We start from the raw sequence: 63,684 nt of genomic DNA, 5'->3' as shown, positions 1-63,684 counted from the left end.
TTTTTTTTATATTATAGTTTCTGATGATCCAAATCGAGCTTACTTTTTTCTTCCAAAATATGCATGTTAATAAGTACTTTCATGTTTTTTTTTTTCCATTTAATGAACTTTTTATGGAATCTACATTGTAGTAACAGTCTTTTCAGGTTGAACTTGACAGTTTTGTTCTAAATTATATAAAATATTGATTATCCCGTATGTAGCAAAATATTTTAATATTAAAAGGTAAAAAATATATGTTTTGGAATTGTTAAGTATTATTATTGTTTAGAGATCACATTGTATTTTCTTTCCCTATAGTTTTTTTCAAACATTTTCATAACATATATAAAAATTAATGTTTTATAATTCCTCTTTTTATATAGTTATTTATTAGATAAATTTTTTGTTAACAGTGTGCGCACGTAAAATTAGATTAATTAACTACCGTACCTTGGAATTCATTTTTCTATTGAGATGGAAGGACCCTAATTTACGTTATTGATACCTTTTTAAAGTATTTAACAATGATATCAGTTATTTCCATTTATTATTTTAATTTAAAAATTAATCCTACCTTAAGTAAAATCTTTGTTAATTACTTATGTTTGTCAGCATATACGACATAAAATTATAGGAGAAACTACTTTAAAAATAAACTTAAGTTTAACCGGTCGAATAAAAATTTAAAAATAGCAAATGATAAATAGAAAATAACATCAATAAATAATAAATAATACTATAAGAATAATGTTTAAATAATAATTACTCCTATATTAAAATAGAAATTGAATAACAGGCTAATTCTTTAGTGTCTATAACAAATTCTTAAAGAAAATTATAATTTGAAATAAGTTTAATAACATTTCCACATAAAAGAAATCAAATATGTATGAGTGTGCTTTGTGGGGTCTATCATCTTTTTTATGACATTATCATTTAATAGTGACAAGTAAAAAGCCCCTAAAGTTCTTAAAAATTACCAAAATATGAGAAACTTACAAAGTCATAACAACTTTAATTAGGGGTAAAAGAGACCAAAAAACTCATGTGAGGACTACAAAAAATAGGGATTCTCTCTTATATATATATGGCTTAATACCTAGATGGACCCTTAAACTTGGCATGTTTTGTAAGATAGGCATATAAACTTATAAGGTGACCAGATAGACGCTTAAACTTACTCAAAGTGTATTTTTCAAGTTTTTCAGTTGTTTTGAAAACAAAAACTATATTTTTCAAACACTCACAATTTTCATGGCCAAACAAGCCCTAAATATATCACAAAATATTTTTTTTAAAATGCAAAAATAAGGCAAACGCATATACATGAGACTATAAATGTGCACTTAAACCAATAAATACTCGCTAATCGCAATTTTGCAGCTTTCAATTAACTCGGATTTTTTTTTTACACTTGAATAATTAAAAAACAATAACTTTAACCAATAAAAATCCTTAAAAAAAGAAATTTCAAATTAAGAAATTTCTAAATTCAGTATTTCAAGTGTAAAAGAAATTTCAAATTAAGAAAACTGTAAAGCCGAGAAGAAAATCCTTAAAAAAAATAAATTTCTTAATTTGAAATTTCTTTTTTTAAGGATTTTTATTGGTTAAAGTTATTGTTTTTTAATTATTCAAGTGTAAAAAAAAACCGAGTTACTTGAAAGCTGCAAAATTGCGATTAGCGAGTATTTATTGGTTTAAGTGCACATTTATAGTCTCATGTATATGCGTTTGCCTTATTTTTGCATTTTAAAAAAAATATTTTGTGGTATATTTAGGGCTTGTTTGGCCATGAAAATTGTGAATGTTTGAAAAATATAGTTTTTGTTTTCAAAACAATTGAAAAACTTGAAAAATACACTTTGAGTAAGTTTAAGTGTCTATCTGGTCACCTTATAAGTTTATATGCCTATCTTACAAAACATGTCAAGTTTAAGGGTCCATCTGGGTATTATATATATAGCAGTAATATACACACTTACCACTTGGTGGAATAATACATCAATTCATTCTCCCATAACTTTGTTACAAAATCGTATACCGAAAATTAGCCTATCCAGCCGATACACTTAAAATCGAGACCATCAAAATGCGTTTTATAAAATAGCATGAGGATTATATTAGAAAAAAAAATATACCTATCCATGGATGAAATACAGGAGGCGCCACCATTGTTATGGGAGACATGCCAAATAAATTTTAGAGAAAATACATCATTTCCCTCCTAAATTTGGCCGCACAACTGACTTTAGCAATCAAACTTTACAGTCGTTTTATTAACTCCCCCCCCCCCCCCCCCCTCCCATTCTTGTTTGAAGTGAAAAATAAATACCCCCTTAATGGGTGACGTGGCAAAAAAATATTATTGATTTTTGGGAAGCGCGTAAAAAGGGAAAAAACACTAAATATTATCCAAATTATACACGTGTCATCTTATAATTGGATGATATACAATGACCTATACTTAATTATGTTTTTCTTAATTTTTTATATCATTTTAGATTTCCTTTTCTTTTTCCTTTTTTTTTCCCTTTTCTCTTTCTTTCTCATTTATCTTTCTTCCTTTCCAGTGGTTTGACGCCTTCTCTGATCCAGCTCCTCCATGCCATTCTCGTGTTCTTTTTTTTTTCCTGAAAATAAATTTGCTTGATGAGTTGACTATTAGACATAATAAAAAAAATGATAAGATTTATTTTATAGGCAGATTAGATGTGGATTTGGTGGCCGGAAAAGTTGTTCGCCAGCGTCATTTTTTCCGATGAAATTGAGCACGTATATGTTTTCTCAGATCTTTCCCGTTTCTTAATGGAAATCCTCGACCCTTTCATGAAGGCCAAGGAGAGAACGATTCACTTTGAGTTTTCTCTCAAATTTGTACGCTTCAACAAACGTTGGCCGGAAAAAAAAATTCGGACAAAACCTCCATTTTTTCCGATTGATAATTTTATTCGATTTGAGTTTGTTCCTTCACCTAAGAGAGATTTCAGGATTTTTGGAGTTCCATGGTTGTTGATGGAAGAAGAAAGGTAGTCGTTGTTGTTGATGGAAGAAGAAAGGTGGAGAAAGAAAAAGACAAGAAAAGAGAGACTATCCAACGTGTTAATGACATGTCGTTGAGGTGGCGCTTATGTGACTCACGTGTATAGCACCTTCCAACCATGAAACTGGTATTGCACGTATAAGGTGGTATTTAATTAACTTGAAAGTTGTTTAATGGAGTAAATAAATGTACGTTAAGTTAAATTGCTAAAGTGAGTTGTGCGGCCAAATTGCTATATAAATGTAATTACGCCATCCAGGAGAATGTTAGATGTTTTGAAATCTCTGAAAATCAAAAGATGAGTCTGATTGTGTAGGTGTTGCAATCCCAACGCAACATCCGTCAAAACTTTGATAATTCACTCGGCCGGTTTGGAAAGCCACTCAGGTAATTGGAATTGAGTGTAATTGGGTGTAATTATACAGTTTGAACTATTTGTTTGATCAAGTAATTATACAGTTAGGTGGAAATTGGGTGTAATTGAGCGGGTATAATTACACTCTCCAATTCTCAAGGGGTGGTACATAATTGGGTGTAATTACACCCTGTAATTACAGGGTTACTTTTTAGTTTGTTTCTTTTTTGTTTATTTCTATTATTTTAATTTATTTATTTTTAATTTATTTTTTATTTCTATTATTTTAATTTCTTTTTTATTTTTATTTTTTTAAATGTAATTTTCTTTTTATATTTTTTTATTTTTCATTTCCTTTCTTCTCATTCCCAACCTTTACTTCTTGTGGTTCCATGTAATTGCTTATATTTTTTTTATTTTATTCATTTAGCATAACTGTGTTATTATTCTAATTTTTGAAACTACACCTCTTAATATTGGAAAGAATGAGTCATTAACAAACTTGGCATATAACAAGTGACGTTATGAAAGTAGAATTTCGTTGTGAATGAGGTTATAAACTTATATTTTCCCTTTCTTTTGAATTATTTACTTTAAGTTACGTTGGAACTTACTTATATAATGTTGGAATTTAATATAAGAGTATTATGTTAAACTTTTTCTTTTGGATTTTGAATTTAGGTTATATTTTGAATTTTAAGTTATTTGCTTTCACATTGCATGTTGTTTATTTTTCACTTACATTTGATGGATTTTTTGTATCAAACATTTGAATAATGTTATGGCATTATATTTATAATTTTTTTTTTCAAACATCCAATCCATGACATTCTCACAAAAAAAAAGTCTTCTTTTAAGTTCTATAATTAATTAAAATTAAATATTATTAATTTGAAAAATACAGATCAATTATTTTTTTACAATATTAGTTACAAATATATGAGTATTAATTAATATATTTTCAAGAAAAAATGTGTTATTAAATAACTAGTTTAATATCATTTATAAAGGCAAATATCTTTTAAATATTAATTTTAAATTTTTTTATTATTAAATTTTATTTTTAAATTAAACTAACTGTGTAATTACACTTGTGCAACCAAACAGCACGCTTGTAATTATGTTATGACAAACAAACAGATCGTTGTAAATACATTACTATGTAATTACTAGGATGTGTAATTGCTACCCTAGTAATTACACCAATTCCAATTACCAGGTGGCTTTCCAAAAAGGCCCTAAACCTGTAAAGTGATTTGAAAGAATGTATCTAGTTGAAAAGTCACTGTATTGCTTAAATAAAATTCAAATAAATTTGTATCGAAAAAACAAGTGATTCATCTTTACGGTTGTAGTAATTTGAATTATGGGGCAGTAACATTCTCTCCCTCTATGAAGTTTGTATTTACTGCTCTCTTTTATATTTACTAATAGCCTGTTTGGCCAAGCTTCTAAAAACAGCTTATTTTAAAAAGTACTTTTTTCAAAAGTACTTTTGGCTAAAAGCAGTTTGTGTTTGGCCAATTAATTTAAAAAAATACTTTTGTGCAGCAATTAGTGTTTAGCCAAGCTTTTAAAAAGTGCTTCTATGTGTATTTTTCTCAAAATAACTTTTCAAAAAAGTGCTTTTGGGCAAAAGCTATTTTTTTAGCTTCTGAAAAACTGCTTCTGCTACTCTCCAAAAGCACTTATTTTCTCCCAAAATGATACCAATTAACTGGTATCACACAGAAATTCAGAGAAGAATAGAAGAAGACTGAGAAGAAGGGTTGAGAAAAGAAGGAGAAGGAGAGAGTTGAGAGAAGATAGAATCATGAAGGAGGAAATCAGTGTATTAATATGTCAAAAGTTGTGAATTCTATTACAATTTCCCTATTTATATTTGTAGAATCAATCTAGCTAAAGAAAATGACAGAATTGAAAAAATGCATAAAATGAATTAACTGAATTTTGAAAGCTAACTAACTTTCCCGCCAAAATTCATTTTCATCCAATTCGTGTAACTTTGATCTAGTTGGCACTGATGTGGCATCTTCATGTGTTTCCCATGTGTATCAAGCTGATGTGGCATCCAAATCATCTAATTGTGTATCAATACCCCCCCCCCCCCCTCGTGGAACAACACCCTTGTCCTCAAGGGTGAATGAGGGAAATCTCACACGAAGTGTAGAAGCAAACTCCCAAGTTGCAAATGAAGCATACATACCAGACCACTTGATTAAGCATTGGGCCACTGCCTTATTGCCCTTTTTGACCAATCTTCGATCCAAGATCGGTTCAGGAGAAGGACAAAGGGAACTAGCAAGGTCAACCACTGGTGGATGGATAATGTCATGGGGAATTTCATAGCAAAATTAAGTTGGGAAATATGAAAGGTAGGGTGGATAAGGACCTCAGAAGGAAGTAGCAACTTATAAGCTACAGCCCCAATCCTTTCAGCAATAGGGTAAGGGCCAAAATATCTAGAAAAGAGTTTGTTGTAAGGGCATTGAGAGAGGGAGGATTGCCTGTATGGTTGCAGTTTAACAAACACCCAATCACCCACCTGAAACTGTTTATCAGTTCTATGAGCATTAGCCTAATCCCTCATTCTCTGCTGAGCTCTGCTGAGATGGAATTTAGCTAGATCAAGTTTGAACTCTCTAAGAAGGTGCATATCAGCAATAAGGCCATCAGCAGCATCACCAGCCAAGTAAGGCAAATAAATAGAAGGAGGGTAACCATAGAGTAACTCAAAAGGAGATGTTTGAGTGGCTGAATGTGGATTAGAATTATACCACCATTCAGCTAAAGAAAGGAACTGAACCCAATCAGTAGGAGAGTCAGCACAAAAGCACCTAAGATAAGTCTCTAAGCACCTGTTGAGGGCCTCGGTTTGGCCATCTGTTTGAGGATGGTAAGAAGTAGAGGTATGTAGGGTCACACCTTGAGCAGAGAGAAACTCCTTCCAAAAGTCACTAATGAATATGGGATCCCTGTCACTTGTAATGGTGGTAGGGAAACCATAAATTTTGAAAATGTTGTCAAAGAAAATAGGCACCAACGATTGTGCAGTGTAGGGATGTGACAAGGCAATAAAATGACCAGCCTTTGTGAGCCTATCAACCACCACCCAAATTACTGATTTGCCTTTGGATTTTGGAAGACCTTCCAAAAAGTCCATGCAAATATCAGACCAAGGTAAAGCATGTATAGTTAGGGGTTGTAAAAGACCAGCATATGCAGAGGTGTCATACTTGTTTCTCTGACAGTTGTTGCATTTGTGAATAAAGTCAACAATATCACCTCTAATCCCCTTCCAATAAAAATAAGTGAGTAGCTTTCTAGTAGTTGCATCAATACCAGAGTGGCCACCAGATGGTGTGGAATGCCATAGAGTAATAATCTTGGTCCGAAGGTCTTTATCATTACTAATAACTAACTTTCCCTTCTTTCTGAGCTGATCATTAAGCCAAGTGAAGTGCTTTTGTGGAGTAGTTTGAAGAGAAGCAATGAGTTCAACTAATTCAGGATCATTAGTCCATCCCAGTCTGATCTCATCCCATAAATCAGTCTGCACAGATGAAACCAACATAAACATCAACTCAGCACCTTGCATTCTTGAAAGAGAATCAGCAGCTACATTTTCTTTGCCTTTCTTGTACTGTATTTCAAAATCAAATGGAAGTAACTTGGCCAACCACCTGATCTGAGAATCAGTGTTGAGTTTTTGCTCTAACAAGTATTTTAAGGCCTTTTGATCAGTCTTAACAATAAAGTGTTGCCCCAGCAAATAGTGAGACCACTTAGTAACAACAACCCCAGCAAATAGTGAGACCACTTAGTAACAACAAAAACCAAGGCTAAGAGTTCCTTCTCATAGACAGAAAATGCTACATGTGAAACAATCAACCCTTTACTAATGTAGGCAATTGGATGACCATCTTGCATCAGCACTGCACTAATGCTATTTCCACTGGCATCAGTCTCAACTACAAAAGGTAGTGAGTAGTTAGGTAGAGCCAATACTGGTGCAGTTGTGAGAGCAACCTTGAGATCAGAGAAAGCTTGTGCAACAGCTTCAGACCATGTAAATTTATCTTTCTTGAGTAGGTCTGTTAAGGGCCTGCTTATGCACCCATAGCCTTGAATAAATTTCCTGTAATATCAAGTTAGTCCAAGGAACCCTCTTAGTTGTTTGAGAGTTTTTGGAACTGGCCACTCTTGTACTGCTACTATCTTCTTAGGATCAGTAGCAACACCTTCAGCAGATATAAAATGGCCCAAGTACTCAACCTTAGGAACCCCAAAAACACACTTAGAATACTTAGCTAGTAGTTGATGTTGCACCATGAGATCAAACACCACCTGCAGATGGATAACATGATCTTAGAGGTTCACACTATAAATGAGAATATCATCAAAGAAGACAAAAACAAATTTCCTTAGATACTGCTGAAATATATGATTCATCAAACACTGAAAAGTGGATAGTGCATTAGTAAGGCCAAAGGGTATGACTAAGAACTCATAATGGCCCATATGAGTCTTAAATGCAGTTTTCTGAATGTCCTCACCCACCATCCTGATTTGATGGTAGCCTCATCTTAATCTACCTTAGAAAAGATTGATGCACCAGATAATTCATCAAGTAAATCATCAATATTTGGTATAGGAAACCTATCCTTAATGGTGCATCTATTAAGTCCCCTATAATCCGCACATAACCTCCAGCTTCCATCGTTTTTGCCCACCAATACCACAGGAGAAGAGAAGGGACTGTTGCTATGCTGAATAACCCCTTGATTTAACATATCTTGCACCAACTTCTCTATGATATCTTTCTTCATAGAAGGATACCTATAGGGTCTTAGGTTGACAGGTTGAGCTCCTGGTTGAAGGAGAATTCTGTGGTCAAAGACTCCCCTCTGAGGAGGAAGTGTGGTTGGTTCTGCAAAGATCTGTTGGTACTAGTGATGGGGTGCACTCAAAACTACAGGTGTCTCAGTGACCTGTGGTAGATGTAAAGAGTTAATATGATGATGTACTTCAGCTTTGACTTCCCTAGGGAGTAGCTGCAGCATAAAGAACTGTACATCATGTCCTTGTTTCTTGTTCACAGATTTAAGACTAGTCAACTTACATTCCTCATTGTAAACTTTTCATCCATAATGCACCCAAAACCACATCATATTTCCCTACAGGGAATATTATTAGATCAAGGCAGTATGTGGTGTCATTCATCATCCACTTGAAGTCCTTGACTAAACCAGAAGTTGCTTCTACTGAACTATTACCCAAGCTGACATTACTTGGAGGTGTAGGAATGACAGTACAACCCAGCTTCTTCACAGCATTAACATCTATGAAATTGTGAGTACTTCCTCCATCTAACAAAAGCTGGATAGGCCTCTTCTCATGATAACCAACTACATGGATGGTTTGAGCTCCTTGCAACCCAGTTAGTGCACAAAAAGAGATCATGGGAGTGTTCACTTCTGTATTTGACCATTTATCCTTTTCCCCATCCTCTTCAATTTGCTTTAACACCTCTATACCCTTGTCTGGTTCACCTTCCTCCATTTCTAACACAAATAGTTGTTTTGGCAAATTACACTTGTGGCCAGGTGTGTATTTATCATCACACCAGAAACACAAGCCTTGATCCCTCTTAGTTTGCATCTCAGCTGGTGATATGGTCCTTCTAGGCTTAAGGTTGCTATGGGTATTAGCAACGGGTAAGGGTAGCCTGGTATTCTGCTGGTAATTGGAAGTAACATTTATAGGGCCTGAATTATCTCTCTTCACAACATTGCTAGGCATACCAGTCAGTTTCTGATTTCTAGCATTAGCATTCATAGTCCCTTCAGCTAATCTAGCTAACCTGTATACCTTAGAAAGTGTTTGAGGCTCATGCATCAAAATAGGGCCAATACTTTTCTTTTAGTCCTCCCAGGAAACATGAAATATCTTGTTCCTTAGATAGATTACATAGTGATAGTAACCTGTCAAATGCAAATTGAAATTCTCTTATTGTTCCTTTTTGTCTCAGTTGCTTCAGTTCCATCATTGGATTAGCATAATCATCCCCAAATGTTTCAGTTAGTGCTAGCAGATACTCATCCCAACTAGGTAACACAGTCGTTTCCCTACATTTCAGATAAGACTGATGCCACGCTAGTGCTTCATCCTCCAGATTCATAGCTACTAACCTAATTCTATAATTAACAGGTGTGTTATCCACAGAAAAGTACTGCTCTAGTCTATACATCAATGTTTTTAAATTCTCTCCATTAAATCGAGGGAACAACAAATTATGACTGCGATTATTACCATTAGAATAGGGATTAGATCCTAATATACCCGCACCATGCAAGGGATTGGCCTCCTTGGAAGTTGAAGAAGAAACTGATTCCTTTGATCTCTGATGGAGATGAATTCCATCAATGGAGCTCTTCAATGCATTGAAAACTAGGAGTAGCTCAGCTTGTCTGCGATCTATCTCCTCACGCATTTCCTGATGCTTCTGATCCATAGTTGTTTTAATCACCAATTGCTGAGCAGCTAGATCTTCAAACTGCTCTTGTGCAATTGTGAAGGGATTCTCTATAGCAGTCTCGACTACCTTACGGGGACCCATAATCGATGTAGGAACAGTGGCTCTGATACCAATTAACAGGTATCACACAGAAATTCAGAGAAGAATAGAAGAAGATTGAGAAGAAGGGTTGAGAAAAGAAAGAGAAGGAGAGAGTTGAAAGAAGATAGAATCAGGAAGGAGGAAATCAGTGTATTAATATGTCAAAAGTTGTGAATTCTATTACAATTTCCCTATTTATATTTGTAGAATCAATCTAGCTAAAGAAAATGACAGAATTGAAAAAATGCATAAAATGAATTAACTGAATTTTGAAAGCTAACTAACTTTCCCGCCAAAATTCATTCTCATCCAATTCGTGTGACTTTGATCTAGTTGGCACTGATGTGGCATCTTCATGTGTTTCCCATGTGTATCAAGCTGATGTGGCATCCAAATCATCTAATTGTGTATCACAAAAGCTTGTCCAAACACCTCTTTTTTAAAAAAAAAAAAGCAGTTATTGAAAAAATAAATACTTTTGGAGAAAAAATAAGCTTGGCCAAACAGGCTATAAGTTTCATAAATCTGATAGCATGTAGAAGCTAATTCAAGACTCTTCCGTCAATTTGTCAAAGGCAGAAGGAAAATCTCCAATCTGACTTACTAAATGCATCATAAATTTTCTTGAGACAACAATTATTCGCCGTAAGAAATCTAAAATAATTTGTTCCAGGTGGTCAATTTTGTGATTCCGAATCTTATATTATCAGCGTACGCTCCAAAGCTAGGTTATTAAAACTTTAAAAGCATATTCTTCAGGTTCTACAAACAATGACTAGTTCCCTTCCTTTCTCCCAACATTTCAGTAACTCATTAAATTTTGAGAAATGCTATAACTTTATGTATTAAAATTAAATCTACCCAAAAAGTAGAGCAGATGGCACCCAAAAACAAGCTAGAAAAAAGAATAACAAATGTCCATTCGTATTACTTGGCTTTTAACCTTCAAGGTTTGCCAATGAAAAATTGTCTATTCGTATTCTTGTCAAATTTAAAATATTTCCTTTTTAAGTTTTCTAAACATATTTTTTTTAGAAATATGTGTGTATTAAACTTAAAATATTATTCTTAATAGGGTTTTCTAGATGTATTTGCAAAACTAATTACAGCTTCAGCTATATATAGGCGATAACTTAGGGTGGTATAACCCTAATTTTCCCAAGGTAACACGCGGCCGGTGACATTCATTTTTTTATGGCTTTGACTCGGTTTCCCCTTCCATTTATTTGCAAATGCCTACCAATTTCTAACCTTCAATTTTCATCTTTACTTTTGTTTTTTCTAATTTTTTTAGTTGTTTCACGTTTCTAGTTTATAATTTGAAAAATGATAAAGTCGAGAATCACCAATGTATAACTTTGTATACGGTAAAAATCGGACATATGTTAGAACCGGTAAGACCAGAGATCGAAGGAAAAGAGGGAAGATCATCATTTGGTCCGATTTCTCCATAGCCGAATTGATCGTGGCCGTTGGTCCATTTGACCGGGGCCGTTGGTCCGAATTGATCGTGGCCGTTGGTCCGTTTGACACGGGCCATTGGTCCGAATTGATCGTGGCCGTTAGTCCGAGAGAGCGTGGCCGTTAGTCCGGGAGATCCTGGCCGGTAGTCCGGGAGATCCTGGTCGTTAGTCCGTTTTGGTCATGGCCGTTGATCCGGGAGATCCGTTACACAGTTGCCACGCGTCGATAGCGTCCTGCCATGCTCAACTGCCAATCATACGGGTGTCAGACCGTACGGCCAACCTAACCCAACCTAATCCAACTCAGAGCTTTTTCATCATTATTTTATTATTCATGTTGTATGAATCCCATAGGGCACTACTATAAATAAGGGGCATTGTCCTCCTCTTAAAGGGTTGACTTCCTCATATCAAGAACTCTTGTAATAGCCAAAATATAAAAAATCTCTCTTTCAAATATCCGATTTCGGTCACATTTGTTTTGTTTATTTCTTACATTTCTTCAATCAAGTAACACTCATACATTAGTAAACATACAAGTATATAGCAAACCATCGATTATCATTGCTCTCTTCATATCATAGCTATATATATATCTTTCTCTTATCAAGAAGATTGAGACTTAACCACATATCTTATACCCACTCACAAATTTAATTGATTATCCAAATTCGGGGTAAACAAACTTATCATTGGGTTTGGCTATAAGCATGGCCGGCTCAATGGCTAGGCAAGTGAGGCAATTGCCTTGGGGGGCCCAAATTTTACCAAGAATAAGGTATGCGTTAATTTTTTTAAAAAAATTGATTATTTATGATTAAAAAACACAGTATTTTTATAAATTTATATTATTTTATTTTCTTTAACCTTTTTCAAATAAAAAAGATTAAAAAAAATGTTGTTTTGCCTTCTTACATTCTGTCTGTTCACATTATTTTATTCTTTTAACTCCTTTTTGTATTCTCTTTCTTCAAATCTCTTATAAGTTTAGAATAATACTCTGTCAAAAATAAGAGTCATATAGTTAACAGTCGAGAAGTGTGGAACAAAGTGAATTGTAATTCTTTTTTGTTCCTTCTTAGGTTTTCAAGCATTGCAACAAGCATATTAAAGTAGGTATACCAAGTTATCAACCCCTTGAATCAAATTCTAACATTCTAACTCTATTATTAATTTTGATCTAAAAATTTGCAACCTATTACTGATAGAATTATGTTAACAGTTCCTGTAATTATTGCCTCAGTGGAAGGATGTTTTTCAACATTGAAATTGATAAAATATTACCTAAAATTAATGAAAAAAATTATTCGAAGAAATAGAAAAATTATTAAGTAATAATTTTGCATCTAAAAAAATTTAGAAAATGAATTTCAAATAAAATATATATGAAGTTTGTTTAGATATTAAACCTCTAATTAAAGTTTCACTTTAAGCCTCCAATTATGTTGAGCTCTCCTGGGCCTATAAGCACTTAATAACTTTTATTGTTTACCAAACATTAAATAATAATGTATAACTTAATTTGATCGAAATATAAACTTAGGTGAATACCTCTATATGTTCTTCCGTTCTTGCATTTTAGAAACTACTAGATTTCTATAAAAAGACAAGACTTGAAAGAGAGAGAGAGAAAAGAGTCTTTTAATCATTATAAGGTGTGGATAACAATAATAAACCAACAAGGTTATTTGAGAAAAAACAAAAACCAACCAAGTTAATTCAAACCAAAAGAAAGGAGAAGATATCGAAAGTAGTTGCCCATTTGAAGTTGACTGGGTCGTTGCTTGACCAAAGCAAACTGAAATAATTTGGAAAAGCATGTTTTCAGTTCAGAACTATCCAACGACTTCTTAAATTAGGTGTAGCCAATTAGGCAACTTCCTTTGCTCATCCATGCATATTGTTAGCTTCCAAGAAATTAATATCCTCCATCTGTCTTTTCGATACCTAGTCCATACTTCGTGCATTTTGGATATAGCACATCTTTTCGTTTACTAAATGAAAATCACATTATTCTCTCTAACTTTTGGGATTTTAAGGCATGCATGGAAAAAAAAAAAAGGTGTCTTTTAGGTTTGTAATTCTTTCACTTCGCCCTTTCATTCTATATAAATTCAGAGGTTGTGCATCAGATTTTATAAACCGAATTATGAAATTTCTCCCCTCTTTTGTGTAATTTTTTTTTCCAAAACAAATATTCCCTCCGTCCCAAAAAGATTGCCCTCATTTGACTTGGCACAAAATTTAAGAAATAAAGGAAGACTTTTGAAATGTGTGGTCCAAAACAAGCCTTAGATATTTGTGTGGGTGTAAATCATCTCATAAAGTTAAATTGTTTCTAAATATAGAAAGGGGACAATCTTTTTGGGACAAACTAAAAAGGAAAGGAGGACAATCTTTTTGGGACAGAGGGAATATAAATGTTAAGTGTGATTTGCTCCGCCATTTGAGTTCGCCGAAATTCTATAAATTAAGTGCCGCTTTTACAGAATAGTTTTTCGTTCTATCCTGGAAGTAATTAATCCATATAACTTGGGCAACAGTAAAGGAATTAAATTCCCTAAAGAAGCAAATGAAATTTGCCTGCTCAAAATAATTTTTTGTTTGTTTATGTTTTTTTATTAAGCTAATGTTTTCTGCTTCCTGATTTTTTATTTATGAACACGAAATAATAACACTAACTTGAGCCTTTTAGTTTGTACTGTTGTTTCTTTTATGCTTTTCGACGGCCAACATCTTAATTATGAAATTACATACTAAGTCCAGAAAATTTGCAAAACCATTAATATAGTCAAACACACCCATAGTCTGATCTGATTCTGATATTTGCAACACAGATACGACATAACCACCCTTTATCCAAAAAGACAACAAAGACACCCCTAGTGTCTGACCTTGTATTTAATTTTATATTAACCGTCAAAACCACTTCTTTATCTACAGACTAAGCCAAATTTTATCTTTTCTATTTTTTAATCTTCGGGAAACGGTAATCATAGAGAGGCCGTCTGGATTGGCTTGTAAGTGGTCAAATCAATTTATAAGTTGTTTTTTTATTTTTTAGGTGTTTGACAAACCAGCTTACAAGTTAAAAAAAATGGTTAAAATAAACTAAAAAAATAAGTTGGGGTAGCCCAACTTATTTTTTTGGCTTATAAGCTGTTTTTTGGTCAAACCAGCTTATAAGCTACTTTTTTTAAGCTACGCCAAACAGGCTCATAGTCTCGGGACCTATTGATGTGTCACTATTTACTAGTTTGGAATTCAAACATTTTTTTAATTATAATTTTCTCAGATATTTTGTAAGTATTTTAATTATAAAAGATTTATGATCCATATCACTTTTATGTTTGTAATTTTTTTTCATAAAATATTAAGAAATCAATGTTATTAAAGCGGGAATTATAAAGTTTGACACTCCTACATCCCGACCCAGAAGTGTTGAAAGAATTAGGTAGCATCCGAATCAATATTTGGTTCTCAAAAAATAAAATTAATCAATGTTCACAATCAGATCGAACGACCTTATCTAGTCTAGACAAATATATATTCTAATTTTGAAAAGTCAAGCTATATGATTTCATATTTACAAACCTGCACAATACCAATGGAAAATAGTGCTACTCAATGAATACATAGATAGTGACCTTTTATAATTATAAGGAGGATTCTAGATATCTATTTATTAAATACTATAAAACCAATTTGTCCCAAGGATAATTAATTAGAGAATAAGACATTTGCCTACAGATGTCCAATTTTCTTAAAAAGCGGCTAATCAATCATATTTTGTTTGTTTATATTATTGATAAATTTCTCCATCGATCAGATTAACTACAAATTAGTCAATGACTAATAAAAACTGACGGATAAATCAAAGATTCATTCTAAAATATGCCAAAGATAAGTCAGATTCTTGAATTGTACAATGCGACTCCGACGTCCTGCACCAATATTTCTAGACCCTGCGATGATAAATAGACAGTTCCGATCCGTCAGTTTCATAATACATAAATTTCGTTTGACTTTTTTGTTTTTTGTTTTTTGAAAAGTAACTAAGCTGATCATCCTGTATGACTAAAACAAAAACTTCGATTTAGATTTTTTATATTTCCCACACCCAATATGGATCCGCTTATGGGCACCAGCTAATTATCCAGATTCGCATTGGAAAGTTTCATTTTAGGATAAAATGCTCTTATCAAAGACGGGTGCATTCTCAAGTCTTAAATTGGAGACTTATAGTTAAGGAACAATCTTTAATGGTTTAGTTTAGAACAAATAGAGTATATATTTGTGAATGAAATTGAACTGTACAAGTTAAGAAAAAAATCTTATACTAATAATATAACTTCACAAACTAAATCTATAATATCTTCTGTACAAATAATTCAAACGTTTTCTCAAAGCCAAAGGATTACATTCCAAGAATTATATTTAGACATGTACTGAGATAATATGCAAATGAGCTAAAATGGTTCCTCCAAAATAACTTGACATTATTAATTATTTAATTTCATTACTCTGTCAATTTAATTTCATTCTTAAATTATGACAATGATTTTCACCCCCAATTTTACTTTGAAAATCAAACTCCCCCCTCAATTATGAATAATAGATATTCTCCTCCCTTTATCCTAAACAATGTCTATTTTACCCTTACCATTTTCAATCCTCCATCTATGTAATACCTTTTTATATTATAGAAAATTTATTTATTAACCTATTTATACATTTTTATCTAAATTCATATTATAAGTAGAGTATGAATTTATCACAAAATCAAAGATTACTGTTACGATTGATATTTTAATATTACATGCATTAAGTATGTATATACACGTGCGCGCACACACATACATATTACCTTTTATTTTTACATATATTTGTATGCGCGTGTGTGCGCGGGCGTCTGTGTGTGTGTGTGTAAGTTTCACTTCTTTTTTATTCTCTATTGTCAATACATAAACGAGTTTAGGTTGTCATTAATGGAATATTTTAAATTAAAATTTAAAATTCATTTAGAATATAAATAGATAATTTTTTAGGAATTTGTTATAGAATATACCTCTATTTTTATTAATGATTTTATATATTATATTACCTTCATTGAAATATATTCATAAAATTATTATTACATGTTATTTTTACTTGTACATATAGATATCATAGTTTTGAGTATTATTAATAAAATTCTTATTCTTCTCATTTATTTCATTATAGAACGGTATTAAGTTATATACTCAACTAGTATTTCTAATTTTTCTTTTTCTGTCTCGAAAATAATTTTTTTTTAATAGGAAATTTGTTACATAGATTAAAGAGATAAAAGAACAAAAAGACAAGTTAATAATGTAAGGGTAAAATAGGAATTTTAAAAAGCCAATTAGGATTAAGGGCTGGGGGGGGGGGGGGAATGAGTAAAGTTGGGGGGTGAAAATGATTTTCACCCTTATGACAATTAACGTGAATTTAGCATGAACTGGAGTATTGAAGCAACCAATTATTGTCTTGTGATTTATAGGTCACGGACTCGAGCCGCAGACTCAACCATTGATACTTTAAGGCATAGCCAGCATGATTTCAATTTTATGGATTATGAGTTGTAGAACGATGATTTTAAGTGGTACACACTGAGTTCTAAATTTAATATTTGTACACATTTAATGTATTTCTTAACACAAATATACTATATATAAACATAGGCGAATTCAGAAATTCAAGAGGATGAGTTTACCGTTGCTTTTAAGCTAAGATATAAAATTTCATAGTGACATCAACTTGGAGCGCAAAACGTTAAAGGCTGCTTAGAATTTTAAAGTGCATATTGTAGGGTTCGATCCAACGGCCTTGATGGATTAAACCTCACACTTAACCAGTGCTCCACTCGGTCTAGTTTGACCATGTGTTCCTTCAATTAATATTAGATATATTTTACGGATTATATACATAATATACCGAGTTTAGTCGGGTGACCATGAGTTCGCATGAACCATCTTTTATACATAGATTCGCCCCTGCTTATAAAGAAAAAGTTACTCGCTACGATCAAACCCTTATCCGAGCTTCTAGCTCCACCCCTACATTAAACGCCTTAGAGTGCGTTCGATGCCCTTTAACGTGAATTAGCATAAATCTCTAAATTCTCCTGATGCCTTTTAACGTGAGTTTAGCATATAAATATTAAAAGGGTGGATCTGCATGCCTTGGTGGGAGATCTAGGAAATAAAACTAAATTCATTAGATATAGACAGTTAATATATAATATAATATTACTTACTGTCGGAAATCAATATTGAGAGAAGGTGCATGTGGAACAGCAATGGCGGCAAGAGCAGCATTAGAAAGAACCATGGTGGTTCCTTCCCTAATAGGCCTAGAAACTGAGTTTCTTGCCCGGTCAACGATCTTTATCTGAATTGTCTCTCCATGTTTACAAGCTTGAGGCAATACTGAGTTAATGCAACTGATCAAATATTGTCTCCCACATGCTGCTCCATTGTCCCATATCCCTTCCCCTGCTGCTGCAAAGTAGTTGCTTGATGGGAACTGTGTTGCATCACTTCCAAAACATGCCGTCGCTGTGGAAAAAACAATTAATTACTTATTCAGAACAGAGTGGTTACCTGAATTCTCACTTTTTATGTTAGTCTATGATGGAAATTGTTAAAAGTTGGCTTTGTTTGTTTTATAGGTCATAGGTTCGAGCTGCTGAATCAGCTATTGATACTTGAGTCAGGATAGGCTGTTTACATTATACTCCTTGAGGTACGACCCTTTTTTATACGTCGTGTGAACGTGAAATATTCTGTGCACCGAATTGCCTTTTTTACGAGTGAAATGAAAAGAAGAAGAAATTTGAGAGGAACTTACGTGTGTATGGTGGGTTATACTGGCTGGCAGTTCCAAGATCAGCATGAGAGGCATGAAAGAGGTGAGCAAATAGGAAAAATATCGGCAGCCATGATGAAGCCTTTGACATCATCCTATAAAGGCAAGTATATATATACTTAGGCTTGTTATTTGCAGTCGTTTCGACTGTATATATACAAGAATGGTGAGTGTGATACGATTTTGGGTCAACTCTCTTTTAATATACATATATAGTAGTCTCAGGGTTACATTAATTAATTATAGAAATCTGCATCCAATATTTAGAGCCTGTTTGGATGGGCTTATGACTATAAGCTGCTTTAGATAAACTAAGTCAAATAGGTCCAATTATTTTTTTGAGATTATTTTAAGCACAAAATGACTTTAAGCTGGCCAGTCAAACACTCAAAAAAGCTAAAAACAACTTATAAGCAACTTATAAGCCAATCCAAACGGGCTCTTACTTTCAAAATAGTGAATCCTCTCTCGTTCACCCCTCAAATGGTGCATCCGACATTAATGGGTTCAGCAATTTCAGTAGAATACAATGTTTTGATCAAATCATACTTATAATATGAGTGTGAAAAAGATAAGATATAATTAGGTAACATTTTAGAATTCAATATCTCAATTCATAGAACTCTGTCACACGTCTAAATTCTGATCTGCCATGATCACATCCAAAAATCAGGCTTCAAAGAAAGATAATATGTAGTATTCTTTTTTTTCGTTTTTAAACATTCATGCTAGACTTAAGTTTGTTGGACGTCACATTTATTAATAGGACATCCATTCAAAGTCAACTATATATATTAGGAGTATTAGGTTTAACTATTTAATTTGTAGTATTCTTATTTTTGAATTTCTCACGTACATAGAAGAGAAAAGGCCTACTTTCAACATTCCATCAATATGTATAGGGAAAGAGAAGAGAAGAGGTAATGTACCCTTCAATACATTTGAAAAGAAAAACATCTATGTGCGAGCTTTTGACATAGAGAATAGAGAAAATTTAAGATCAATGAAGACTATAACAACTAACAAACCACTAATAATAAATGTAACGCATATAGTTCAAGTGAACACATTAAATATGAAAGTTTTGCATTTGACATTACTTTAGCAATATTTGACTTTTTTCAATACTCCTTCCGTCTCAAAATATTTGTCGCACTTTTCATTTACATGCCCATTAAGAAAACATTTATAATATTAGCATTTGGACTATTTTACTCTCTTAACATATTTCATGCTCTCTCTCCTCAATAAATATTTACTCCATTAATGATGAAATCTCTTAAATGTTGGTATGTGAACTCAAAAAATCAGCCCATTAATGTAATTAATACAAGGGTAAAATGGAAAAAAATTACTTAACTTTATGTTGGAAAAATAAAACGATAAATATTTTGAGACAAGTATTTTTAGTAAGGACGACAAATATTTTGAGACGGAGGGAGTAGTATAGTACTCCCTCCGGATAAAAAGGAGTGTCCGCTTAGCCTTTTTTTTCTTAGGTCAAAAAGAGTCTCCACTTGTCAATCAAGAAAAAATTTACCTTATTTTTATCAGATTTGCCACTATTAAGTGTTATGTGATCAAATCTCAATACATATTTAATTAGGAGTAGTTTAGTCAAGTTACCTATTTTTTCTAGGAGTTTGCATTTTTTTAAGAGGTGTGCAAATGGCTAAGTGAACACTTTTTTTATCCGAAGGGAGTACTAAGTTTGAGTTTTTTGACTTTTTTTTTAAATGCTACCTAAAACTTATGTGCCCGTATAATGAGTTTTTCTCGATGGATAATAGTAGAAGAGAATTAAAAATTCCAAAAATTGTAAGACTGAATTATGTTTGCATTCTAGAATCAAATGTTCCTTCTCTACACGCAGTCGTCCACCATCAATCCAAAATATGATAAGGAATTGAATATTTGAGGAGGTACAGGTAGGCAGACCTTTTGTTGGTGCATGTGAATAGCTGGACAATATATACAAAAACAGAGCAAGTCATGTGAAAACAAATGGAGAAAGGTATAAAAGCAATTGATCTTGTATTGGGTCAATGAACGGCTGCCGACTTAGGCGATTAATTCAACTAATTGATATCACCTATATGAATAATTCTTTTATTCCGTTTTGTTTTGTCACTAAATGTACATAAATTTCAAGAAATAGTGAATCTTTCGAGATAATTCACTTTCATGTGATTTAAGCATATTGGCCAATTTATCACATTCAGTGAAATTGGTTTCACGCTCATGGATTGGAGCACTTGTAGGCCTATAAATAAGATATGACTAAGCTATCTAGAGTGGCTTTTGTATTAATTTATTTATCTTCTAATTGTGTTACTTGAATTTCAAATGCGAACATTTATGATTTGCTCTAACCTAATGTGGCTACATATTCATTTGTAAAATTTTCACAAACAGCTACCTTGTAGTTCCTTCTAACAACCTATAACTATATGTTTTATATTTACAATTTGTAGCTGGAGGACCTATATTTAGCTAGTAGACGCATCGACTTAAATATAGGATAAATATAACGGAAATACACACGCTGAGAAAACTGAAAGTGCTATATTTATGGAAACAAAATCTATTCTAATTAAAATTAAAATCAGTTCTTAATGTTCTCTGATTCACGCAAATATCCTCCCATTCTATATCTGATCTCATATCTCATTCAAACAGCTAACAAATTAAAAAAAAAATTGAATTAAAAAAGTACATTCATATTTTTAACAAAAAAAAAAAAGTTCAAAAACTAGTTCATCAAAAACTTTGAAAAATAACAATATCAAACCAGTGAACAGAGTTCGTTTTAAACGACGAATATATATTTGAATTCATCTATTGAAATATCGAATTAAAGTTGAGTTCATAATTGAGGTAACAACGTTTTCACTGCAACTTTTTTTTTTCTGAAATTTTTCAAAATATATGAAAAATATATCTGAGATATAGTCAACAGAAACCAGAATAAGTAATATTGAACATAATAATCAAAATACAATTAAAATATAGCCAAAATATAGTCATAATTGAGTTCATAATTGAGGTAACACCGTTTTCACTGCAACTTTTTTTTTCCTGAATTTTTTCTAAATATAGTCAAAATATATCTAAAATATAGTCAACAGAAACCAGAATAAGTAATATTGAACATAATAATCAAAATACAATTAAAATATAGCCAAAATATATATATGAAAAACAACTATTAAAATATCAATCCAAAACATTAGGAATTGAAAATACAGGAAGTAACGAAAAAAAAAACGAAAATATAGGTTAAATACACAGTGAAACGTAAAAATCAATATAGAATCTTACCTTTTTTGGGAATTAGATTTGAATTATGAGTGAAATTAATGAGTAGTTAATTAGAGATAAATAAGGAAGTTGAACAATTATAAAACTGATTTGAAATTGGAGGAAATTAAGGGATATTGGGCATAATGGCGTGTATTTAGAGGGATAGGAGAGAGGGACCTTTTTTTTTGCTTAAATTTAGGGGTGTGGGAAGTTAACAGATGAGTGGTAAAAAAGTGATAGCTATAGGAAGTAAATATGTTATATTTTAGCTACTAAATATAATTATTGTAAAGTTTAGTTATGTTTCATAAATAGGTAATAATGTAAGCTATGTCAAGTAAATTTTACTATTCATTTAAACATATGCATTTTCACAACACCTATAATGTGAATATATGGGCCTAAAGTTTTAACATTTACTCTCATATAACGTTGCTGGTCTTTCAATCGTTTTTGAATAAAAATGTTAATACTTCATATACATACTAAAAGTATAAGTTTTATGGTCAAGGACTCAAGGTTAATATTGCTTTGGGTATAGATAAAGCAAAGGAAGACATTGTATGTGGGATCGAACATGTGAATAATTATATGTTAATGGTCTTCAGACAGATTAGTAGTCTAGTACACGGAAAATAATTATGCACATGCTGTATCATAGACTCATCATTTTATCTTTAAACAATCCATAATTTGTAATTTTAATATTTAAATATTAATCCCTTAAGTTGTAAGTCTCAAGAATCAATCAAAATCTGAAGGATTTATCGGAGTGATGGACGGTGACCCAACATGGATGGCCGGAGAAATTACTATTTTTCAAAGTGCAACTTGCAATTTTCAAATGAATTTTATACAACGAAAACTATAGTATTTAACATTCTTTTTATAGCCAGATCCAATCTTTTGATCCCAGAGAGAAAAAATTAATTGAATTTCACACGGGAAGATTAGAGATATCTCGGTTAATCACGCTTTTCTTTTTAGACTTCTGGAAAAAAAAAAACATGAAAAAAAACAGCTTGAATATTATGATTCTTCCATCACTCTAGAATGAAAGGGGTGATTCTCGTAATCTTTTATGAGATCTACTTCTATGAGTTTATACACATTTGAAAAAATAATCTAAATAGCCACCCAACTAACAACTTAAATTAAAAATAGTCAGCGCATATATAATATAAGAATAATCCACGTATAATATGTGTATAAATGTATATGACCATAATTTATGTATACCGGCAAGAAAAAATAAATCTGGCCAGCTATTTGTCTAAAGATCCCGGCACAATCCCATTACATAACCCTTATTATTTAATTAGGTTTCAATCTATAAAGACTTTTGGAGATTGAGGTTTAAATGAGCCTCATCACCTGTTTCCTCTCTATTCGTCCCTTTAATTTGAAAAAATAAACTAAGTGTAACGATATTAAAGAATTTTTATTAGCCAAGAACTTTGTGGAATCGATCACAGGAAATTCACAACCAAAAAGAGCGGGATAGAATTGATTTGAAAACTAAAAAACAAGTCATTGAGAGGGAGACATACCTTAATAGATCTTTTGGATGCAGAGACGAATAATGTCTGCTAAATAATTGAAGAATTAGGCTTAGATTGGAGATTCAAGAATTTGTATTATATGTATATCCTAATGACTCATGATCAAGAAGCTTAACGGACTTACAAGGAACAAAATCTTGAATTTAATTGCATTTATGAGGTTATTATTTATATCAGATTTACCCCCAAAAAAAAAAAAAACTTAGAAGTAACAAATTAGATACTTGATTGACGGATGCTTTATCCACAAGTCACAGCAATATTAAAAACGTTAACTTAGAAGCAAACGTTAACAAAACAATGGTATGCGTCTCTTTTGGGGGGAGTACTTTGACTGATTGATTTTAGTTGTCTTTATGACAATTTCACCCCCACAATTTGCTTCTTCCAAGTCCAGTTAGGACTTGATTCAGAAAGATGCTGGACTCAAAAGACTAAACAGAATAATGCATATTCTATATGTTCACACGTTCACATTTCGATATTATTTCTAATCGTGGAACAAAAACTACTCCATGCGTCTCAATTTAAGTGTCTTAGTTTGACTTGACACGGAGTTAAGAAATAAATGAAGACTTTTGAATCTTGTGGTCTTAAATTAAAGATGTGTGTAGTCCTTTAAATCTTGTGGTCCTAAATTTGCCAAAACTTTCTAAATATAAAAAGATGCACTCTTTTTGGGACAGACTGAAAAGGAAAGTAAGACACTTAAATTGGGACGGAGGGAATAATAGATTTCCATCCAAATATTAGATCATGATGAAATATCTAGACGAATCTATATACAAAATTTGAGGAAGATTGAGGCGATCTGCATAGGTTTGGAGTAGAAATCTAGAGCTCAAATCGACATAAAAATATGACTATCAATAATATATATCACATCTATATCGTGTATGTCACACACAGATTTTCATAGATAAGACAAATATACATGATATAAAAGAGATACACTGCTATAATCGGGAGATATACATGAGGATATACAACATGCTTCAACTCGTCTTCTTCGATGCACCAACTCAAAATTCGACTAGCAACTCTCCAAATCAACGCTAAGTGAACAGAAAATTTAGTATCGCTTCACACGCGTATTTCAACAATATTTTTGAATACTTGAGTTACAACACTTTCCGTATTTCGATTTTTAGATATGAGACTCCAAGCTCAATAATGGTGGATTTCAAGGTCTTCTTTCAAATTCAATAATTCCAATATGTCTCCGATGGTATTTCAATGACTGAGGGTGGTGGTAGTATTAGTGGCGATGTTACTATGTTGGTACTACTACATGGTGGAGGAATGGTGAAAAAGAAGATAAAGTTTTGCGCAATTGCCTAAGGTTTTAAAATTAAATTAAATTAAACTGAGTAAATAATTAGTAAATAGTTAAACCAAATTATTGATATGGGATATTGACATGTTGATACAATTCTCCTTTTTAATTGGCATATTTTTGACCCATTTTTTTGTTGAGCAATTTAAGCCGTAAAATATTGGCAGCCTTCAGCCACATTTGATTCCAATGTACCCCTAAAATCACGCCTAGTTGGTATTCTAAAATTAAGTAACGTATCTTTACCAAATTATGAACAAAAAATACTGGTAGTTTATTTTGAGAATAATTCTACTGCCTTGAATTATATTCTCCTATTGAACAATTAACAAATACGTTTTACATAAAAAACAAAAACAACAAAAAAAAAAAAAAAAAACAGAAGAAGAAGAAGAAAGATTTTTACTTCAGGAGATATTATTCATAAATCAATAAATTGTTGAGTATAAAAAAGAATATATGTCATGTATATTTTTATAATATCCCCAAAGTAGGGATTCAATTATTTTGTTTCCCTTATTTTATGTTTTTGCAGCAACATTGAAATAAATGTATACAAATATGTTAGATGAATACAGACTAATGTATACCAATGTGAATTATAAAGATACCAATGCAAACAAATGTATTCCAATTTATTAGATGAATACATACCAATGTATACCAATTTATTGGGTGAATACGGACCAATGGATACCAATTCCAGCTCAAACAGATATATACAAATTTGTTAGGTGAATACGGACCAATTCCTTATGTGAATACAATAGATACACTTGCCAATGTATACAACATAGCATGTGTAGACAATAATGTATATAAATTTCAACTGCAGTAACTATTTAAACAAAGAAATACGTGTATACATTAAGTGAATACAACAGATACACTAGCCAATGTATACAACATAGCATGTGTATACAATAAATGTATATTAATTCCAACCGCAGTAACAATTTAAACAAAGAAATCTATGTATACATTATGTGAATACAATAGATGTATATAAATGCCAATTGCATTAAAAAACAGTATTTGTGCACATTATGTGTATACAAATCAAATTGCAAAATTGATATAAATTAAACAGACACCATGTATCTAAAAATGAAAATTAATATTCATGTGTTGTATGCATGTAACTTGGAACTTGTTATACTACAATGGTTAAATTAGATAAGGACTTTGCAGTGATTTGTGTGTGTCAAATAGAGAAATTCACGGATTAAAATGGACAGATTTAGGAGAATAAGATAGGGAAAGGTTGAGACGAGATATCTGATTCTAAATGAGTAAGAAAGATTTTAGGAGAATGTTTATGGGTGGTTGCTACTTTTATTCACCGAAAAAAGTGATAAATGATCATTTTGTGCCAACTACTCAAAATATGGCTAATACATGCCAATTTGGTCCCTTACTTGATTGATACACAGTGCCAATTTCCCAATAATTTTATTTGGGCTGAAACAAACAAGATGCAATTTCCCCTTAAGATAAGGCCTTATCGGGGAAGATGAAAGCAGTAATTTGCAGTAATGTCCTTATTTTGGGGTGGTCTTTAATTTTTTCTCATCAAAATGAAAGTATTTAATTTTTGCCCTTCGCCTAAATTTCAGGATTCCGGATTCAAACCCCCGCTCAGGCGAAAATTTAAAAAAAAAAAAATCGTTTGGCGGAGGTTGCCTACAAACTCTGCTCCATCGGGTATAGTTTGCCTGCAAAACTCTTCCTTAAGGCAGAGTTTGCAGGCAAATTATGCTGATGGGGAAGAGTTTGCCTGCAAACTATGCCTTAAGGTAGAGTTTTGCAGGCAAACTATGCCTTAGGGCAAAACTCTACCTTAAAATTCTGTCTTAAGGCAGAGTTTTGAAGGCAAAATTCTGCCTTGCAAATCCAAACCTCTGCCTTGCGAAATTTCTTCTTTTTTAATAAATGGAGTTCGAACCCTGAACTTGGGTATTAGGTGAATCGCAAAAATTAAAGATCACCAATTTGAGGGCCAAAAATTAAAGACCACCCCAAAAGAAGGCCAATCCGCGCAAAAAAATGAGATGAAAGCTCTACAATCTACACCAAGAAAACAAAAATTGAACTGGACGTTTGACCAAACTTATCCACCGGGAATGTACTAAGTTGGGCCTAATGGGCTAGTTAGTTGGACAAAATATCAAAACAATATCAATCCCCAACACTGTCCATCTTATCTATTTTCTACATATTCCTAAAAAATTATCACGTAGGGGAGAAGGGAAAGGGAAAAAGAAAAAGAATTAGTGAAAATCGCATTCACAACACTCCTATTAAAAAACGTTAGTAATTAGTTTCAATTAATGATTGAACCAAAATCGCACACTTAATTAAATTGATGATCATATCAAGAAATTGCAGAGCGGGAAATGTTCCAAGAATGATAGAATTAATGTATCTGACAAGGTACTACATTTGCATAAAATAAGTATAGTCAATTACTACTACTTGGTACCATATTTTCTAGAGCAAAAGAGCAAAGGATTTGATTTATTGTGTTTGTCTTTTTCATTAATTACCTCATAATGGATTATAGTTTATCTTCTACAACAAGCGAAGTTCATTTTTTCCAATGGTTTTCTTATCCGACAAGTAAAGTTCACACCCCTCTCTTTCTCTTCTTTCTCCGTCCTCCTCGATTCAGAACCATTATATATTTTACATTAAATCGCACAGAAGTTTAATTAGCATTTTGTATTAGTGAAATTATATAATCCAACTAAACACCCGTCGTAGAAAATAATCGAGTTACTGATGGCCTTGCAAATTGAATATGAACACTTGCGAGACTTAGTAGGCGTTTGGACATGCGGTTTGGAATCATAATTTGAAACCATGAGATGTAACCAGTGTTTGGACATGCATTTCATCTCATGGTTTCAAACCATGGTTTGGTTTGAAACCCCAAATCATCCAAAAAGACATGATTTGGATTTCAAATCATGGTTTCAAAAATTTTAAATATAAAATTTGACTCATAAGTTTATATATTGTAAAAGAAGACCCATAAATTGGTAGACAATTACTCTCACCTACCATTTACCAACCTCATTAACATCCACCAACCTTTATTTATATCTACCAACCTCGTTACTCTTCATGTTAAATTTTCGTTTTTATTGAACTAAAGTTTGATCAATTGATGTTGTATTTTTTAAAAAGGCCTTCTAGTAGCGTATTAATTTTGTTATTAACTATGACTTGCTCATTTGGTAAGATTGTATAAGAATTGAGAATGTTTTGATAGTTATCACAACTTGTGGGGTTTTTATGTCTATAAGAGAAGATACAACTTAAGATATCAAAATTGCATGTCTAAACATGATTTGAAACCGTGGTTTCAAACCATGTCCAAACGGCTCCTTAGTACTACTATATTTTAAGTCGCTAGCTTCTCTAGCTATGAAGTTTGTTTTTCAATAACTTACTGGGATTAAAAGAATTATCACAATTTCATAATTAGCTTTATGATAATATAAAGTCGTCCATTGAAGTTGCTTTCATTTCTGGACAAAAAGAAAAATAAACTTTTAAAATTCTTATCTAATTACTTATATTATTCATTATTAATTATAAGTCATACATCTCAATTTCTTGATCGTTGGCTTGTGATTGAGTACAGTGACATTGAGCTCACCTAATTCTATCTTAAATTTCATTTCAAAGCTAATACAACAAAGTTTATCGTTTTGTGACTTGCCAGCAGAATTGTTGCTTTCAGAATTATCCATTTCACCAAAGACAAAAACAAAGAACAAAAAGAAGTTAAAGTATACACTTTTTTAATATACAAAATTTTACAAACACATACTTTTATCAGCTTAACTTTAATTTATTTCTAGAAAAATACTTTAAGGCTTAGCACCCTCAGAGATGCCCTTATTAGTATATTTTGGTAGTCTGTGTTACACGAACAAGATATAGTTACAGATAAATTTATGTTAAATTTGAAATAAAATATATCATAAACATAATTTATCATTAAAACTTTGGAATATATCGAAAATAGTATAAATATATTTGATGGTATATAAGTAGTTTAGTATTAGGTACAATTTGTTAAATCAATTCAAACATATCCATAAAACAAGTTGAGGTCTCAACTTACCTACTAATTAAGAAAATGGAGAATTCAAATCAATAGGCAGCTAATAAACTCTTAAATTGGTTGACTAGGACCCCATAATTAAATTGGTTGCAACAACATCTCCCTTAATTTGTTTAAAGTTTAAGAAAATTGTTTGCATCGCTCCATAAATTGGTGTTTGTTTGTATATTTTTTTTTTTGGGGGGAACACGCGTGAAACTTCTTAGAGTAACATAATCAAATTTTTTGTATCGAACACTTTTCTGAGAATTTTTCTCATAAAGCGTCAACACGCTATTCAAACAGTTTTGACTCAATTTCCAGAGAGATTCAATAAAACAATTTATAATCTTGTATGATAAAATAAATTAACAATATGTTTAACATTATATCGAACAATCAGCCTGCAAGAGATGACGCCGATTACAACATTTTCCCCCCCAAAAAAAAAAAAAACTAAATCATTTAGTTGTAGGTTCCACATCATCCTTTTTGAAATTTATATAAAAATAATGAATAAGCACATAAAATAAATCCCGTCATATTAATTTAATGTCGCAGACTTTAGAACCTTTGAAAATCTCAACTTCAATAAACGTTTACGTTTGGCAACAAATCTAATGGACTTTTGAAAATATCTCAGCTTCCTAGTAAGAAAAAGTAAACATATACGTAGCACCCAAATTATTAATTATTTCAACGGTTAAAGTCCAAATATGCAACACATTTGCCCGTCGTTAAAAGGTTGGTGCAAAGATGCCCCTAGCGTTTTTTTTTTTTTGCCATACATGCCTTTGAGTTAACGGAAAATATTGGAGGGCATATTTGTTCAGTTTCACAAACATTAGGGGCATATTTGAGCCTTTGGAATTCCTGAATATTACGGCACAAATAGTTCTCAGATTTTTTTGTAGTGCACTTTATGCTAGTCAATAATTTATTGCAACTGCATTTTGAAACTCCACAATTATCGTACAACCCCTCACTTTTCTCTCTTATTCTTTCACTTGTTTATGAAATGTCGGAAGTTTCGAGTTCTTCAAATAGCTGTGGAAGGGTTTGTGGATGTGGAGTTGTGGAAAGGTTTGTGGACGTGGAGTTACTGCACTCCATCTCACTTATGGACTTCAAATAATTCTACTAAATTTCGGTTATGCGTGAAATTCATGAAAGAGCCAAACCACATTGAATGTTATGTAAGAAATTGTATAAATGCTTAAAATGTGATACTCTTTCTATTATTATTATCAAAATTTTGAGCACCGCGGGAGACATTTTTTCATGTGTCATAAGTCTAATATAAGTTATCTCCTTTTTTATATTTATGTTTTTTGCGGTAATTGTTGCATCCATTATTGTGTAGATATTGGGACTGAGAACACAAAAAATATCCAAAAAGAACAATAAATTGAAAAATAAAAATTATATTATCATTAGTAAAAAAAATCTTTTGAAAAGAGAAAATGATGCTCTTGTTGTGAAAACAGTCTTTAAAAAATGTTTGTAATTGTATCTACTCTTTTAGTTGTATAATTTTGATGTAATACAATGGTGGATGGATTGTAATTACAAATGTTTTTTTATGTTTTGGAATGCAATGATATTTTGTGTCATAATATTCAGGAATTTCAAAGGCTCAAATATGCCCCTAACGTTTGCGAAACTGAACAAATATGCCCTCCAATATTTTCCGTTAACTCAAGGGCATGTATGGCAAAAAAAAAACGTTAGGGGCATCTTTGCACCAACCTTTTAACGACGGAAAAATGTGTAAAATTTCGCAAAGGTTAGGGGCATATTTGAGCCTTTGCCGTTATTTCAATAACAACAACAATTTTTTTTATCACAAACGGAACTATTAAGTATTAATTAATTCAAAACTCTTAAAGCATTTATCTATTTTATAGATGATCACTTAACTTTCACATTATTGTACTAAATCACTTGATTATTTTTTAAATTAATCAATTTTACCTAAATATCACGAAAGTAGCTAAACTATTTTCGTAACAAAAAGGTTACTCAACTTTGTCTAAGTATCACAGGAATTCATTAGGAAGAAATTAATAGACATTTTATATGATACTTAGACAAAATTGAATAATCATTTTGTTACAAAAGTATTGCTTAGTGACTTGATATGATACCTAGGGAAACATGAATGAATTTTTTGTAAAAAATAATAATTTAGTAACTTTTTATGATGTTTCGACCAAATTGAATGACTTTTTACAAAGAATCATTGAGTTACTCTTAGGCAGTAAAATAAAAATTGAGTGATCTTTCATAAATTACTAATTTAAATAAAAGCTAGTGGGTCTTACAATTTGATTTGATTTAACATTAATGTCAGTTGAGAAGTATTGTTGGTTCGGATTATTATAAAAATAAATGAATTTCGATGATTTACTTGCTGGCAAAAGCCTGGACAATATGATGGCCCAAAAAGGTCAGACATTAGAAAAACTAAAATAGGATACATGTTTGCAGGTAGAAACAATTTGGCCGGGCAACAAAGTAATGAGACAGGTCCAAGTTTGGATTGTAATTTGACAAGTATGTCAAACATTAATTTGAAGAGTCTCACACTTTTTTTTATTATTTATTGTTCGAATCTCATTGGGCGAATGTAGAGTCGGTCGGCAAATGCATCACTCTCATTTTTATTTATCTAAGAGGTAATTACATTAGTTCATGATCAAAACAACATATGATGTGAAAGAATAGAAAGAAAGCAACGGAGTTTAAAGCATAGTGACAAGGGAAAAAGATATAAGCAAAAAGACAAGGGAAAATGATACTAATTGAAAACGGGAGAATTGATCGTTGAAGTAAAAAAGAGAAATCAAAGGAAGAGACTAGCCGTACATGCCAAACGAAGAAAAAACAAGATGAAGAAAGAAACAAGTCAGATTTCAATAGATGCGGTTTTCCTTTATTTATTTATTCTGGTAATAGACTTTAAGAAAAATTATTTGTTACTCTTAAGATTAAAAACTGTAGGGTCACGATCGACATTTCGTGGCTTGATCCACTGAGCGAACCACCAATTTTACACATCTATTTAGAAGATTACACACAATTAAGTGTCACGGCATAATCTCATTCGCTTTAGCAATAGGCGGATGCTTTAACATAGGTGGATGTGGTACATAGATAGGATTGAGTTATGATTGATGAAAGTCTGGTAAGTATTTAGTAAGTAATAACAAGAGAAAGAGGAAACAAATCCTGAATTATGTACATAAAATAAGCTTTAGATAAGCTAAGCCAAACAGACTCAATGATTTTTTTGGACTTATTTTATGCACAAAATGACTTTAAGATGGTCAGCCAAACACTCAAAAAAACTAAAAACAGCTTATAAGCAACTTATAAGTCAATCCAAACGGGCTCTTAAGGCCTTTAAGTATATATGGGTATCGGAGTATTTTTGTCTCTTAACTATACAATTAAATATAAAATATCCCTCAAGTAAAGCAGACATCTTTGGTCTAAGTGTAACATCGTGTGCAAAACAAACGGTAAATTTCCTAAAGCTAACGACAATGTGTCATTCTTTCACTGTATGATAATTTATTTATGTCTTTTTCCCTCCCCTTCTCTTCCATTAAACCTAACCTATTCAAGTATATTTACTCTTTTTTCGCTTAAGTCAAACAGTCGAAGTGCTGCTTTTCATAATTTGATCCATGAGCAATCCAATTATTTAATAACAATAACAACAACAACATATCCAGTGTAATCCCACAAAGTGGTCTGGAAAGGGTAGAGTGTACGCATACCTTACCTCTACATGCAGGTAGAGAGGTTGTTTCCGAAAGACCCCCGGCTCGAAGAAAGGAAAAGCAACCACATCAGTCCGGTAAAAAAAAATTACAGCAGTAATGAAGCCATGAAAAAAATACTAAATAAAGCATGACAAAGCAGTCTGAAAAAGAAAAAAAATAATATAACTAACACAAAACCAAATCCAATTATTTAATTGAAGGGCAAATTTTGTGTTTTATCCTTTCCAACCACATCCGCCTGTGTGAGCTCGCTCACATTGCCGGTCCCAAGCCCGGATAAAGGAGGAGGGTTGCCGAGGGTCAATCGGAAACAGCCTCCCTACCCAGGTAGGGGTAAGGCTGCATACATCTTACCCTCCCCAGACCCCACTATTGTGGGATTACACTGGGTAGTGACCAAGACCATCCTTTCCAATAAAGGAATGGTCTTATAACTTTTCAGTTAAGCTTATACAGATGGTAGAAATGAGGTGTCAGATAGACTCAAGAGAAAATAAGAGGAGGAGGACATTCCTTCATGGTCATGCAATTAATGTTAGTTCTCTTCGAAAGTCACATTTCTTTGTTTTACAAACGAAATCACTCAATTATTAATATTTCACCTACAAAATCATCCAATCTATTTAGGTGAGTTTCCATTGGATTTTGGTGACATGACATTTTAATTAAGCCAAACTTTTTAAAAAATAAAAGCTACTCGTTTAATCATTTTATTGAGCCTTTCCACTTGGTCCGACGCGCTAAAACTATATGGGTCAAATCAAGTTTGGAAAGTACCTGATTAAAGATCATTTCTTTAACTAAACACGCTCTTTCTGCACGACACTTGTAGTATTGGGCATCTTTGGTTTTGATTTCACTTGGTAAAATTGAAAATATTTGGAGACTTGTATTGGATATCATTGGTTTGAATTATACTTGGTTAAAGATTGAAAAAGAATAAAGACTTGTATTGGTATACTTGATTAATAATTGAAAATATATGAACAATGTATTGGTGATTCTTGGTTTGGAGTGTATTCAGTTTAAAATTGGAAAATATTGAGACAGGTTTTAGTTGTCCGTGGTTTGAATGCACTTTGTTAAAAATCATTACCTTACCTAAAATCATAAGAACCTAGGCGACTTGCTTTAAAGCGGCGCTTTTCCTTTTTCGAATATGAAAAGAGATCAGCCAGCATATGCAAATTCTCCTAATTTAAATGGAAAATATTTTCTAAGAGAGAGGATCGATATAGGAGAGATGAGTGTAAGATAAAAGGGTCCTGCACTATAAAATAATTAAGTACATAATTTTTTATTTTTTAAAAGTTTGGATTAAAATGAAAATTTCATGTCAGCAAGATATATCTCCAAAAAAGCTTACAAAAAGTGGTAAAAAGGCTAAGAGTCAGAGATTGTCCAGTCCAAGAGGATCTCAACAAGGAAAGGCGTAGGTGCAAAACACAAATGATGATGAAGGCTTTAATTTGGAACATCATATTAGTAAATACACAAAAAGCTTTTTAAAGACTAGTCATGTTACAGAGACAACACAAATATTTTATTGTTGCTCTAATGGAGCCTTTTCAAAATTGTAGACATATTCAGGAAGTATAAGAGGAGACCGGGGATGGAAGGGGTGATTGCCAATTCTAATGGAAAGATTTGGGTTTTCATTGATGTTGCAGTTCAAATGGAAATTCTAATGAATACTGATCAACAATTATCTCTGAAGTTACATCATCAGGACTTGGGCACAGACTTCATTGCTATTTTTGTCTATGCCAAGTGTGATGCAGTTGAAAGGTTAGAGTTATGGGATAGTTTATATCAATTAGCAAGTTCTATGGAGCTACCTTAAATGGTAGGAGGTGATTTCAATGTAACTTTATTTGAGAAAGAAAAGTTGGGTGGACTGTCAGTTTCTTTGAATGAGTGTGAAGATTTTACTTTTTGTATAAACTCCAGTGAATTATTTGATATAGGTTTTAAAGGGAGTCCTTTTACTTGGTGGAATGGCATATCAGCTGGAGATTGCATTTTTAAGAGACTTGATAGAGAGGTGGTGAATCAACAATTCCAGAATTTATTTTCAAACATAGAGGTGGAACATTTGTCCAGAACAGGATCAGATCACACTCCTTTATTATTAACTTGTGGAGATGGAAATGTTACTTTCAGCAAACCTTTTAGGTTTCTTAATTTTTGGACTAATCATGAATCATTCAAAGAGCTGATCTTACAGAATTGGAGTTCAGAAGTTGTTGGATCCTCTTACTTGAACTTTAGTTGAAATTAAATAAGCGTAAATGGGTGTTATCACAATGGAGCAGGGATACTTTTGGGGACATTTTTCAACAACTTGCTATAAGAGAGGAAGTTGTCACGACCCGACTAGGGGGCCGCGACTGTCACGACCCGACTAGGGGGCCGCGACAAGCACCCGGTGCTAGCCCACCCGGGCACCCCCTTAGCTTACACTTATACTTACATTTAGGTGAGCCGCATTATTAGACATACATTTCCATTCATTCGTCAAACTAGTCCCATTTGGACAACAGCACATTTATATCATCATAGGCATTTATGCCACATCAATGTACATGGGCCGACGAGGCCGACAAAATGATATACAAAACATAGGTCGACAAGGCCAGACATATCTAATCATATACACGTGACTACGAGCCTCTAAGAAGAGTATGACATAACACCTGAGCGGGACAGGACCCCGCTATGCCCATAATTATGTACACAAAAGAATAAGTACCCAAAAGCTATGGCTCCGAAGGAAGTGGAGCTCTGCTATGAAATCTCTGAATGAGCAGCTATGGATCAAGTCTGTCTCCCTGTGCACCTGCGGGCATGACGCAGCGTCCACAAACAAAAGGACGTCAGTACGAAGAATGTACTGAGTATATAAAGCATGATCAACATCGATATAGAAGCATAGTAAACAACAGGTGAATAGCATAGGAGGGGAGACAATAATATCATCATCATGGCGCTTATTTGCTTCCCATAAGGACATCCCGTCTCTATTGCGTATCCGCGTACATACATCCATATCCGTACGTAATTACTCTCATAATCATTTACATCTCGTATACGAAATATATTCGTACTCTTAATGATGTCATATACATAGCATATACATATATATACAAATATACATAGCATACCCGACCATAAGGTTCGGTGTTTCGTACATACTTGGCCAACCAAGGCTCAAGGTTATATCTACCTGACCCTACCAAGGCTTCAGGGTTATATCTACCTGGCCCTACCAAGGCTCAGGGTTATCCGTGCCATCTGCAGATGTGTGTGCGCGTTACGTAATCATATACATACATATAAACATATACTCTACCCGGCACCATGAGCTCGGGGTTTCATTATAGCCCTTCATAGGCACACATACATATAATAGCCCGTAGGCACCTTTAGCATTATTATTATTATCATCATCATTACTATCATCATCATTATCGTTACGTCTATATCATAGGCTTACTCGTCATATGAGGTGCGTAGTACAATCGTAGCACATATCAAGGATCGTGAGCTTACGAGCTCGGAATATCAATCATTTGGAGACAACATACTCATATAGAGAATTTAGGAATTTGGCCAAAGAACCATGCCTCATGGAAGAAGGGTTAGCCTTACATACCTTTTTTGTTGAACTATTCTACACTTGCACGTACTCCTCCGATGCTCACGTTTCTACCTTCATTAAGGTCATACTATCATTAGAATCGATAACTAGCACACATGGCTAAAGCTAAAGAAAATCGGTCAGCTTCTCCTTTATTTATACAACATTTGCCCATATCATAATCCAACTCCCAAATGTCAACAATACATTCATAATATCATAACAATGGCCATTAGTCATTCACATTATCGACATTCCTCAATTTACTTTCATCTTGTCCATAGCTATGGCTATAACATATGATTTCGTCCTTTCATATACAATGTCTAACTCATGGTCTTTCAACGTCATTTATAACCCATTCATGTCATAATATAACAATAATCATAATTCGATTCCAACTAATCCTCTATATGGCACTATTCATCATGCATGACCCATTCTATCATGTTCTTTTACACTCCAAGTATTCAACTCTCCAATACCTTAAACATCACATAAATATCATGAATCTTACCTTAGATATTGTAGGAACAAGCCTTAGTTGATAACACTCCACTTTGAGCAAAACCCTAGTTTATCTCCATTTGGATTTCTTGACCTTAGATGACCTCTGATGACTTTCTGACTCTTGATTCACTTGTTTTATGTTGTTGATCACTAAATATCTTTGAACTCTTGTGAAATAAATGTAGAAAGATGTTTTAGAGAGAAGGGGTGTAATGTAGAAGTGAAATGAAATAAGCCTTGGTCCCCTTATTTAATGACATGAAAATCTGAGTTGAAGTGCACAGTGGTCGTGAACTGGGTTTACGACCCGTATTGCAGTTTATGGACCGTCCTTCGTGGTCGTCTTTAACCATTTTCAGAACCAGAAACTCAGACTACAATATGGTGATTTACGACCATGGTTTACGGGCCGTAAATCACTTTATGGTCCGTATTCCAGGTCGTATTTTACCATTTCCTCGACTGGCAGAAAGTTGAAGTTTTGCATGCCAATTTACGACCTGCCAGTTTACGAACCGTATACCATTTTATGGTCCGTATATTACTTTACGACCAACTGGTCAGTTTGCAAACCTGCAACTTTTCATATTTCTTAGACTTTCCATTCTAATAATCCACATCCATTTATACACATTGCTCACCTCATACCTTGCCTTATCTTAGCCAACTTTCTCGTCTTTCATCGAATACCTTTGAAATCTCACCTAAGGTCATCAAACGTCATTTCTTACTCATGGGACATCATGCACTCGCACTCATCACTAGTTCATTTACTTGCATTCCAACGGAAAATTTTCTGAGGTGTAACAGAAGTGGTGAAGATAAAAGAAGCTTTATTTGAAGAAGAGCCTAGTGTTGTGAACAAAATTGTCCTTCAGAAGGCACAGGCAGAAATGAAGCAGTATCTTCATATTGAGGAACAATATTGGAAACAAAAGACAGGGTTTTCTTGGTATACTGAAGGTGATAGAAATACTACCTTTTTCCATAATTGTGTGAATGGGAAGAAGAGGAACTTAATAATCAAAGGAATTAATTATGGAAGTGGCCATTGGCTGGAGTCTATGGAGCAAATATCAGAAGAAGCTATTAGTTTCTTCCAGCATCCGTTTACTCAGGATAATGATGTTATAGATTTTGATATGCTTAAGTATGTGCCTTCCATGGTTTCTCATGAGCAGAACATGGAACTATGTTCCTACCCTACACTTGATGAAGTCAAAAAGGATGTTTTTGCCCTTAGTAGGGATAGTGCTAGTGGACCTGATGGGTTTACAGGATTATTTTATCAACAGTGTTGGGAGATTATAGGGAATGATGTGTAAGATGTGATTCTATATTTTTTTGATGGAAAAGAACTTCCTAAATCTATCACTCATACTAATCTTGTGCTTATTCCTAAGAAGCATCTTGTGCAATCATTCTCTGATTTGAGACCTATCAGCTTATCCAATTTTATCAATAAGGTGATATCAAGGGTTGTTCATGGAAGAATGGAGAAATTGATACCATCTTTGATTTCCTCTAATTAATCTGGTTTTGTAAAAAGAATAAGCATTTTTTAAAATATTCTTCTTACTCGAGATTGTGTGTGATATCAGGATTAGGGGTAAACCTGCTAATGTGATTATTAAATTGGATATGGATAAGGCCTATGAAGAGTTTCATGGAAATATCTGCTACATGTCTTAAGGAGAATGGGATTTGCTGAACACTTTATTAATCTCATTTGGGGACTGATCTCTAAAAATTGGTATTTTATATTATTGAATGGGCAAGCCACTGGCTGTTTTAAATCCTCTAGAGGGGTTCAAGCAGGGAGATCCTTTGTCCCTTACTTTGTTTCTACTTGCAGTTGAGGTATTATCTAGAGTTTTAAATTCCTTATTTATGATCCGAATTACATTGGTTATGGAATGTCAAAATGGTCTAATCCACTTAACCATTTGTCATATGCTGATGATACTATCATCTTTGTATCATTTCACCCTGATTCCTTAAGGAGAGTGATGACAGTGTTGAATGATTATGAGAATATATCTGGCCAACTTATAAACAAGATAAGAGTTCTTTCTATTTGTATTCTAAGGTGGGCAACGGGATCAGTCAAATAGTGAGGGATATCACTGGTTTCTCAAGGGGTCAGTTTCCTTTAACTTATCTTGGATGTCCTATTTTTCATACTAGAAAAAGAAACGAGTACTATTCTGGTCTGATTAAGAAAGTTAAAGGAATACTGCACTCATGGAAAGGTAAATTACTGTCTTTTGGAGGTAAATCAGTTCTCATTAAAAGTGTACTGCAAACCATGTCAGTGCACTTACATCATGTGTGGCATGAAAACTGGACAAAGTTGGGTGCTTTATATCATGTGGTTCCATATGATTTTGATATCAATGAGAGTCTGATTGGTGTTGCAGAATTAATAGAGGATGGAAGTGGAATGATATTCTTTTACAACAAACTTTTTCAAATGATATTGTGGAGCACATTAGGGTAGAGATTCATGTTGAGCAGTTGCAAGGGACATGGGATAGACCATCGTGGCCTACTACTAATGGAAAATATTATGTAAATAGTGCTTGGAACATCATGAGAAATAAAGGAGAGAAACATGAGGATTATGATCATTTATGGATTAAAAGAATACCTTTCAAGATTTCCTTTTTTATATAGAGGTTGTGGAAACACATAATCCCTACAAATGATAATTTAAGAAGAATTAGGATTCCTCTTGTTTCTAGATGTTATTGTTATGATTCTCATCATGTAGAAACCATGCATCATTTATTTCTTGGTAGCAGTTTTGCAAAAAAAGTATGGAATGTGTTCTTTTTGTGGAGAAATTTAAAACCAATTATTCAAGCAATTACTACTACGATTATATGGGAATTATGAAAGAGAAGAAATACCATAAAACATGGAGGAAGGGTCAGTTTTAGAAGAGTGGTGCATGAAGTGAATTATAGTTTATTTTATTTGACAAAAATGAGATATCCCTGGTTAAACAATATCCTTTTTATATGGTCTGAAATAGTTGCAATGCTAGATAATTATACTCCTAGGATTACAACCAAGGTTGTGTGCCGGAAGCTTCCTCCTGATAGATGGTTTAAATGTAATACCGATGGGGCATCAAGAGGCAATCTTGGTGCTACTTCTTATGGATTTTGTGTTAGAAACTGGCTAGGGGATCTAATTTATGCTCAAAGTGATGTGATAGCTGAAGCAAAGGCAATTATGGAGGGGATGAAATTCGACATAGATAAGAAGTGGCTCCCTTTGATTGTGGAAACTGATTCTTTGCTGCTTAAAAATGTGGTAGAAGGAGAGTGGGTGTACCTTGGGCTATTGTATCATATTTTGATATGATAAGGAGAATTAAGGAGATGTCTGATGTGAGAATTCAACATGTGTACAGGGAAGGCAACACTATGGCAGATTTATTAACTAACATGGCTTTTGATTTTGCAGGTACCCTAAAGTTCCATTCTTTCTCTGAACTGCCTTGTGCAGGGAGGAAGGTTCTCGACTTGGATAAACATCAAATGCCAAATGTAAGGATCAGTAATGCAAGGGATTAAGTTTATTAAGGAATACATGACTATATTGGAGAACCAAATATTGACATTTTTTCAGTGCGTGGTATTAGCTTGGCTCATCCTACTAAAGAGATATCAATACCAGATGAACATATAGAAATGTAGTTCTATAAGTAACACACATTGAAGGCTAAGAGTGGTAAACCTAAGTTCTCATTTCTCCATAGAATCTATGCAGTTAAGAAGAGTTAGTTTTGTGAGATTTTGACTATTTGAGTCTGGAGGCATACTTGTCACGACCCGATTATGGGCCATGACGGGTACCCGGAGCTACCCTACTATTACACCCCGGAAAATTTTTCGTGTTACCGAGACTGCAGACGACTTAGTATGGGCTCAGGGGAGGGTAAAGATATACAAGGATTAGGGATGAAGATTCTATTATATAAGTATAAGAATAGCATATAGACGACAGTGGAGGCCATATGGTGTAAGTTGGTTAATACATTACTTGACAAATAGCCCTCGTAACCGTAAGTTAAGGTGGGGCCCACATGTCGGGATTTTATAAAGGGCATATGACAAGTTATATGAATAGTACATAGGAAGTTTAGAAAGTCTTAAGAGGGACACTTAAGCCAAATATGAGCATAAGCACTCCAAAAGGATGATTTAAGGATACGTTTTCGGGTGATCTAGCTTTACGAGGCCAGCACACCATTATACGTTGAGAATTTGGGAAAACAAAAAAATGAAAGTTGTATATAATTGAAATACCTTTCCAACCATAGATCGTAGGCCTTCATGCGACATAGGGATAAAAAGTTATGGACGTTTTAAGGAGGAAAGGTCAAACTGGCAGTGGGCTCGGCCCAACCCGACTCCAAGTCGGGTCAGACCCACTTCCTTGGCTATTTAAGGAAAATTTTCACCCATTATCTTCCTCATTGCATGCCAAAAGATCTAGAATATTTTATAGAGAGAGAGTGAGGAGAGTTAGAGAGATAAAGCGAGGGTTCGATCAAGTTCGAGGCCCCGAATCCCGAGGCTCGTGAAGGATAAAGTGTAATACGAGTTGTCGTCGTCGTTTCAAGCTAAATATTGAGCTTGGGGGATGATATTTTCGTGGTTGAGCTGCTGCTAAGGTATGTATTATTTTCTCATCTTTGTTATTGAGATGTTTACGTGGAGATTTAACGGATTAAAGTGTTAGAATTATAGTTATAATTATCGTATACCGAATATTAAGGTGTTGTGGTTTAGGGGCTGTTTTGGATAGAATTGTAAGATGAGTTTAGTCATATTATTGTTGTAAATTGTTAGATTTGTTGTTGTTGTTGGTTATTAGCTTAGTTTGGAATTGTTGGGTTGGTAGGATTATAGGGGAGATGTTTTCCAAATCTCGTTAGGCGACGGAATAAATGATTAGTTAGAATAATCTTGTTGGCCTAGTCTTAATCCCTATATTGTTGATGGTATTTTAGTTGACTAAGCTCGGGAAGGGACTCGAGGATTAGCTTGAGGCATAAATAAGGTATGTAAGGCTAACCCTTCTTTCATATTTTGGCATGATCCCTTTTATATGACTCCTAAAGAACGTAAAACATAAGTACTCTATTCTTAGTTGGATTTGGAGTCGATATCCAATATCTTGTTTTGTTCATGCTATACTCTTGTTGATAATTCGAAGGAAGCTTCTGCAAAACATTATACTTACATGTTCACTACAAAGCAAATGGTAAATGAAGAAAACTCTAAAACTTGTTCTTAAAATCTCTCCAAAGGGAGTTGTAATAGAAACCACTCTGAAAGGGGTGCAACGTTTTGTAACTTCATTACATATTCATACTGTATATCATATGTATTGTTATTGTTCCACCTGATCAGCTGGATTATGATATTCTTAAGCCGGAAGCGGCTGCTCGAAGGGGTCATCCTAGCTAAGCCGGAAGCGGCTGCCCGAAGGGGCTATCATGACTACGCCGGAAGCGGCCGTCCGAAGAGACTATTGTGTTATTAGCCGGAAGCGGCTACGAGTAGGATATTCTATATTTATATTGTGTATGCTAGAATTTGTGTAAGGGACCATATGACATGGTTCAAAGTGTTGTTCCAGGTTACTCCAGGTTGCTTTCTAAACTTGCTTACTGTTACGCTTTTCCTTGTTTTATGATTCAGTATTGCCTTACATATTCAGTACACATTCCGTACTGATCCCCTTTCTTCGGGGCCTGCGTTTCATGCCCACAGGTTCAAGGATGCGGTTAAACGATCCAGCCACCTAGGAGGAGTCAGCATTGAGAGTCAGACAGCTCCACTTGCTTCGGAGATTGTTCCTGTTTTGGTATAATTTTGTTTGTATACATTATGGGTACGACGGGGCCCTGTCCCGTCACTTATGCATGGTCATACTCTTTTAGTAGTCTGCGGACAGCGTGGGTGTCATGGATACTGTTTGGCCTTGCCGGCCATTGTTTTGTTTTACAGAAGTATCGGCAGCCTCGTTGGCTTGCCTTGTGATATGTTACGTATATATAAGTATGTTTTGAGATGTTTTGAGTTACAGATGGACTTTGATATTCTATTTGCAGCTTTCAAACTTAGTTAAATAGACCCTATTGAATGTCATGTTTGAGTACAGGTAACATAAGTTGGGTTATCGGGCAGGTTAAGCTCGGTCACTCGTCATGGCCCTAGGTTGGGTCGTGACACCTACCGAGCACCACCTATCATACTTGCCATCAAACTCAACCTGAATACACATTATTCTCAACACGAAACTCATCACAAGATGGTCATCTACATTTACAAAACATATCAGCCCACGAGGCTACCAAAAATTATATACAAAATATACGCTGGTGTATTCATGAGACATATATTACCCACGCATACGTATCTACGAGCCTCTACTGGAGTACGGAGACACAAGGACAGGACAGGACCCCGTCATACCCAAATATAAACACAAAAGAATGCATCAATAAGCTGCACCTCCAGAGTAGTGGGGTGTTCCTATATATGCTGATATAACTCCTAAGAATCTAGGTCGCCTCCCTGTCTACCTGTGGGCATGACACAACGTCCATAAAAAAAAAGGACATCAGTACGAACAATGTACTGAGTATGTAAGACATGTATGTCAACATAATAAGGAAGTAGTAAAACATGAGATGAAGAGATAACCTGTAACTGATTGCTTCTTAAGGCGGAATCATGCGCGCTAACTTTCATATTAAACAACATCTTATCATGTATGCAAATATATATATATATATAGGTACGGTGTGATCATCATTAGCCCGCGTCCGGGCCTCCAACGTCAGGGGTAAACATCTCAAGCCGCCCACTAGTGGTGTCTGGCCGGTCATATAGGCATGGTGTAATCATCGTCATAACTGCTCATTATGCCTGTCGTAGCGGTGTCTGCCCAGCCAACTAGGCACGGTGTAGTCTTACATATACATAATCTAAAGCATACATGAGAGCTCAAGTAAAAGCCTTAACATTATCGGAGTGACATAAGGTCGGGAGCCTCCGATTACATTATAGAATGACTCTCATCGCTACGTCTCACCTTGAAGGAACTAATATCATGAGGTGAGGTATCAACAAGAAATGACATCAATGGAATCATAAGAATAAGAATATCAAGCTCATCATAGCATCATTATCATCATCATTATCATAGAACATATCTCATCTCTAGTTTATAAGAAGCTTTCAAGAATCTCTAACTCTTATCTTTTAGGATGTAAGAAGATCATGGAGACATAAGAAATGAGTCACATAATAAGAGTCATGTCTTTGAAGGAAGGGACTAGCCTTACATACCTTTATGTCTCTCTAACTTTTCCGACTAAACGCTTCCTGTCCAAGTTCACGATTCTACATCCAAAAGAATTCATACTAAGGTTAGATAACCGGAAACATACTTGGAGCTAAGCTAAAGCGGCTAAGGGCTAACAAAAATTAGGCAGCACTTCCTTTGTTCCTACAACTTTCTCCATATAATACAACAACTCCCAAACATCAATAACAACATCTATAATATCATAATTAATAACTTCTTCAAATTAGGCATTATTCAATCCTCACAATTCTCTTTCAATTCATCCACACCCATTTCTACAATACAACAACATATTCGTTTTTCACATAATACTTCCCCCAACGACATTAGCATCATTCATAACAAAACTATATGCATTTCATGCTAAGAATCATGACCCAATTGAACTTGCTACTCAAAATACCATTACTTCCGTATTTGAGCTCGTATTCTATATTACTCTTTAATCAAAGTCTTTCAACCACTCAATAACTCTAATAACATGAAATCAGTGCAAAACTCACCTTTGAATATGTAGGAATGGTCTTTGGGTGAAGATATTGCGCTTGAGAAAAACCCCAACTTCAACACTAAAGAAGTTCTTGACTTGTATCAACCCTAGTGAGCATTCATATTCTTGATTCTACCAACTCTTGATGTTTAACCCTTGATTTCTCTTGGGTATATGTTAAAATATTAGGGAGAATGTTCTAGAGCTTTCTTGAGGTGTGGAGAATGAATGAAATGAAAAATGAGGGCTTGGGGTCTCTTTTTATAAAAATTAAAAAGCTGCCGACGAGGATTATACGGACCCTTATACAATCCGTATAATACCTCCAGTGAAATACCCCTTTCTGGACAGGTTATACGGTCCCTTATACGGACCGTATAAGTGGTCGTATAACTCACAAATTCCGAAATTGCTCCTATTATTTCGTTTAACTTCCCATCCTTATGGAACCTTCTCAACACTTGTTTAATACTTCACTAACCATCCAAGGAGCCTTATAGCTTCTCCTCGAGACATTACTAAATTAACATTAGTTCGGTACTTTGCAAAACCTTTCCAAAACACAACTTGTACTTCGCTTTTCTCGACGAACTTTCTTCTCTTGCCTCGAATGTCTTTGGAATATTAATTAGAATCGTTAAGTACCCCTTCTTACTTGTAGGGACATCATATGCATCTTACCCTGCGTTAGTCTATTTACTGCACAACGACATGAAATTTTTCAAGGTGTAACAATACTCTTACTAGTTTTGTTAGCTAAGTCCCTGATGAGAGCTTTGAGGAGCGTATAATTAGTGTCAATCAAAGATTCAAATACTACTTACACAAAACATACAAGATCGAGCTGCTTAGAGACTGTGGAAGCCTGATTTTTCAGTATCTTAATAGAAAAATTAGCTCGATTATAGGTAAATCTACTCTATCCAAGTCAGATATTAAGATTGGGAAGCTTTAAAAAGTAGAATTCATGGAAATGAAGCTAGTCAAGTTTATACACAAGCTCATCAAGATGCAAGACAAGGCAGTTCCATTTGTGAAAATACAACCAAGAGGAAGGTTACCTTAGCTGCTGGGTTATGATCTACTCGCCGATTGCTGATGATTGGAGTTAATCTGGATGGAATCGACATTGAGAAGCATCGACTTTTGAGGGTTTTTGTTTGTTTCAGTTTCTATGAAATTCTAGATCTGTCATTTGTTTTATTTTGTGTCTTTGTTTTATTTTTGTTTGTACAGTTATATTATTAGTAAAATATCCACATGTTAGGGGGTCGATTATTATTTTTTTTTAAAAAGGGAAATCACCGAAATTGATTGGGTAACTCTGTAGGTGAAATGTTAATAATTGAGTGAATTTTCAATTATAAATAAAGAAAAGTAATTTTTTAAGAGAACTACCATAGTTGAGTGATCATTTAGCAGAAATCAACTCCTTTTTAAGAGGAAGGGAAAAAGAAATAAAATTATTAGAAAAGGGAGAGAATGAGCATTTTACCATTAGCTTTGGAACTTCTACCGTTAATTTGATTAAACTCGTTAAATATGAGACTAAAGTAGTTATATTTTTATTTTTAGTCTGTCCTAAAAGAATGTTACTCGTATTATATATTTGAAAATAATTTAACTTTTAATTCTGATTTTACCTTCATGAGATTATTTATAACGACGTAACTATTTAAGATATGTTTTAACCACAAATTTTAATTTAATTTTCTTAAAACTCTATGGATGCTCAAACAATGACAAATAAATCGGGACAAAAGGAGTGTGTTCTATGACCAATTAGAGATGGTTAGTCAAAGAATTTTAGTGGTCGTTTGGTGCATGGCCAAAATTATACCAGGACTATAATCTCGGGACTAATTTATCTCATATCTTGGGATTATTGTATACCATCTAGGAGATGGTATAAAATAGTCCCAGGATAAGTGGTATAAGAAGGTATATCTCAACTTATACCATGAGATGCAATTTATACTTTGTTTGGTACAAGGTATAAGATAAATTTATACCTTCTACCAAACATGATACAAAAATTAGTCTTGAAATATTCCAGCTTATACCTTCTACCAAACGACTCCTTAAAGTTTTAAAGTGCCAAACTTTATAGAAGTATATAAGTAGAGGTGTCGATTTGTAGATTAATTAACTCAAAAGATTGAAAGTTCTGGATAATATAAATAAAATAAAATAAAATAAGACAGAAGTACCCTTTGAGTCGCTTTGCGGCTAGTCCGAGGACAGGCTGTCCGTGAACCGATACGACAATGATTGAGGTGACCAACCCCACCGCCACTTGCCGTACGGCAACACATATTGTATTTTTAGAGTCAATGCTCTTTCCACTATAATTAGTAACTAATTAATTAATTTTAATATTTTTTTTAAAATAGAAAACATATCCTTTTACCATTTTAATTTAGAATAACTCCATTACATGTTAGAGATAATGATCAAAAATACACATGAATTATCAAATTTTTGGTGAGTTTCACATCTGAATTATCAGGTATGCGAGTTTTTTATTTGAACTATCACCAACTATTTATCAAAATACACATTAACTATCAGTTGTTCTATTTTTTTACTTCAACTATTCAGGTAGGAAAAGGGACTAACTAATAGTTAAAGTGTGTTTTGATAAATAGTTGATGATAATTCAAATAGAAAACTCGCAAACCTGATAGTTTAGATAAGAAACTCACAAATAAATGACAGTTCGGATGTGTTTTCGACCTTTAACTATGCATTTTAATATAACTTAAATTTGGCATATTAACGATATAAAAGAAACAGTATATATCAGGGATAAGTATTCATCCTGCTAAACTTTTTTGAAGATTGATTTTTTCCTATGACTTCGTCCTTAAGCAAAAAGAGTCGCCACACACTTAAAATTCCGTAATTTTTTACTCAATGAGAATATAGAAAATATAACATTCATGTTTGATATTAGTTTGTTTAATTCATTTATTTCAATCCACCTAAATTCAACTTAGGGTGTGTATGGTATGTAGAGAAAATATTTTTCCAAAGAAAAAAAGGTCATTTTCTTACACACAAATACAAAAATATTTATTAAAAAGGGAAAAACAAACTTTCTTCACATAGAATTTTTCATAAAAAAAAAATCGAATAAGATACTTCGTAAAACTTAAGCAACTAATTTGATTATACAAAAATAATGTTCGATGTCTATCTCAATTTGTAGCAGTTGGCACCTAAATAACACGCCTTTTGTCAATTGGCTGAAATTTGTTTGTGTAGGTGCTGCATGAGCTGTATATCTTCCCCATGGTCCATTTAATAAAGAGCTATTTTAATTTGCCTTTATGATATGTTCAATCACATTTCATTTTGAAACGCAATTATTTGATAAATAAAAAATTGAAAATTTATGTTTCAAATGATAATTTATCTTTTTTTTTTAATCTAGAAAATGATTTTAAACAAAAGGTTGACCTTCAATTCTAAATTGAGGTTAAAAAAAATCAGAAATTTCAGAATTGCATCAAAGGTTGTTAAAAATATTTATCGATATTTATATCAAACCAAATAATATAAGCTTAAGAGTTACAAACTAAGTAATAAACATCACTTACTCATGATTAAATAAGAAAATTGAATGTGTAAAACATATGTGCCTGATATCATTTATTTGATGTAAATATTGAGTGTGAGTAAATTTTTTGTATAACTATTTTGAATAAAAAAAAAATTAACATGTGGCAATAAATAACGCTTGATCAGCCATTAATTCCTTGTAAAACAATCCATAATTTCAAATATATATTGTTTCCATTAGTGGGACCAAAAAGCCGTCTAAGAAGGATTAATTGATTATAGAAACATTCTCTATTCTTTATCCGAATGGTATCATTTAATAATGTTTTGAACTTTTAATGTTTTACCACTTTGTGGGGGAACAGTGTGAATTTTTTGTTTTTGTGTCTTATGATTTTCTAAAAGACCTAAATTTGCAGTTTTGCTTAAATCTACGAATATTACTACAACAACATACCCAGAAAAATCCCACATTGTGGGATCTGGAGAGGGTAAAGTGTACACAGACTTTAACTCTATCTCGGAAGGTAGAAAATCTACTAGAATACTAACACCAAATATTAGAAAAACAAATTATTCCACTCTTATCGTAGAAATATTTGATCTTCTTGAGGAGCATGTTTCATCGACATGTCTATCTGACTCTTCATGTTTTTAAGTTGGGTTTTCTTGTCCCAAAAAGAAAAACAAATTTGGATTTTCGCTTGTATATGTGTTAATGACTTTCTAGACATCCTGAAAATTACTATATGACTCCTTGAGGAGTTTGTTTCATCGTCATGCCTGTCTGACATTCACATTTTTAAGTTGAGTTTTTATTCAAAAAACTTGAGCTCCCGTCTAGCATTCACATCTTTAAGTTGGATCTTTTATCCAAGACAACTTGAGCTTTTACTTATACACGTGATATGATTTCTAGGATATTCATAACATATAGAAAATATTAATATACACTCTCGCAGAGTCAATGAAACTTATCTTAAAAAGTATAACCTTATAAAAGATCATTTTCTTTTCTACATCTTTCTTTCATCATGCACATAATTTATTAACACTCCAAATATTAGAAAGGAATAAAAAGAGAAATATAAAGTTTGGATCATATATAAAGCCTTAAATTATAAGCGGGTTAGAGTAATAATGTGGAGGAAAAAGGTAAAAATTACGTACACCATATTTTTTGACTAAGTCAATAGGTGCATGACATTTGTTTGAAGTTAAAGGAAGCTGATTTAATATGGCAGCAACAATGCAAACAGATTGGTGATTTATAGTCTGGTTAGCAAGCCAGGACAAATTCCTTGTCAAAGAAAGACTTAACAGGTTGCATATACAATGGAAGATGACAAATACTGTCTAGCTATGTGAGGAAGGAGTAACAGAAACTCAACTTCATTTGTTTGCTTAATGCAACAAAATTGTTGAAGTAAAGAATAGACTATTTACATGTATAGGCATACAAATCCAATTGAGGGGAGTCAGGAAAAGTATACAATGGATCAAGAGGAGACATAGGAGACAACTCTAAAAGGAAATAGTGACTGCATACGAGGTAAAATGATCAACTATACCTGGCGAGCTAGGAACCGGATGTTGTTTAGAAATATAAGTGTAAATGCCAATTTTGCTATAGCACAAATACAAAAAGAAATCAGGTAAGAGATGTTGCAAAATTCAAAGAAATCTCATAGATGTAAATACTTGTTTTAAAAATTATGTAATTAGTTTGGTTATTTCTGTTGGAGGCCTAGGAGACTATAGCATCCTTTCTGGAAGGTTGTTATAATTCTAGGTTTTATTATAGTTGCATTAAGGTATGGCTATGAATGGTTATTCATGGTAATATTTCACCTTTATTATCAAAAAAAGATTAGGCATATTAAAATAAATAAATAAATAAATGTTGTGCTGTTATATTTTTTGAATTTATATACATTTTAAAATTTTAAATATACTTTTTTGAAATATATATATCTATAGAAAATAAAATGATATACCACGTGTGACACACATGGAGAAAGACTAGTATTGTAGAAATGTGATTTTTTTAACAAGAATTTGGGAGCATTCACTTAGTATAGGTTAAAGAGTTGATGTTAACATCATATAAGAAGCACTGTTTGAGTTTTTTGAGAAGCCCGTTTTATCATCATGTCTATCTGGCACACACAATTTTAAGTTGGGTTTTTTTGTCCAAAATAAATTGGATTTTTGCTTATACACGTGTTTTGAAAAATTAAATATTGTGTTATTATATTTTCGAATATATATTCTGTGGAAAATAAAATGAAATACCACGTGCAACACACGTGCATAAAGACTGGTATTGTAGAAATACGATCTTTTAAAACAAGAATTTGGGAATATTCACTTAGTATAGGTTAAAGAGTTAATGTTACTATTATATAAGAATCGATGTTTGAGTTTCTTGAGGAGCCTATTTTATCGTCATGTCTATCTGGTATTCACGTTTTTAAGTTGGGTTTTTTGTCCAAAAAAAGAAACAAATTTGAAATTGTGCTTGTATACGTGTTATGACTTCTAAGATAGCCGGGAAATTACTACTATATGAGAAGCATAGTTGTGATCCTTGAGTCATTTGTTTCATCATCATGCCTGTCTGATATTCACGTTTCTAAGTTGAATTTTTTGTTCAAAAAATTAAGCTCCTGTCTGGCATTCACGTTTCTAAGTTGGGGTATCAATAATAAATAGAAGATATTAATGTACAACCTCACATAATCAATGGGAACTTATTTTAAAAGGTACAATCTTATAAAAGATCATTTTCTCTTCTACTTCTTTCTTTTCATCATACACGAGATTTATTCACACTTCAAATACTAAAATGGAATAAAAAGAGAAATATAAGAGTTTAGATCATACAACTTTACATTTATAAGTGTGTTAGAGTAATGATGTGGAGGAAAAAGATAAAATTTATCTACACCAGATGTTTACACCAGGTCAATAGATGCATGACATGTGTTTAAATATGCATAACTATCACTTCATTATGATTAATTAATTTATATTTTATTCATTAAATAACTTAACCGTAGTAATTTGAATTAGTTCAGTGTGAACACCCTCGTGGAATAAGCATTTACCGAGGAAAAGATGCCAATAATTACAAAATCTTCAAGAACCAATCAAATCCAAATGTATATCCATATGTACCAATGTGAACAAAAAAGTAGATTTTTCATTATTTTAGAAAAATACAGTTATACGTTGTATTTTGTATGTATATACATTTTGTCTCTTCATTTTCCAAAATTTAAGGATTTGAAACTTCTGGTACAGTAATTCTGACCTTTTATTTTCTAAATAAATAAAAATTGTTAACATGCATTTTTGAAAAATATATTATATAGAAAATAAAATGGAATACCACGTGCAAAGCACGTTTAGAGAGACTAGTATCGTAGAAATATGATCTTTTAAAATAAGAATGTATAGATTAAAGAGTTGATGTTACTATTACAGAAGCGATGTTTGAGTTTCTTGAGGAGCCTGTTTTATCGTCATATCTATCTGGCATTCACGTTTTTAAGTTGGATTTTTGTAAAAAAAAATTGATTTTTTGCTTGTACACGTGTTATCAGGGGCGGATGGCACCCCCTCGATTAATAATTTTTTTATATATTTATGTTGTAATTTGCTTAAATTAGGTTAAATATTTGATCCTGCCACCCCCAGTCATATATTAGACAAAGGTGCCACGGCTGGTAAGTACAAGTTTGAATCTATCTTGAATATTTTCCGACTCCCATTTTTCTTTGCACTTTTTACTTGCTTTGTACCAATAATTCCCTTTTCGGCCCTCCCAATTTTCTATTTATCTATTTATTATTTATATTGCATTTCCTCTTTTCTATTATTTTATCTGTGATCTCTAGGGAGAACACACAAATAGAAATTTCAAAATCCCGTAAGCATTTCTCTTATCAAATCTGTGAGTATTTAAATCAAAAAACATAGGTCTCAGTGGGAATTTTGGATTGAGATCAAAATTCAATTTTTTTTTTTTTTATAATTTCTTCTGTTTATTACTCCCTCCGTCCATGTTTACTTGTCTATATTTGACTTGGGACACTTTTAATAAGCAATAAATAAAATGAGAAATGAATTGGAGTACTTAATAATTAGGGTAAAATAGGTATAAAATGGTAAATTATGTCTTGGTTTGCAAACTATATAACTTACAAGTAAAAGGGACATATATTTTTAGTATAATGGACAAATAAAAATGGACGGAGGGAGTGTATTATAAAAATTTATGCTATTCTATAATTGTTAAATTCAATTTAAATCACTTTACTACTTAAATTGTGATGGAAATTTCGTAAGCACTGCTTAGAAAAAACATGAAATTTATGATTTTTTTTTTAGAACTTGTAGTTTATCTAATTCTACATTTACTTTGGGGTATATTTACCTATTGAAGAGTTTTTCTATTATTTTTCTTATTTTGATTGGTGTAATTCCCTTATTGAAAATATTATTTTATTGGTAGAAATTCATTTTTTAATATACATAAGATATGCAAGTCCCTTGGTGAAAATGTTGATTTTACTTCTGTTGTTAATGGGTGTTAATGAGTGTGATTCCTTGTTTGAGATGTTAATTATGTTCGTTTGTTGATTTTTGAGATGTAATTTTCATATTTGCAAATAAACTAAAAAGAGATGGACCTGATCCAAATACACGTTCCTAACAAGATGTACATTGAAAAAAATTGTGGCACCCGCCACCTTCAAATCCTAGATCCGCCTCTGCGTGTTATGACTTCTAAGAAATCCTGAAAATTACCGTATATGAGAAGCATATTTGAGCTCCTTGAGGCGTTTGTTTCATTGTCATACCTGTTTTTCATTCACGTTTTGGTTGAATTTTTTGTCCAAAAAATTGAGCTCTTATTTATCATTCACGTTCTTAAGTCGGGATTTTATCCAAAAAAAACTTGAGCTTTTACTTTTACACGTGATATGACTTCTCGGACATTAATAATATATAGAAGATATTAATGTATAATCTTGCATAATCAATGGCAACTTATTAAGAGATCCTTTTCTCTTCTACTTCTTTCTTTTCATCATACACGAGATTCATTCACACTTCGAATATTAAAAAGGAAAAAAGAGAAATATTTAGAGAAATATAAAAGTTTAGATCATAGAGCTTTAAATTTATAAGTGCGTTAGAGTAATATTGTGGAGGAAAAGGATAAATTAAGGAAAAATTAAGTTGAGCGTCCAATTGGGTATTTAGTTTGCCAAAATTAGCCCAAAATTAACTTCTTACCTGTAAATCCCTTCGGCAATCTAGTTTCTTACCAAGACCCAAATATTTGTGCTAATTCGATTGGTGGGGCAAACAAAGAACCAACTTGACTTTCTTCTCTTTCCTTTTCATCTTCATCGTCGTTGTATTCGTCATCAAACTCCGATGGCCGAGAATTCAAATTTAAATTAGGATTCCAGCGAAAAGAACAACGAACGACGAGGGTTTGTTATAATAATAATAATTATTATTATTATTATAAGAGATCATTTTCTCTTCTAATTCTTTCTTTTCATCATACACGAGATTCATTCACACTTCGAATATTAAAAAGGAAAAAAGAGAAATATTTAGAGAAATATAAAAGTTTAGATCATAGAGCTTTAAATTTATAAGTGCGTTAGAGTAATATTATGGAGGAAAAGGATAAATTAAGGAAAAATTAAGTTGAGCGTCCAATTGGGTATTTAGTTTGCCAAAATTAGCCCAAAAATTAACTTCTTACCTGTAAATCCTTCGGCAATCTAGTTTCTTACCAAGACCCAAATATTGGTGCTAATTCGATTGGTGGGGCAAACAAACAACCAACTTGACTTTCTTCTCTTTCCTTTTCATCTTCATCGTCGTTGTATTCGTCATCAAACTCCGATGGCCGAGAATTCAAATTTAAATTAGGATTCCAGCGAAAAGAACAACGAACGACGAGGGTTTGTTATAATTATAATTATAATAATAATAATAATTAGTATTATTATTATTATTATTATTATTGTTATTATTAGTGTTACTTTCTCTTTTGGAAAGATCTGATAAAAATGAGATGCCTTGCTTCTTCTTTCTCTTCATTTCCATGGCCATGGATATTGTTTCTCTTGTTGTTCTTTTTGCTATTGTTGTTATCTTACCTCCCCCTCTCTCTCTACAAAGAGACTTTGATTTTATTTTATTTAATATTTTATTTAATTTTATTTTCGGTGAACTTTATCCAGCTCCGGCCGTCATTGAAAGTGGATTAAGTAAAATAGAACAACGCCTTGTTGTTAGTTTAATAATTGCAATTTAGTTTGGATAAGCATTTACAGAAGAAAGGATGTCAATAATTTGCAAAATCTCCAAGAACCATTAAATTCAAATGTATATCCAAATGTACCAATGCGAACAAGAAAGTATCTTTTTCAGTATTTTAGAAAAACACAGTTGTATACGTTGTATTTTGTATGTATATACATTTTGTCTCTTCATTTTTCGAAAATTTAAGAATTTGGAACTTCTGGTGTAGTAATTTAGACCTTTTCTTTTCTAAATAAATAAAAATAATTAAATATTCATTTTCGTAATATATATTATGTAGAAAATAAAATGAAATAGCACGTGTGGCAGAGACTAGTATTGTAGAAATATGATCTTTTTTAAAATGAGATTTTTGGAACATTCACTTAGTATAAGTTTAAGAGTTAGTATTATAGAAGCGATTTTTGTGTTTCTTGAGGAGCCCGTTTTATCGTCATGTCTATCTGGCGTTCACGTTTTTAAGTTGGATTTATGCTTGTACATGTGTTATGACTTCTAAGACATCCTCAAAATTACTACTATATAAGAAGCATAGTTGAGCTCCTTGAGGCGTTTGTTTCATCGTCATTCTTGTGTAACATTCACGTTTTTAAGTTGGATTTTATGTTCCAAAAAATTGAGTTCTTGTCTAGCATTCACGTTTTTAAGTCGGGAGTTTTATTCAAAAATATTTGAGCTTTTACTTATACACGTGATATAACTTCTAGGATATTAATGCACAATCTTGCATAATCACTTGCAACTTCTTTTGAAAAGTATAATCTTATAAAAGATCATTTTCATTTCTACTTCTTTCTTTTCATCATACACGAGATTTATTCACACTTTAAATATCAAAAAGGAAAGAAAGAGAAATATACTAGTTTAGATCATAAAGCTTTAAAGTTTATAAGTGTGTTAGAGTTATTATGTGGAGGAAGGATAAAATTTACCTACACCAGATGTTTACACCATGTCAATATATATATATGACATGTGTTTTAGTATAGATAACTATCACATAATTATGATAATTAGTGTATATTTTATTCATTAAATCACTTAACCGTAATCATTTGAATTTGTTCAGTATGAACACCTCGTGTGGATAAGAATTTACCAGAGAAAAGATGCCAATAATTTGCAAAATCTCCAAGAACCAATGAAATTCAATTGTATATCCATATGTACCAATGTGAACAAGAAAGTATCTTGTGCAGTATTTTAGAAAAATACAGTTGTATATTGCATGTTATACATTTTGTCTCTTCATTTTCGAAAATTTAATAATTTGAAACTTTTGGTACAGTAATTCTGACATTTTCTTTTTTAAATTAAAAAAAAAATTGAATATACATTTTTGGAATATTTATCTGTGAAAAATAAAATGGAATACCACGTGCAACCCATGTGCAGAGAGATTAGTATTGTAGAAATATGATCTTTTAAAACAAAAATTTAGGAACATTCACTTAGTATAGGTTAAAGAATTGATTTTACTATTATATAAGAAGCGATGTTTGAGTTTCTTGAGGAGCCTGTTTTATCGTCATATCTATCTAGCATTCACATTTTTAAGTTGGATTTTTTTTATCCAAAATAAAAACAAATTTGAATTTTTGTTTGTACACTTCTTATGACTTCTAAGATATCATGAAAATTAATACTATATGAGAAGCATAGTTGAGCTTCTCGAGGCGTTTGTTTCATCATCATGCCTGACATTCACGTTTTTAAGTTGGATTCTTTATCCAAAAAAATTGAGCTCATGTCTGACATTTACGTATTTAAGTCAAAGTTTTTATCCAGAAAAACTCGAGCTTTTACTTATGCACGTGATATGACTTCTACGATATTAATGTACAATCTTACATAATCAATGACAACTTATTTTTAAAAAGTATAATCTTATAAAAGATTATTTTCTCTTCTACTTCTTTTTTTCCATCAAACATGAGATTTATTCACACTTCAAATATTAAAAAGGAAAAGAAGAGAAATTGTAAAAGTTTGGATCATAGAGCCTTAAATTTATAAGTGGGTTAGAGTAATACGAATGGCAAATCTACTTTCAGGCTTAGGGGTGGTTGAGCACCCATCACTTTTCCGAGCCAACACTATTATTTTATTTATATAGGAACCTGAGTAGTAATTTGTACAAAATATATTATTTGAGGCAGTGTTAGTAACAATTTCAAATTAAAAATAATTGAGCATCCATAGATTGAAAATTGTGGATCTGTCATTGAGTAATAATGTTGAGGAAAAGGGTAAAATTTACCTACATAAGATGTTTACACCAAATTAATTATGCATGACAAGTGTTCGAATATATATATATATATATATATATATATAATTATAATTAATTAATATATTTTATTCATTAAATCATTTAACTAGTAGTTTAAATTTGTTCGGTGTGAACACTCCATGCGAATAAGTATTTACTTTGAAAAAAGATGCCAATAATCGTTAAAATCTCGAGAATCAATCAAATCCAAATGTATATCCATATGTACTAATGTGAACAAGAAAGTATCTTTTGCAGTATTTAAAAAAAAATACAGTTGTATACACTTTATTCCTTATTTATATACATTTTGTCTCTTCATTTTTCGAAAATTTAAACAGAATTTGAAACTTTTGGTACAGTAACTCTGACCTTTTCTTTTTCTAAATAAAATATGAAATTTTGTTGGCCCTATACATAAGATATTGGGAAAGCATGAAAGTGAGCAGAAAACCACTTAGTGGGCCCACATACGGACAAAAAGTCTACTTCTTTCTCCTACTTCATTCTTCTCCTCTTCTAACTCAATTCCCTCTCTCTCCTAAATTCAAGATTTTTCTTCAAGATTTCAAATTTTTTGCTTACCCTTTGCAAAATAGTACCTGGTTTTGAAGTTTTTTGTGGGAATTTGATAAGCTTTGGATTGATTTCGAGGTCATCATATAAGTGTTAATTTGGTTGCTTTAAGTGTAAGTCATAAAAGAAGAATCTTTGTCACTTAATTTCTTTATTGTATATCTACTTTGTTAAAAAAAAAAAAAAAAAGTGAAGCCAAGATTGGCTAGTGTATCTGTTAAATCAAGAAGTGTAATCTTTTTTGATGTGGGTTTGGTTAGTTTACTATTACCATCTTCAAATTAAGTGATTTCTTGGAAAATTTAATCTGTGTAACTTCAGTTTTAATGGTATTATTTTTGCTGATTGTTTTTTTATGTCAAAATGGCAAGTTCCTTTCTGAAGTAAAGAGTTAAATCTTCTTTGTTATGAGCTTAGTGATACTGTTACCTTCTTTAAATTGAGTGATTTTCTGGAAAGATTTGATTTTTTTTAAACTTTATTTCTAATGATATCTATGTTGCTGATTGTTCTTGAAGCCAAAAAAATGGTTTTCCCTTTGTGAAAGTCATGATCTTTTAGTCTTCTTGCTTTTGATTTAATTAAAATCTTGTCCTCTTTAAATTGAGTGATTTCCTGGAAATACTTGCTGCCCTGGTAATCAGTAGATAGAACTGCTTCTTTGTGTTTTTTTCCTTGTTTTTTTTTTTTTTTTGCTTTGGTGTCATAAGTTGTTGACTTGTTCAGTGGATTTTTCTGCTGTGGATGACTTGACCTTCTTTGACAGTTTTGATAGCTATAGCTAAAGTACTGATTCTCTTAATCAGTGACTTAAGAAGGAGAAGTATTACTTTCTGAGTTGAATAGTTTAAAGCTGTTTAGAATTTGTGGAGAGATAAGCTTCTCTTGAAGATCAGTTTTTAAACAATTTTGTTAATCTGACAATGAAAATTAAAAAGTTGGTTACTTTGTAAACACAGCCTGAACATTTAGGACAATACAGAATACTGATTCTGATGCTTCAAGGTTTCCTGTTAGTAAATATGAAAAAACTAATTACCTTGATAAATGATTGTTAAGAAGCACACATCAATACTTTTTGATTTAGATTAGTATGGGATCATTCTGTATGTTTTATCTAATTGTTAGGTAGGACGAGGGACCTTTGAGAAACTCATCCTTGACTGTCAAATGGAGTGATAGGAGGATTACCTTTATCCTAAATATGTGACTAATCAATCTAAGGCGGACACTTCAATTTATATCTACAAGATGAAAGCCTCGTGTTAAGAGCAAAGTATATTTGCATTGTGTTTGACTAACTAATAAGATAACGTTATGTTAACAACCACCTCCTGCTGCTGCCATTTTTGTGACGTGCTTATTTTCTGCAAGATTTTTCTTTTTGTACATTGTTTTCATCAGATATTATTTTGTCAGGCATAAATGCTCTTCTTTGTTAGTATTTGATAAGCATTTCTTCATTAAAGGAGCTATGACTTGAAATACAAATAAGTTTACATTATTACACAGTGTTGTTTTGGACAATTACGATTTTGTGGAAGGCGGAATGAGTGATCTATAATGACATATCTTGATTCATCCAAATCATGCTGCAATGTTAGTCCTTCAATTGTTGTACATTGTTAAACCTGAATTTTCGATGCAAATGCTGAAAGTTGAGTCTTATTTCTTGAGGGAAACGAGTATGTTGGCTATAATGAATATGATAAGTTCTACCTTCATTCAAGTTCTTATAAACATGGTATTCTTTTCACTTATGAAAAGAAATATTATATTTTTCGTCTAAAAGAGTATTATCACTGCATTACTCTATTGTTTGAGAGGAAGGTTCTATTTTGTTCGTTGAAGAACTTCACTTTTTTCTCAATTTAGTGGGGCAAATCTGCAGGTTAAAATATTCCTGGGATCAGATGTAATACGTGTCACTACTCTGGTGCTCTGACAAATCAAGCGGAAGCATGGGCAGACCAGAAAATGAGAATTCTGTGCAAGTAGATGATAGAAATTCTGGTACGTTATGCCAGTCTTGTGGCAAAGTGCAAGATACTACACCTTGTTTGATCAGTCCGTCTGCTTCATTGCATAGCAGTAACAGCTCTATCTCATGTTACAGTATGCTCTCCTTTCTTTATTACATACTTTTGACCGTTATTTTCATTCTCTTCATCATCGCCTTATGTTGGTTCTTTATTCTTTTACCATTTCAGGTGATGCAAGCGCAGATGGGAGGTTAGTTGTAATTTAGTAATGTTAAAATCTATTTAGGTTGAGGTTAAAATACCTGTCTTCTTTTCCTTGGGAAATGAGGAATGTCTGACACACGTCAATGTGGTTTTCGCTTTCGTTTTGATCTGTTCAGGGTTTATGTTGATGAATGTAGCACAGATAGCAGTCAAGAGGATTCCTGTTCTACCATGCACACGGGAAGGGATGCAGACATGAGAAATGGAAATTGTGAACAAACCAAAAGTAGCAAAATTGAGGGGGATTACGATGACGAATCTGAAGTCTCTTCTAGTTATGAACTGGATCAGTTCTGGGTGCCCCCAGAACCAGAATGTTGGGATGATGATATGGAAGGCAGTGTGGCTAATTGCGATGATGATGAATGTGGTGATGGCCTGAATTGGGGCAAGCCAACTTCTTTAATCAGCCTGGGGGAAGAAGGTTCTGGGAGCTACAAGTTTAAAGAGGAAAAGCAGAAGGCATTGGAGGAAGTGATGAATGGGAAACTTAAGGCCCTTGTTAATGACCTTCTTAAGTCTTTTGGTGTTGCCTCATCTGGGGGTGACAGTTGGGTTGATATAGTCACCTCCTTGTCTTGGGAGGCTGCTTCATTTGTGAAGCCTGATTCTGCTGAAGGAAAGGCTATGGATCCTAATAGATACGTGAAGATAAAATGCATAAAAACTGGTTCTCCCAGCCAAAGGTATCACATAATTTCTACGTGTCTCATCTCTATTTGTTCTTTTCTTTCTTCGTCCAGTTTAGTTCTTGGATTGTCAAAGTGGGGGACTATCTGTTACCCAGAGATTGGTAGTTGTTCTCTATTTGTGAAGTTGCAGGTGCCACTGAATGCGCACGCTCATTGAGCCTCCTTTTTATTGGTTTCCTCTGTCATACTTCCACTAATATCTACGTTTGAATGTATGTTTAAGTTTAGTTACTCATATCCCAAATATTACCTTTTGGGCTTTCTCAAATGGAATCTGTCGTTATAAATGGTAACTTTCCCATTCACTATTCATTGTGTTCTGATTTTTTTAAGGTTACGTGGAACCATCTTTATTCTCTTAAATCTTAAGTTTCTCAGAAAGTACCTTGCCTCTAATAGTGGACTTACCTTTTAAATACTATACAATTTACATTCTACTCTTTATCTCTATGTTTGTTATCTAAGACTAAATTTAACACAAAGATGGAACCCAGGCTTACATTGTAATTTTTCATGTTTTTTTAGTCAATTTATCAGAGGCCTGGTCTTCAAGAAGCATGCTGCCCATAAACATATGCCAACTAAGTTTGAAAAACCTAGGCTGCTGTTGATTGAGGGTGCACTTGGTCTCTCAAGTGAGTTGTCATCATTTGACTCAATGCAAAAGGTAAATAAGAAACTCCCTTTATGTGTTCGATAAACAAAAAAGAGAATATATTATGGTCTGTGATCATGTGTTGTTATCAATTAATAATGATAGGAGAAAGACAATGTGGCGAAGTCTATCACTGAAATCCTAGAGAGGTACCAGCCAAATGTGATATTGGTCGAGAAAACCGTTTCTCGTGACATACAAGAGTCTTTTCTCAAGAAAGGATGGACACTAGTCTTTGATATGAAAGAACATCGCCTGGAGAGAGTTGCTCGTTGCACTATTTCACCAACCTTATCTTCCGAAATCTTGTCTGGCCATAAGCTCAGGCAGTGTGATACCTTTCATTTTCAAAGGTTCGTGGAGGAACATGACACTTCTGATGATGGTGGAAAAAGGCCTAGCAAAACACTGATGTTCATTGAGGGCTGTCCTACTCATCTGGGATGCACGGTTAGTCACCTTCTCTATGTTAGTTTGAATGACACAGAATATCTAACTAGGGATTACTGATAGTTGGGACATGAGCTCCACTGTTGTGTCATTGCTCAAGAAACAACACATAAAGTCGTGAAGCTAGAGTGCATCAGGGACTTGCATAGCCATTGTGAATCATGTGATAAGAGTTAGTTTTGCATTCATTTGGACCTGGTATTTATATCAACACTGGTCTTTTTGTCTTTTGTGACTGCAACTGTATTAGCCGGATGGAATAAGCTTAGGAATCTTTGTGAAAAGAACTGATATAGCTCATGCAGTTTATTAACTTGCCTCGTATACCAACAAACGAACAAGCTACTATTGCTTTTGGAACTTCAGAGCCCCTACTGGCTAGTGGTTTTTGACTCTAAACATGATGAAAGGATCTAAAGTGTTTTAACTGAAAATGGTCTCTTCCTGTTTCATTTCTCCATTTTTCTTTATTATTTTCTTGATATTCACTGATTCATATCTTTTCCTTCCAGACGTGTGGTTCTGGATCGTCTTTTCTTTGTGGTAAATTTTAGAGGATTGATACCTGGTGTTGCTTTTTTCCCCCCTTGTCTACTATGATTGGAACATCTACTTACTTTGTAAAATAAAGAACATTTACTTCTATACCTCTGACCCTGACCTTTTGCACAGATTTTGTTAATGGGAGCTAACGGTGATGAACTAAAGAAGATTAAGTATGTGGTACGATGTGCAGTGATCATGGCATATAATTTAATCCTCGAGACTTCTTTCCTCGTTGATCAAAAAGCAATGTTCTCCACTATTCCTCTTAGACAGGTTGTGAATTCAACAGCTACAGATGACACCCCAGCTGTTAGTGCTGAAGAAGAAATTCTTTCGACTGTTGATGAGACAAATTCGTCCGGTTCAATTGACGTCCCAATTTTCAATGGCTTCCATCAGGAAGTAAGGCATAACCTAGAATCACAAGGCGATTCTCTGTTAGTTGAGCCATATAACCCAGTTGTTCTTTCTGGGTTGACATCTCTCTCAGCCTCTCTGGAAAAAGTTATGGGGGATAACTTTCCTCTCTTGCCCACCTCTGGTCAATCCATGCCCTCATCTTTCAGTGATGATGGATCCAACGATGATGATCAAGAACAGACTGATACTCAAGTTCCTGACGCACCTGAGGTTGTTAATCAAAGTGATACAGATCAGAAAGCCACTACCTGTGATGACGAAATGGCATCCGAAAAAGAACAGTTGCATACTCCAATAAGGAGCTCACATGTATCTGATAAAAAGCCTGAAGACCAAAGGAATATGGGGAATGGTGTTACATCTATGGATACTGAGAGTATATTGGTTCTGATATCAAGCCGCAATGCGTCGACGGGGACTATGTGTGCCCATAGTCATTTTTCTCGCATAAAGTTCTATCAAAACTTTGATATTCCTCTTGGAAAGTTTTTGCAGCATAATTTGCTAAGCCAGGTGCGTAGAACTCAACACTCTCCACTTCAAACTCCTCTTCTTCTGGCACTGTAGGTTCAATTTGATTAACGATTATCTTTGGAATGATTGGTGGTCATTTTTTAGAGTGCATCATTAATACTTGCTATAATGATCTATTTGAAATAAGATCATGTTCTTATCATTATAAGACTGTGGAGTTTGTTTCAAATTGTTAACAGAAAAGCTCTGTTGTACAGAAACTCCCATGCAAGAGCTGTGATGGATCCCCTGAGGCTCACATTTTCTATTATGCACATTACAATAAGCTGCTTGCAATTCAAGTTCGTTCTCTTCCAAAGGACAAGGGGCTTCCAGGTGAAAGTGAAGGGAAGATTTGGATGTGGAGTCGTTGTGGTAGATGCAAGTTCCAGATTGGTAGCTCAAAATCTACGAAAAGAGTTCTAGTATCCACTGGTTCCCGTAGTTTTTCATTTGGAAAATTTTTGGAGCTCAGCTTCTCAAATTCCTCTTTGTTTAATAGACTGTCAGGCTGTGGTCATTCTTTGCACAGGGATTTCCTCTACTTCTTTGGGTACATCACTTGTGGCTATCTTTAGTTATTCCTGAAGTGTCTATTATTTTCATGTATGCGGATCTAACAGCAAAGCCTACTGATAGCTTTTTTGCTATCCGTTATGAAAAACTCCATCTGACATTACTCAAGATTTAAGTCTAGTTATCTCTAAGAGTGGTTATGTAGGGATTTGGAGTTGGTGCTTTTCTCATATTTTATCTCTCCTTTTTGAAGGTATTCATGTCATATTTCTGCATGTTTAGGGCATATGGTTGCTGTGTTTAAGTACTCAACTGTTACAACTTACTCCGTGTCTCTTCCTCCGGAGAAGCTGGAGTTTAGCAGCTCTGTCAATGGAGAATTT

The 63,684-nt window shown here is 33.1% G+C and overlaps 3 protein-coding genes and 1 long non-coding RNA gene across 6 annotated transcripts in view; 2 read left to right on the top strand and 2 right to left on the bottom strand.

The window, feature by feature from the left end:
• Nucleotides 1-15,237: 15,237 nt before the first annotated feature.
• Nucleotides 15,238-23,359, bottom strand: LOC132643871 (EG45-like domain containing protein). The gene is made up of 4 exons (XM_060360396.1): nt 23,207-23,359; nt 18,336-18,448; nt 17,743-18,043; nt 15,238-15,427 (listed from the first exon to the last, which is right to left on the bottom strand). Exons 2-4 carry the CDS (start codon nt 18,445-18,447, stop codon nt 15,421-15,423), a joined length of 420 nt encoding a protein of 139 aa, XP_060216379.1. The 5' UTR covers nt 18,448; nt 23,207-23,359; the 3' UTR covers nt 15,238-15,420.
• Nucleotides 23,360-34,071: 10,712 nt separating this feature from the next.
• Nucleotides 34,072-34,734, top strand: LOC132616258 (uncharacterized). Its single transcript, XM_060330859.1, has 2 exons — nt 34,072-34,247; nt 34,410-34,734. The coding sequence occupies exons 1-2, from the start codon at nt 34,072-34,074 to the stop codon at nt 34,732-34,734; spliced, it is 501 nt and encodes a 166-aa protein (XP_060186842.1).
• Nucleotides 34,735-34,980: 246 nt separating this feature from the next.
• Nucleotides 34,981-45,849, bottom strand: LOC132615753 (uncharacterized). Its single transcript, XR_009572840.1, has 3 exons — nt 45,556-45,849; nt 43,986-44,039; nt 34,981-35,298 (listed from the first exon to the last, which is right to left on the bottom strand). It is a non-coding gene; the product is annotated as an uncharacterized LOC132615753 (long non-coding RNA).
• An 11,286-nt stretch (nt 45,850-57,135) lies between these two features.
• The window catches only part of LOC132643856 (putative 1-phosphatidylinositol-3-phosphate 5-kinase FAB1D), a 10,114-nt gene continuing 3,565 nt past the window's right edge, over nt 57,136-63,684 (top strand). Inside the window, exons 1-9 of one of the 3 annotated variants that reach the window (XM_060360390.1) lie at nt 57,136-57,376; nt 59,155-59,354; nt 59,474-59,495; nt 59,626-60,195; nt 60,727-60,868; nt 60,962-61,306; nt 61,979-62,785; nt 63,004-63,338; nt 63,555-63,684. The exon at nt 63,555-63,684 is cut by the window's right edge and continues 21 nt beyond it. In XM_060360390.1, coding sequence (XP_060216373.1) covers nt 59,225-59,354; nt 59,474-59,495; nt 59,626-60,195; nt 60,727-60,868; nt 60,962-61,306; nt 61,979-62,785; nt 63,004-63,338; nt 63,555-63,684 — 2,481 coding nt within the window. In that variant the 5' untranslated portion in view covers nt 57,136-57,376; nt 59,155-59,224. Of the gene's footprint in view, nt 57,377-59,154; nt 59,379-59,473; nt 59,496-59,625; nt 60,196-60,726; nt 60,869-60,961; nt 61,307-61,978; nt 62,786-63,003; nt 63,341-63,554 lie in introns of all 3 variants that reach the window. The other 2 variants (XM_060360378.1, XM_060360386.1) reach the window with 2 other exon arrangements.

Source organism: Lycium barbarum, chromosome 1, assembly GCF_019175385.1.
Source record: "Lycium barbarum isolate Lr01 chromosome 1, ASM1917538v2, whole genome shotgun sequence".
Lineage (NCBI taxonomy): Eukaryota > Viridiplantae > Streptophyta > Magnoliopsida > Solanales > Solanaceae > Lycium > Lycium barbarum.
Note: the sequence above shows the minus strand (reverse complement) of the source record. Positions and strands in the feature narration are given on the sequence as shown.

Excerpts from the sequence above, each read along its gene's own strand:
- LOC132643871 (XM_060360396.1), bottom strand. The coding sequence starts at position 18,447 with ATGATGTCAAAGGCTTCATCATGGCTGCCGATATTTTTCCTATTTGCT. Across the intron at positions 18,044-18,335 it reads GTATAACCCACCATACACAC|CGACGGCATGTTTTGGAAGT; the intron begins GTAAGTTCCTCT and ends TTTTTTCCACAG.
- LOC132616258 (XM_060330859.1), top strand. The coding sequence starts at position 34,072 with ATGGAAGGGGTGATTGCCAATTCTAATGGAAAGATTTGGGTTTTCATT. Across the intron at positions 34,248-34,409 it reads AAGTGTGATGCAGTTGAAAG|TGAATTATTTGATATAGGTT; the intron begins GTTAGAGTTATG and ends TATAAACTCCAG.